Genomic DNA, 72,089 nt, shown 5'->3' on the forward strand with positions numbered 1-72,089 from the left:
AAGCCACCACAATTCTTTTCAAGTAGTAACTCACGTAGGTCAACCGTAGATCAATTATCCTTTTAACTGGGAAGCAATTGTGGGCCTTGGCATGAATCGTGGTAAATCCTGGGCAATCGGGGACCATAATTTGGATCACGATTAGCTACGATTTGGGAAATCGTGGTGGGTCGGGTCAAGGTCGTGGGGCCGTCGTTGTGATCGTGGAGGTCGGGATGGGTCGTGGAGCTTATCTCACTGCCACCCACGATTTTGGGGGCTATGATTAGTCGGGATAGATCGTGGTTCAGATCGGGAATGTGTGACCTAAGCTTTAGCTTTCACAGATTCTCACTACTCTCTGTTGGTTTACATTCTAAAGCTGGGAGAGGTTTTATTAAGCTTTTCTGCACATACATGATCTGGGTCCACTGAGCTATAGTTTGGAGAGGTTATCTCCGTCGCGAGCGTATGGCTTCGGCAGCCATATTGAAACATCCGCACTCGTAGCTTATATATAATACAAAAACATATATGGATTATGATTTTTTTCTGCCTGGTTCAACGAATTATATGGGGTACATTTAGCCAAGAGTATAAAACAACGCCATAGGTTGCTGCAGTGCAGAACTTACCCTTTACTCGTATGGCACTAAGGCAGAGAAAGATAATGGCAGTAAGGGAAAAGATAGTGGACGAAGTAGATATGAAACAGCTCTGCACATTTCAGTCCTTGGCCTTCCTGCAAAACAAAGTAACTTACGATTTTGTTTTTCTTTCGTCACTTGAATTTGCTTTTGTGGAATTTAAGAGACAAAAGAAGATTCTGCACGATTACAATACAAAATCCAAGATGAAAGCTCAAATCCATGCTCGTCAATCGCAATAGGTTTAATGTTACGGCAGAAAATCAATGTGTGCTAAGTCGCAAATCTTCTGTGAATACGATTCCCAGTAGTCGTTTTGCATCCACTTTCACAGTTACGTTGCTGAATGAACAGAGACTAGGAGGAAACAAAATGAGTCCACCAGTCTGATCCGCCCAAGAATGCAAAGAAATTGACTAAGTTCGTTTGTGTATCTGGGCTCACACTTGAAACTCACACTGGAGCGTTATTTCTACCTTGACGACGATCCGTAACCCATTTCAGTTCAGTCGATGATCAAGTGTAATTAGACCGGAGGGTGAATTTGATTAGTAACCAAAGAGACTAATTCCCACCCCATGACTGAGGCTCATCAAATTCTGTGCAGTTATGACTTAGTTTCCAAGTGGTTGGAGTGGTTCAGTTTCGTCAGATGAAAACAGACCTAATATAGTTCATCTTTCCACCTTGTTCCTAATGCCCCTTTCTTCATTCTCCCATTTCTCTTTCTCTACGAGGATGTATTATTTACTCTGAGCTATCCCCTAACGATTTTACTTCGCTTTGAATAGCCTTTCTATTTGAAGGAGTTGGATACAGCTTTCCTTAACTCTGTCACTAACTTGGGGGTTCATTTAAGCTGAACTGAATAGTCTGGCTGCAGTAAGATATTGGAGGAATACATAGGATCCGGATCCGCCCCGAAGTTTAATCAATTGCTCCTTGACCCATGGCCCACTCTTCCACAAAATTTTATTTAAATTCATTCGAGAACTTTTGGAGATATTGTGGGAGATACATAGGGTCCAGATCCGGATCCAGATCCGCACCAAAATTTAATAAATTCTATCATGGCCCATGGCCCACCCTTCTTCACAATTTCATTGAAATTCATTGGGACCTTTTGGAGATATCGTGTGGACAAACAGATAAACACAGGTGAATACATGACCTCCTCCAAATTCGTTGGCGGAGGTAACAACTGTATAAAGATCTTCCTAAGCAACACACACTGGGCAATGGAAACAGAAACAAGCTTTTCGTGTCATATTTATTGTTTGCCAATGACTAAAAAAAAAAAAAAAAAAGTCGGATGTCGTGGACCTGAATGGATGACTGAAATAAATACTTGAGTCGTAAGAAAGGCAAATAAATACTATCATTCATCCTAAGCCAAAGGTGAAAGACAAAATCAGATTAAAGTAAAAAGTTTCATCTGATTCTAAAGGAAATAAAGGAAGAGGTAGCGAAGAGTCAAAGAGATAAAGCACACAGTTATGGTGAAAACATTCCGGTTAAAGGCAGACGAAACTGTCAGCGTGAGTGAGCGAAAGAAGAAATGGTGCACAGTTTTAAAGGCCGAGAGAACTAAAACCCAGACTATGAGAGGTTAGTGTGTGATGCCATGGAACTGTTTGAAATCATAATTATGGCCAATGGAGGGTGTGGAACGCCCACTTATTCACCAACCCCTGTAGTTCTTGAAAGACAATACACCAGAATGTAGAGTTCCTTTGAAAGATCGTGAAAAAGAACAGCGCATGACTTTCAGGGATGTGGATATGCCTTATGTCTGTATGGCTGTGGATTTCAGAGCTCGTGTCCGCCTGGGAAAAAACGGACTTCCAGAGGGGAACTTCACAACATAACTTTCAGTCATTTTTCCCTTCATTAATTTCGATTTGTTTTCACAGTAAGAACAAAGGGTATTGGATGTCTCAGCGACCTATTGCCCTTGTCCCGCTGCAAAGACATATCTCATTTACGTCATGGAATTAAGTGACTAAAGTTTGGTTTGTGAATCTACCTCTTACAGGCTGCTTGCTCCTCTCTTACTTGCCGGCACCCCCTTTCCTCTCGCAGATGGTAGGCTTCTCGTGGTAGCAGGCGACGTCGTGGTACTTGATGCCGTCCCTGTAGAAGTCGTTCAGGATGGCAAGACAAGCCTCGTTGCCCTCCCTGTTGTCAGGCTGAGGACGTCGGTTACTGAAGGAAAGAAGGGAGAATACACATTACTGTTAGGTTAAGTTGGTTAGATTAGAGCTGATAAGGAAATGTTATGTAAGGCAGGGTATGATAAGGTAAGTTGAGCTAACGATAGTAGCGAGAAAATAATATTATGTTTAGGTTAAGTTTGGTTGTCTTAGGGTAGTTAAAGTTGAATTAACCAAACTTAGGATAGGTTAAGGTTAGATTAAGTCAAGATTAGTAAGATTAACTTAAGGCAGCTGTGGTAAACAAAGATTAACTGACGTAAGTTCAGATAAAGTTAGGTTATACAAAAGAGACTAGGAGGGACACATTATTATTAGGTTAGCTTTTGTGAGGTTAGGGAATATAGATTACGGTGCGGCGATAAAGTCGAGGTAAATAGTTTCTTTAAATTGCCTGGAAACTGTCATAACCTCCAATCTCTTGCCAATCAGTACAGTAACGATTAAGAATTTTCGATTTTTTTTTAATGAGACAAGTACCCCAAACATGCACCACAGCTGTACCACTTTTACCTTGGCTTGGCAGAGTTTTTTCTTTTTGCAATGTATTTCACGGTGCTCGGTGTCAGAAAAAGACAATGCTATGGCTTTGCATCTTTTTCATAGCTCTTTTTCATACTAGCATTGTATTCTGTTGCTACGAGCCACTACTCAAGAGAAGAAAATGGTAATTTTATGCCAAGTTAGAGTAAAAGGTGTATAGTGACCATGACTGTGCAACTCACCCTCCAGTGTGGGACCAGTCAGTGAAGCGGAAAGGCTCGCCGTTGTCCCACCTCCAGTTCCTGTTCAGCCCTTTTCCTCCGGTCCAGATGTATTTTTCTGTAGAACAAAGACAGGTAATTATTATTCAAATGAGATAATCCTCGTATAGGCAAGAGACTGAATTTAAACATGGCGTTAATAAAGTAATATCCTGTTGTTGTTTTTTATTGTGTTTCTCCCATTGTATAAAAGTCAACAAATAATTCTTTCAATGCATCTGTACCATTTACTAATATCTAATTTGAACAAACTGCAATTTTAGTAGAGAATGAGCATTTTCAACGCATGTCGAAGTCGCACGGATGTATTTTCAGCAAATTACTGAAAAAGTTTATCAGGCAGATCTTGTATTACGTCACAAAGTCTAAGTTTATAATTGTTGATTGTCTTTGGTTTGTACTTGTAAACCTCTTTATTACCAAACCTCCAAAAGAAAAAAGCTTCACGGGACCAAACTCTAGGGGTAATTCTGTTGGTTCTGACGTCTTATTCACAGACCGGGAAAATGTTCATCAAACCATGTATGACCTCTCAGTGTAAAATGTGTTGGGCTCCGTCATTCATTAATCGTACCGAAGTGTTTTATTATCTCATTCTCTCACATCCTCTCCCCGGCCCTCTCCTACAATCTCTGCTGCCCACCTAGTCTTTCCAACCTTTCCCCTCCCCTCCTGCCTGCCCTTCCACCAAGTTCCCTCTCTTTCCATTCAAGCCCTCTCCTATCCTCCCTCCTCGTTCCCTCCGTCCCTTCCCTCTCTGCCTCTACTTACGTCCATTGTTAATGTTCTTGAAGTAGCTGTTCCCGCTGTTGTCCTCAGTAGTCACAGCCGTCCACCTTCTCCCATACCACTGTAGTAGCCCTATGTTTGTGGACACCTCTTCCTTATCTTTCTTATCCTCTCCTTCCATCAAATGCCTTCTCCTTCCTTTCGCCCCTCTCCTTCTCTCTTATCCTCTCTCTCCGTCTCCCGACCTGTCCCTCCCCCGTCCTTTCCTATTCTTTCGCTCTTTCCTACTTTGTCTCCTCCCCCCCTTCTTCCCCCTGCCCTCTCCTTCTCTCCTATATGCTCTCCTTCCCTCCAATCCTCTCCTTCTGTCTCCCTTCCCCTGTCCTTTCAGATCCTCTCGAATTTCCCAGCCTTGTCTTCACCCCTACAATTCCCCTTGCCCTCTCCATCATTCTTACCCTAACCTCGACTCTCTCTCCTCCTACCCTTTCATTCTTTCCTATTACGTCACAAAGTCTATCCTTTCCTCTTCTAAATCCCAACCATCCCCACTCCTGCCCTTTCATTTTCTTCCATCCTAAGTCCACCTCCTTCACTCCTGCATTCTCCATTTTTTTTTTTTTTTTAAATCTTAGCCCAACCTATCCTTTCCTGCCCTGCATTTTTCCTGCCGTAAATCTGCCTGCCCCAGCTTCCACACTTCCGTCCTCTTCTTCATTCCTTCCCCAGTTCCCTCCCACTCCGTCCCCGTACTTACGGCTGCTGATGGCGCTCTTGAGGAAGTCGTACTCTTCTCCTGAGCTGATACCCACAGCAGCCCAGCCACCGCCAAGGCCCCTGCAGTAGCTACGGGCGCGGTCACCAGTGAGAGATGAGGCACCGTGGAGCCAGGAGTAATGGTACTCGGAGCCGCCGAAGGTTCCGTCAGCCTGAGGGAGAGACGCAATATTTATATTAGTCTCGTCATTAAAAGAAAAAAAAAAAACAGAGAGAGGGAGAGAGCGAAGAGGGGGGGAAGAAGAAGAAAAAAAAGAGAAAGAAGAGGAAGATGAAGAAGAGGAGGAAGAAGAGGAGGAGCAGAAGGAGGAGGAGGAAGAGGAGGAGGATGGTGAGGATGAAAAGGAAGTGGATGGGGTGGATGAAGAGGAGTAGGAAGAGGACGAGGATGGGGATGAGGATGGGGATAATGATGAGGAAGAGGATTTGGATGAGGATGAGGAAGAGGATGAGGATAAGGAGGCTGTACAGTCAGAGCTTCGTGTTCTGAGTGGCTTTGGAGCATATGTAACCGCTTTTCCATCATTATAAGTATTATTCCGCACATTGCACCATTGTTAAGATTTGGAGTAATTTTTCAACCCGGAGGAGTTAATACAGCCTTCATTAACCCTTTGACTACTGTAGCCCACTATGCAGTTCCTCTGCGCATTAATTTGTCACATCCAAAAATAAACGGGTCATGAAAAGATGCTGGGGAGATTCATTAACCGACACAAATGGAGCCTTGAGGTGTTCCTATGTAAGCTGCTGTCTTGTTAATACCTGGGTATGAAGTAAACTCGTTATATCTCATATCAGTTTGTCATTTCACTTAGCGTTACCAGTCTCTTATTTCGCTTGCCTGCCTGTCATTCCACTTATCAGCCTGTTATTTCACATATTAGCCTGTTATTTCACTTCATAGTCTGTTATTGCACTTACCAGCCTGTTATTCAATTACTGTATTTCATTTATTAGCCATATATTTTGCTCATCAGCTTGTTATTTTGCTGATCAGCTTGTTGTTTCACTTGTCAGCGTGTTCTTTCACTTAATTTTTTAGGTGCAATAGCTTTTGAAGCGCCGTTTCGTTCGGCACCAGTGTCTTTCTGAAGTAAACAGGGTATAGTCAGCATCCCAACGTCATGACAATACAAAACGGGAAGTGTTCTATGCTCGACAGGAAGCTTCCAGGTGTCCACAGGTGTATAAAGCATGGGGACAGGGGGACTAAGGAGCGGTAATCCCGCCTCGTATGACAATATTAGGGTAAAAACTGACTTTTTCAACGCAGATTATCTTTATATTCTTTTTTGCTTTGCTGCGTTAAATTTTATGATTATCAGTGTGCGTATAAGCAGTTTGAATGTGAACATGTTTTTTTTATCAACTGCAGTACCAAAGATTCAGTTTTATCATTTAGAAACGTTGCCGAATTATCTGATAAGTGAAATTATAATTTAGAAAAAAAAATATTATTTTGTTACTTTGTTAGATATTACATATAGTGTTTATGCGGTCAGAATGACCTAAGACTTTTCAGGGCAGTGTTCTTCTGAACGTCTATGAAAAAGATATCGCAATGTTGTCTCATACGCCTATGGAAACATCCATTCCTAAATGGTGTATATTGTATACTACACCAACGTGTTCTCTTGCACGTTACTCAAGCAAGCTTTGTCGATACTAGAATATAAATTAATATGAAAGAAATTATCAATTTGTTATCTGCACAATAACTCGTGGGGAAAAATTACTACAAAACCTTCATTAATAACGAGATCACGTCCCCTTGACTTACCCCTCCGCTTGAGCGCCTTGAGCCGCCGCCACGGCCGAAGCTGCCAGACCTGAAGGACTTACGTCGACTGCCGCGGAACTGGGACGCCACCACCACCACCAGGCACAACAGGATCACGAACCTCATCTGTGGCAGTTGAAGTGAGAAAGAAACGTGGATTAAAATAAGGCAGCGAATTGCGGAGCTGTAGTGAGACGGATGTGCTTCAGTCATAGTGATGGAGAAACATAGATTAAAATAAGCTGGCGGGTTGGGGAGCAGTGGTGAAGAACAAATATATGATTTCTGTGGCGGTCGTAAAGAGAAAGAAACGTGCACTAGATTAAGTTTGAGTTTTTGAGAATCGTAGTGAAGAGGGTATGTGGCGGTTATAGTGTTAGAGAAACATGGATTAAAACTGGAGGGTTTAGGAGTCGTAGTGGAAAACAAATATAGAATGGCGTTAGACTGACTATATTAGCACCATGAACCCCATGTGTGAGAGGTCGTAGTGAGTGAGAAACATGAATCAAAATAAGTTAGCTGGTTTTTGAAGAGGTAATGTGCGTTAAATTAGATCAGCATTATTGGGAAAATGAATTCAGTCTGTTGGGCACACGGCACTGACGGTCAGAGTGGGGGAGAAGCATGAATTAAAGAAATTTCGCGGATTGAGGGTCATAGTGAAGGAAAAACGTGGATTAAAATGCGGGTAAGGGCTGTTGTAGTGAAATCGAAACTTAGATTAAGATGGATTAGCTGGTTGAATTAACTGCATTGGGAATATGAGCTTTCGTGTGTGGAATGGAGGTCATAGTGAAGAAGAAGCATGGATTGAAATGGACTACCGTGGTGGCAGTGTTATGGGTGTTATGACTGTGTAGTGAAGAAGAAACATGTGAGACTAAGTGACGCTGGTGAAAGAAGTGAAAGAGAAGACTGTGAAAAAAAAAATGATGAATAGCACACACACACACACACACACACACACACACACACACACACACACACACACACACACAGCTTCTACCCTAGCATTAAGCAACTTTCGTATTTAAACTAAGGCTTTCATTATTACAAGAAGGAAGAAGCAAGGACACGGTTTCTTTGCCCTTGCCCTTCCTGTATAGAAGATTAACTAGACTGACATTGATTTGGCTAGAGAGAGAGAGAGAGAGAGAGAGAGAGAGAATCTAGTATAATGATTTTAACCTTCTCTCATATCATCATTTCTCACTAATTTTATCATACCTCACTCTTGCCTGAACTCATTCACCCTTATCATCACCACCATGTCTCGCATTTCCCCACCTCCCCTCACTGTCCTAATCGTCATCATCATCACTCGTCCCCAGTCTGGCTTTCATCACTTCTCATTTTAACACACTGTCACCACTCACTACCATCAGCTGCCTTAATTCTTTGACTACAGGACTGAAGGAAATCGTCTTGTAATAGCCTGCACAGAAGACTTCAATGATTGGATATCAAAAGGTTAACAGAGATCGTTTTAAATCCTTTCAATCTTGTGATGCGCTTCGTTGATTTATTTTTGCTCCTCCAGGCGATTTTATGCAGCTTTTGGGAGAGGTCTTGCTATATCTAACTCTCTCCGCATCAGAGTGAAATCGTTTGAAAATCGTAATAAAGTAGAAAAACACGTTATATTATTGACGGGATTAGTTGCTTGGTTTCAAACATCTGAATAAAATACTATAGTCAATCGTAAGCCTGGACAAAATTACCCTCTATAGTATATCAATCTCCATCATCATCACTATCCCTCATCACCATCACTCTCCCTCATCATCATCACTCTCCCTCACCATAATTTCTCACGTTCTCATCTCATTTTCCCTCACACTGCCAATCATCCCTCACCCTCCTTCGCTTTAGTTCAGAATCTCCTCTCTCTCGTTAGCTAATTTCTCTATTCCACTCAGATTCAACATCTGACTTTTTATAACCTTCTAGTTCTGAAATCTCCCACAGCTAAGTTATATCGTCTTATGTTAAATAGAGTAAAAATGTAACTCCTAAAGCTAAGTCAGTTGCCTGTCCTGATTCCACAGTGATGTGAACTATTCAAATGGATAATTAGAAAATACAAGAACTTTTTCCCGACCTGGACCGAAACTGTTGCATATTCTCCATAAACAGTTTCCAAAAGTGCGTACACAGAAACTTCTAATTAAATCCATCTTTCTCTCTATTCTTTTTCAAAATATATTAAACTCTTTTTAAATCCGGTTAGTTTCCACTACAACTATCCAAGAATTTTTTTTTTATCTCTTTGCATCACTTGTCTTTCTCTCTCTCTCTTTGCACTTTCTTTCTAAGACTTTTCACCCTTTCTCCTCCTATGCAATCACTACTTTTTTCTTCTTCAGCCACTTTTCTCCCTCTCACACCATTTCTCCTCTCCCTCCTGCTACCACCTTTAGCCCTACCTTGCCGAGTTGAGTGTGCTGCAGAGATTTCGTCCGACCCTTTTATACTTCCCAGCCTCCTTCCCCTCCCCAGAACCCCACCCCTCCATTACGAAAGATTTCTCCCAGGGTAAGTGAAATCTGTGCATGACAAGATTAAAAGATACAAAAAAAATGTCATCGTGGTGAAGAGGCTGAACAAAAGGTTACTTGATTTGCCCTTTAAATCCGGTGACTCGTTTCCCTCCAAACTTCAACCCACAGCTGTTCAAGTCTGTTACAGATATTTTATGAACAGAGGACACCAGTAATCTGGCGCATGGATTTTTTTTTTGTTCATTTATTTTTCCTTCCTCTGTTTTATTCTATACAGATAGATAGATAGATAGATACTGTATATATATATATATATATATATATATATATATACACGTATAGAGAGAGAGAGAGAGAGAGAGAGAGAGAGAGAGAGAGAGATCTACTTTTGCTGCCTTCACACTGTTTTGCTGAGCTTGGAGGGACCTATTGCACTGAAGCGGTAAATGAAGCCTATATCTAACCTCTAATGTTCGGGAAATCTCTTCAAAACTTAGTAAAATTGTCTGTACTGTAGATGGAAAGGATGAAATAAAGAAGCACAGAAATGCTAGATAGATGCGAGATTATGGCGCGTCGTTCATCCAAAGCACCTCATGGGACTTAGCTAGAGCGAAGCACCTCGTGTGTGAAAATCCTCAGGAAGCGAAAATATTGCATTTATATGGGGATTCCCGAGAGTGAACTGCCTTGCATGCGAGAATCCGTAGTTGTGACTGGTTGATAGGCCCGCTGTTGGAGACATTCCCATATCTTAAAATACGTCATCAGACTGAAGGGGTTAAATCTTTTAACCACATCAAATATTGAGAAAAATTTCAGAAGCACGTGACGATGATAGGAGTGTGGCTTCTCAGAGTGGTCGCTGACTGCGCTCTGTATGTGGGATGTAAACCATATGTGTGTCGTAATAGGGGGCTTTCTTTCCCTCTCTGAGATCTAAACGTTGTATTCTAAGGGGCTTTAGGAAGTTCGTAACACTTCTTTCTCAGCGATTTATTTTCCTTATTGCATCTTCATATCCTCTTGTATGTTATTTTTGGAAACTATGGCGACACTAAACATGTGCGTTCTCAGATCGAATACTGTTCACCACTGTGGAGTGGATGTGGAGCGGTTGCATTGAGGCAGTTGGACAAAATTCAAATTAAAGCCATTAGATTAATCAATAATTCTGCCATCACGCAAGACCTTCCTCCATTATCAGTACGTAGAGATGTTGCTTCTTTAGCATTATTTTATAGATATTTTTACCGTAAGTGTTCAGACGAACTGGCTTCAGTTGTTCCTCCCCTTCACATTTTCTCCCGAAATACTCGGGCAGCTGGGAGCGCCCATGAATTCACACTCTCTCCCCCGCAGTGCAGAACCTCTGCTTATCAAAATTCATTTATCCTCAGAACTACGGTACTACTCTCTGGAATTCGCTTCCTGGGAGTTGTTTCCCACATACATTTGATCCACTTCAGTTCAAGTCCAGTTGTTATGGGTATTTTATGAATGGAGGATGCCTTTAGGCACATGGAGTTATTTTTTTCCTCTTTGTTTTTGCTTCCTTCATTCATTATCTATTAAAAAAAAAAAAAAAAAACAGAAACTCAGAGATGACTTCTGGAAGAGGCCAATAAGCCTGTGACTCCAGCTTTAGATCACTCTCATGGTCTGTATGGTGATCGAGGGATTCGTGCTGTATAACTGATATATGCACTAATTTCTGTTCTTGCATTTTCCCTGCTCTGTCCGGACTCCATTCAAAGTCAAGGACAGAAGTAGAGCTGACGACTGAAGCTGACAGACTATTCCAATTGGTTACGATCCTTTTAAATAACGTGTATTTTCTTACACTGAGTCCTGATCTCTGTCTGAAGATCTTCATGTCCTCGTGTTGCAGAATCCTCACGCCTAAAAGATTCCCACAGATTTCTTCATTATATATTCCACTTATAGTCTTATAGATCTCAATCATATATCCACATGATTATCTATAGTCGAGAGTAGGAAGGTTAAGTTTTTCCTCTTGAAGTGGTAGGCCACTTAAGGTGGGCACTAGTTTGTAGCTCGACGCAGGACATTTTCAAGTAACTCTATATCTCTAACCATATACGGACACCAGCTTAATTTACGTATTCCAAATGCAGAGTGACATACATATCTCGTCATATAAAGCTACAAAATTCGCTCTCTTTAAACGACCAATCTGTTTGATTTCTTTGCCTTTTGTGTTAGATGTTCCGAAAATTTTAAATCTCTGTCAATTACTGTTCGTAGGTCCTTTACCACTTGGATTTCATAAATTTTCCATACATTTTATAATTTCTGTTTTCCACATTAGTTTTCCCTATCCTCAAAAGATTGCACTGCACCTCTTTCATTCCGCAACATTTTTGTGTTTCTGGGGCGGCTGATCATTATTATCTGTTTCTGTCTTGCATCGCTTATTCTTTAGCTACTCAACGTACCTCACCCACACCCACACCAGCAGACTGTGACATACCCCCAAGACACAAGATAACCGACATCTGAGTGTTTAGGGGAGCGTTATTTCCAGACTACCCTGGATAGATCCCCTTCTGAGTCGAACATTTATGGAAATCTCTCATATTATTTTGATTTTTTTTTTTAGGCTTTGATTATTGCATTTGTGTTTGGTAAGTCACTGTTTATTGCCTCGTCATTTATCAGAAGAAAGTGAATCAATTTTAGACCCTTCAGTCCGATGACGTATTATCTATTTCACTACTGCCACCTTCACACGATTTTACTCACCTCTGGAAACACCCCTCGTCCTGTTGGAGTTAATGAATGCCATACCTAACCCCTCCAGTTGGAAAAGTCGTTCATAAATAGAATATAATCGTCCGACAATAACCTGAATAAAATGAAACGCCGAGAACTCCGGCACGCCGAGAACTCGGCCGACGAGCTGCTGACGCAAAGCATCGTCAAGTATGCCACCTCCAAGCCTTGTGGACGGACTCGCCATACAACCTTCGTGGCCTTGCTGACCTACTCAGTTCATTGTCCTTTCATACTGTATCGCTGACAAAAGTTTGGTCGAAATCCGTCTAGGGGTTCAGGAGACATCGCGCCCACAAGGATAAACTAATATGGCCTTGACCTTTGACCCCTGGAATTGCTGACCTAATCGGTTCATCGTCCCTTCATACTGTATCATTGATAAAAGTTTGGTCGAAATTCGTCGAACGATTCAAAAGATATCGCGCCTTCACCCATATTACCTTGACCTTTGACCCTTTGACCTTGCTGGTCTAATTCCATCATCATCCCTTCATGCTGTGTGGTTGACAGAAGTTTAGTTAAAATCCGGCGAGGGCTTCAGGAGATACCATGTCCACAAGGATAAACTGATTCGAACCAATATGACCTTGACCTTTCACCCCTTGACATAGCTGACTCAGTCAGTTCGACATCTCTTCATTCCGCATCACTGACAAAAGTTTGGTGGAACTCCGTAGACTGGTTCAAGTTATGCTGCGCCAACAATGGTGTTACCCAAGATCTAGTCTTTAGATCTTGGTGTTACCGACGCATGGACCCCTGCACGAACGAAGGCACGCACGGACAGACAGACAAATCACTTGAAGCCACCATCCGCCATGGCTAAGACATAATTAAAATCATGTCATCAGAAGGAAAGGGTTATATCCGCTGGCCTACTGTCTCAGTCAACATTTCCTTCACACTTCTAGAGATCGGTATTTTCGAACTAAATGAGCGAGACTTAACACATTTATTGCTGGCTGGTACAGCAAGATCCCCATATGGAGATAGGGACTGGGACTAGGCTAGTCAGTCCCGACATTTATGTTGAAGGTGATCGGTGGCTCTTCCCTGAATGGCGTTATTACTTTGATGCGATAAACCCCAACTGCAATACTACTCGGATGTAATCCTTTATATACCAGATCTGATTGGGACGTCTTGCCTTACTAAACCATCAAGCTATTATTTGGTTACTTACCACCCAGAGTAGTAAACGGTAATTTGGGCTACGTGATCGTCTGATCTGTCACTTAGTGTTCGGTTACATGAACTTAATTCTACAACAAGTGAGTGAATAGTGAAACGGTGGACGTTCCCATCTACCACAATAGCCAAAGCTTATCAGTTTAAATAGTCTGGCAGCAGTAAGAACAACCGTATAAAGATCTGCCTTTGCATAACACATTGGGCAATGGAAATAGAAACAAGCTTTTCGTGTCATATTTATTGTTTGCCAATGACTAAAAAAAAAAAAAAGTTGGATCTCGTGGAGCTGAATGGGTAACTGAAATAAATATTTCAGTCGTAAGAAAAGCAAATAAATAGTATTATTCATCCTATACCAAAAGCGAAGGACAAAATCAGATTAAAATAAAACGTTTCATCTGATTCTGAGGGAAATAAGGGAAGAGGAAGCGCAGAGTCAGACATGAAGCACACAATTTTGGTGAAAACATCCCGGATAAGGCAGAGGAAAATTTAAGTGAGAGTGCTTGAAGGAAGAAGAGGAGTACAGTTTTAGAGGCCATGAGAACTAAAACCCAGACGATGAGAGGTTCATGTATGATGCCATGATTTCGTTTGAAATCATAATTATGGACAATAGTGGGCGGGGGGGGCACTATCTTGTCCGCCATTCCTTATAGTACTTAAAAGACAGTGTACCAGAATGAAGAGTTCCTTTGAAAGATCGTGAAAAGGATGTGACTAAGCCTTATGTCTGTGTGGCTGTGCAAAACAGTACGTTCGTGTCTCCTTGATGGCGTCTGGCGCTCGTGTCCACTTGGGAGAAACGGACGTCCAGAGGCTGAGATTCACAACATTAGTCCATTTTCCCTTCATAAATTCGATTTGTTTTCACAGTAAGAACAAAGGGTATTGGATGTCTCAGCGACCTATTGCCCTTGTTCCGCCTGCAAAGACATATCTCATTTACGACATGGAATTAAGTGACTAAAGTTTGGTTTGTGAATCTACCTCTCACAGGCTACTCGCTCCTCTTTTACTTGCCGGCACCCCCTTTCCTCTCGCAGATGGTAGGCTTCTCGTGGTAGCAGGCGACGTCGTGGTACCTGATGCCGTCCCTGTAGAAGTTGTTGAGGATGGCAAGACAAGCCTCGTTGCCCTCCCTGTTGTCAGGCTGAGGACGTCCGTTACTGAAGGAAAGAAGGGAGAATACACATTTCTGTTAGGTTAAGTTGGTTAGGTTAGAGCTGATAAGGATATGTTATGTAAGGCAGGGTATGATAAGGTAAGTTGAGCTAACGAGAGTAGGGAGAAAATAATATTATGTTTAGGTTAAGTTTGGTTGTCTTAGGTTAGTAAAGGTTGAATTAGCCGAACTTAGGATAGGTAAGGTTTAGTTTAAAATTATTGTTTATATTAAGGCAGATGTGGTAAAAAAAAAAAGGTTAATTGACGTAAGTTCAGATAAAGCCAGGTTATACAAAAGAGACTAGGGATGGGCATATTATGATTAGGTTAGGTTTTTTGATGGTAGGGTAAATAGAGTCCTGTGTGGCGGTAAAGTCGAGGTAAATAGTTCTTTTAAGTTTCCTGGATACTGTTTCATAACCTCCAATCTCTTGCCAATCAGTACAATAACGATTAAGAATTTTCGCTTTTTTTTTTTTTTTTCTTAATGAGACAAGTACCCCAAACGTGAACCACAACTGTAGTACTTTTACCTTAGCTTGGTAGAGTTTTTTCTTTTTGCAATGTATTTCACGGTGCTCGGTGTCAGAAAAAGACAATGCAATGGCACTGGATCTTTTTCATAGCTCTTTTTTCATTCTAGCATCATATTCTGTTGCTACAAACCAATATTCAAGAGGGAGATGGTAATTTTAGATCAAGTTAGAGTAAACGGAGTATAGTGACCATGACTGTGCAACTCACCCTCCAGTGTGGGACCAGTCAGCGAAGCGGAAAGGCTCGCCGTTGTCCCACCTCCAGTTCCTGTTGAGCCCAATTCCTCCGGTCCAGATGTATTGCTCTGTAGAACAAAGACAGGTAATTACTGTTCAGTTGAGATAATCCTCGTATAGGCAAGAGACTGAATTTACACATGGCGTTAATAAAGTAATATCCTGTTTTTAAAATTGTATTTCTCCCTTACTAAAAAAGACAACATATCAGTTCTTTCAGTACACTCTGTACAAATATCTAATTTGCACAAACTGCAATTTTAGTAGAGAATGAGGGTTTTGAACGCATGTCTGAAGTCGCACGTCTATATTTTCAGCTGATTTTTGCAAAATATCATCAAGCAAATCTTGTGTTACGTCACAAAGTCTAAGTTCGTGACTGTTGATTGGTTTGTATTTGTAAACCTCTTTATTAGCAACACCCCAAAGGAAAAAAGCTTCACAGGACCAAATCTCCAGGGGTCAATCTGTTAGTTCTGATGTCATATTCACAGACTGGCAAAATGCTCATCAAATCATATATTAACTCTCATTGTTCGTGCGCGTCCACACGTGTGGTGGAACAAGTGCTGCCAACATGTAAACAACACAATAACGAACAAGATGCAAACATGCCGGGAGCAGCAGCATCAAGATCATGCTGGAAACATCATGATGAAGTCTCAGCTGCTTCGCATGGACACACTTATCACAACACCTCCGCTACCACCAGGTTTTAAGCCGCACTGTAGCGCGCTTCCATACGTCTGTTCAAATACCCCAAACATGTTACTAGCTATTTTGTCAACGCATGCTCGAGTACACGTGTGGACGCGTCCTGATATGTGGTGGGGCTCCATCAAGCATTAATTATATCGAAGTGTCGTATTTTCTCATTTCCTTACACCCACACCCCTGCCTTCTCCTACAATCTTTGCTGCCCACCTACCCTCTCCTTCCAACCTTCCCCCTCCCCTCCTGCCTACCCTTCCACCAAGTTCCCTCTCTTTCCATTCTTACTCTCTCCTATCCTCTCTCCTCGTTCCCTCCTCCCCTTCCCTCTCGGCCTCTCCTTACGTCCATTGTTGATGTTCTTGATGTAACTGTTCCCGATGTTGTCCTCAGTATAGTCACAGCGTCCACCCTCCACCCATACCACTGTAGTAGCCCTATTTTTGTGTACGCCTCTTCTTTATCCTCTCCTTCTATCATTTACCCTCTCCTTCCTTCATTCTCTTTCCTACTTTACCCTCTCCTTCCCTAATCCAGCTCCTCTCCCCCATCCGCGTCCTTTCCTATCCTTTTGCTCATTCCTACTTTGTCTTCGCCCTTCTTCTTCCCCCCTACCTTCTCCTTCTCTCCTATATGCTCTCCTTCCCTCCAGTCCTCTCCTTCTGTCTCCCTCCCCCTGCCCTTTCCTAGCTTCTCGAACTTTCCAGCCTTGTCTTCCTCCCCTCCTGTTCCTCCTGCTCTCAAAATCTTTCTTACCCTAATCCCCTTCCCTGCTCCTGCCCTTTCATTCATTCCTACCATAAATACCCTTCCCCCTCCATCCTTCTCTTTCTTTCCTATTCTAAATCCCACAAACCCCCACTCCTGGCCGTTCATTTTCCCTTACCTTAAATCCTCCTCTCAGCTCCAGCATTCTCCATTTTTCCCCCTTTGTCCCACCCATCCCTGCAAACCCTCTATCTTTCCCACCCTAAATCTGCCTGCCCCAGCTTACACCGTCCTGTCCTCTCCTTCATTCCTTCCCTTCCTTTCCGTCCCCGAACTTACGGCTGCTGATGGCGCTCTTGAGGAAGTTGTACTCATCCCCGGAGCTGATGGCCACAGCAGCCCAGCCACCTCCAAGGCCCCTGCAGTAGTTGCGGGCGCCGTCACCAGTGAGAGATGAGGCACCGCGGAGCCAGGAGTAATGGTACTCGGAGCCGCCGAAGGTTGCGTCAGCCTAAGGGAGAGACGCAGTAGAAGGTCTCGTCACTAAAAGAAAAAAATAAAAACAGAGAGAGAGAGAGAGAGAGAGAGAAGAAGAAGAAGAAGAAGAAGGAGGAGGAGGAGAGAATAAGAGGAAGAACAAAGAGGAAGAGGAGGAGGAGGATGGAGTGGAAATGGAGGAAAAGAAAGAGGAAGATGATGATGAGGAGGATAAATATGATGATGATGATGAGGATGAGGCTGTACAGTCAGAGCTTCGTATTTTGAGTTGCTTTGGAGCATATGTAAGAACTCCCCCATTATTATAAATTTTATTTTGCACATTGCACCATTGTTGAGATTAGGAGAGATTTTTCTAACCGGAGGTGTTAATATAGCCTTCAATAACACTTTGACTACTGTAGCCCACTATGGAGCTCTTCTGCAAATTACACTGTCTAATCCAAAAAACAAAAGGGTCATGAAAAGGTGCTGGGGAGATTCAGTAACCGACACAAATGGAACCTGGAGGTGTTCCCATGTAAGCTGCTGACTGGTTAATATAGGCCTAATTCCTGGGTATGGAGTCATCCCGTTATTTCTGATATTAGTCTATCGTTTCACTTACCAGCCTGTGATTTCAATTGTCAGCCTCTTATTTCGCTTGCCTGCCTGTCATTCCACTTATCAGCCTGTTATTTCACATATCAGCCTGTTATTTCACTTCAGAGTCTGTTATTGCACTTACCAGCCTGTTATTTCAATTACTGTATTTCATTTATTAGCCTTATATTTTGTTCATCAGCTTGTTAGTTTGCTGATCAGCCTGTTGTTTCACTTGTCAGCGTGTTATATCACTTATTTTTTTTAGGTACAATAACTTTTGAAGCGTCGTTTGGTTCGGCATCAGTGTCTCCATAAAGTAAACAAGATATTATCAGCATCCCAACGTCATGAGAATACACTACGGTAAGTATTCTATGCGGGACAGGAAGCTTCCAGGTGTCCACAGGCGTATAAGGCATGGGGACAGGGGAACTTAGAAATGGTAACCCCGCCACTTATGAAGAGTGTAGGGTAAACACTTAATTTTTCAAGGTAGATTATCTTGATTTTTTTTTTTTTGCTTTACTACTTATATGTTGTAATTTTGTTCCTTACTCTGTTTGATATATATATATATATATATATATATATATATATATATATATATATATATATATATAGTGTTTATGCGGTCAGAATGACCTAAGACTTTTCAGGGCAGTGTTCTTCTGCACGTCTATGAAAAAGATATAGCAATGTTGTCTCATACGCCTATGGGAACATCCATTCCTAAATGGTGTATATTGTATACTACACCAACGTGTTCTCTTGCACGTTACTCAAGCAAGCTTTGTCGATACTAGAAATGTAAAATAATATGAAAGTGATTATAAGGATGTTATTTTGCACAATAAATCGTAGGGAAAAATTACTGCAAAACCTTCATTAATAACGAGAACACAATCCCCTTGACTTACCCCTCCGCCGCCACGGCCGAAGCCGCCGGACCTGAAGGACTGACGTCCACGGCCGCGGAACTGGGACGCCACCACCACCACAAGGCACAACAGGATCACGAACCTCATCTGTGGCAGTTGAAGTGAGAAAGAAACGTGGATTAAGATAAGGTATCGAATTGCGGAGCCGTAGTGACACGAATGTGTTTCAGTCATAGTGATGGAGAAACATACAGTAGATTAAAATAAGCTGGCGGGTTGGGGAGTAATGGTGAAGAACAAATATAGGATGTCTGTGGCGGTCGTAAAGAGAAAGAAACGTGCATCAGGTTAAATTAGAGTGTTGGAGAAACGTAGTGAAGAGGGTACATGATGGTTGTAATGAGGTAAAAACATGGATTAATATAAACTTGAGGCTTTAGGAGTCGTAGTGGAAAAGAAGTATAGAATGGCATTAGACTGACTATATTTGCATCATGAACCTCATGTGTGAGCGGTCGTAGTGAGTGAGAAATATGGATCAGAATAAGTTAGCTGGTTGCAGATCCAGTTGAAGAGGTAATGTGGGTTAAATTAGATCTACATTACTGGGAAAAGAATTTAGTCTGTTGAGTGGACTGCACTGACGGTCAGAGTGAGCCAGAGGCATGAAATAATGAAAGTTAGAGTGCTGAGGGTCATAAGGAAGGAAAAACGTGGATTATAATACAGGGAGGGTCTTTTGTAGTGAAAATGAAACTTGGATTGAGATGGATTAACTGGTTGAATTAGCTGCAATGGGATTATGAGCTTTCATGTGTGGAACGGAGGTCATAGTGAAGAAGAAACATGGACTGAAATGGACAACCGGGGTGGCAGTGTTATAGCTGTGTCGTGAAGTGGAAACAATTGAGAATAAGTGACAATGAAGAAAGGAGTGAGAGAGAAGACACTGAAGAAAAAAGAAAATGATGAATAGCACACACACACACACACACACACACACACACACACACACACACACACACACACACACACACACACAGCTTCTACCCTAGCATTTAGCAACTTTCGTATTGAAACTTAGGCTTTTATTATTACAGGAAGGACGAGGCAAGGACTCTGGTTTCTTTGCTCTTATCTTTCCTGTATAGAAGAGTTAACTAGACTGATATTGATTTGGCTAGAGAGAGAGAGAAAGAGAGAGAGAGAGAGAGAGAGAGAGAGAGAAAGCCAGCTAGTATAATAATTTTAACCTGCCCTCATAGCATCGCTTCTCACTAATTTTCATCATCATTCCCTCACTCACACCTTAACTCATTCACCCTTATCATCACCACCATGTCTCGCATTTCCCCACCTCCCCTCACTGTCCTAATCGTCATCATCATCACTCTCCTCCCCAGTCTGGCTCTCATCACTTCTCACTTTCCCACACTGTCACCACTCACTATCATGAGCTGCCTTACTCTTTAACTACGGGACTGAAGGAAATCGTCTTGTAATAGCCTGCACAGAAGACTTCAATGTATGGATTTTAAAAGATTAATAGAGATCGTTTTAAATCCTTTCAATCTTGTGACGCGCTTCGTTGATTTATTTTTGTTCCTCCAGGCGATTTTATTCAGCTTTTGGGAGGTCTTGCATCGCAAGGGGTAAGTAAAGACTATGTCCAACTTTTTTAGCTCGAAAAGTCTCTCCGAATCTGAGTGAAATCGTTTGAAGATCGTAATAATAAAAAGTGAAAAACACGCTATTTCACTGACGGGATTAATTGTTTGGATTTCACGCATCTGAATAAAATACTGTAGTCAGCCGTTAGCCTGGGCAAAATTACCCTCACTAGCACATCACTCTCCCTCGTCATCATCACTATCCCTCATCACCATCACTCTTCCTCATCACCATCACCTTCCCTCATCACCATCACTCTCCCTCACCATAATTTCTCATGTTCTCGCCTCATTTTCCCTCACACTGTATAAAATCCCTGACCCACCTTCACCTTAGTTCAAAATCTCCTCTCTCTCGTTGACTAATTTTTCTGTTCCACTCAAGTTCAACATCTAAATTTTTATAACCTTCTAGTTCTGAAATCTCCCTCAGCTAAGTTTAAACTGTATTGCTTTAAATAGAGTAGAAATGTAACTCCAAAAGCTAAATCAGTTGCCTGTCCTGATTCCACAGTGATGTGAACTATTCAAATGGACGATTACAAAATACAAGAAATTTTTCCCGACGTAGACCGAGACTGTTGCATATTCTCTATAAACAGTTTCCAAAAGTGCGTACAAAGAAACTTCTAATTAAATCCATCTTTCTCTTTCTTCTTTTTCAAAATATGTTAAACTTTTTAAAAATCAGGTTAGTTCCCACTATAACTATCTAAGAAGATTTTTTTTTTATCTCTTTGCGTCACTTGTCTTTCTCTCTCTCTTTGCACTTGCTTTCCAAGACTTCTGCCCCTCTCTCCTCCCATTCGATCACTTCTCTTTTTCAACTACTTCTCCTCCTCTCACACAGTCCCCCCTCTCCCTCTTGTTACCACCTTTCACTCTATCTTGCCGAGTTCTTTGTGCTGCAGTGGTCTCGTCCGACTCTTTTATACTTCCCAGCCCCCTTCCCCTCCCCAGAACCCCACACCACCACTGCGATAGATTTCTCTCAGGGTGAGTGAAAACTTCTGTGCATGACAAGAATAATAATTTTAAGAATAATAATGTCATCGTGGTGAAGGGGCTGAATAAGAGGTTACTTGACTTACCTTTTAAATCCAGTAACTCGTTTAATTGATCTACTTTTGCTGCCTTTACACGATTTTATTGAGCTTGGAGGGACCTTTTGCACTGAGGCGGTAAATGAAGCCTATATCTAACCTCTAATGTTCGAAAAATCTCCTCATAACTTAATAAAATTGTCTGTAGATGGTAAGAATGAAATAAAGAAGCACAGAAATGCTAGATAGATGCGGGATTACGGCGCTTCTTTCATCCAAAGCACCTTATGGGACTTCGTTAGAGAGAAGCACCTCGTGTGTGAAAATCCTCAGGGAGCAAAAGTATTGCATTTATATGGGGATTCCCGAGAGTGAACCACCTTGCATGTGAAAATCTGTAGTTGTGACTGGCTGATAGGCCCGCCATTGAAGATACTCCCATATCTTAAAACACGTCATCAGACTGAAGGGGTTAAACCTTTTAATCACACCAAATATGTAGAATAATTTCAGAAGCACGTGACGGTGATATTGTGGCTTCTCTGAGTGGTCGTTGACTGCGCTCTGTATGTGGGATGTAAGCTGGTTGTATCAAGTGATCACAGGAATTCCATACGTGAATGTCGACAGATAGGGGGCTTTCTTTCCCTCTCTGAGATCTAAACGTTGTATTCTAAGGGGCTTTAGGAAGTTCGAAATACCTCTTTCTCAGCGATTTATTTTCCGCATTGCATCTTCATATCCTCTTGTATGTTATTTTTGCAAACTATGGCGATACTATATAAACAAACAAACACTCAGAGATGACCTCTGAAAGAGGCCAATAAGCCTGTGACTCTAGCTCTAGATCACTCTCATGGTCTGTATGGTGATCGAGGGATTCGTGCTGTATAACTGATATATGCACTAATTTCTGTTCTTGCATTTTCCCTGCTCTGTCCGGACTCCATTCAAAGTCAAGGACAGAAGTAGAGCTGACGACTGAAGCTGACAGACTATTCCAATTGGTTACGATCCTTTTAAATAACGTGTATTTTCTTACACTGAGTCCTGATCTCTGTCTGAAGATCTTCATGTCCTCGTGTTCCAGAATCCTCACGCCTAAAAGATTCCCACAGATTTCTTCATTATATATTCCACTTATAGTCTTATAGATCTCAATCATATATCCACATGATTATCCATAGTCGAGAGTAGGAAGGTTAAGTTTTTCCCCTTGAAGTGGTAGGCCACTTAAGGTGGGCACTAGTTTGTAGCTCGACGCAGGACATTTTCAAGTAACTCTATATCCCTAACCATATACGGACACCAGCTTAATTTACGTATTCCAAATGCAGAGTGACATACATATCTCGTCATATAAAGCTACAAAATTCACCCTCTTTAAACGACCAACCAGTTTGATTTCTTTGCCTTTTGTGTTAGATGTTCCGAAAATTTTAAATCTCTGTCAATTACTGTTCGTAGATCCTTTACCACTTGGATTTCATTAATATTCCATACATTTTATAATTTCTGTTTTCCATATTAGTTTTCCCAGTCCTGAAAAGACTGCACTGCACCTCTTTCATTCCGCAACATTTTTGTGTTTCTGGGGAGACTGATCATTATTATCTGTTTCTGTCTTGCATCGCTTATTCTTTAGCTACCTAACCCACTCAAACTATCTCACCCACACCCACACCAGCAGACTGTGCCATCCCCCCAAGAGTCAAAGACACAAGATAGCTGACATGTAAGTGTCTAGGGAAGCTTTATTTACAGACCTCCCTGGATAGTTCCCCTTCTGAGCGGAACATTTAAGGAAATCTCTCATAATATTTTGAAATCATTTATTGGGCTTTGAATATTCCATGTGTGTTTGGTAAGGCACTGTTTATTGCCTCGTCATTTATCAGAAGAATGTGAATCAATTTTAGACCCTTCAGTCCAATGACGTATTTTCTATTTCATTACTGCCACCTTCAGACGATTTTATTCACCTCTGGAAACACCCCTCGTCCTGTTGGAGTTAATGAATGCCTTACCTAACCCATCCAGCTGTAAAAGTCGTTCATAAATAGAATATAATCGTCCGACAATAACCTGAAGAAAATGAAACGCCGATAACCCCGGCACGCCGAGAGCTCGGCCGACGAGGTGCTGACGCAAAGTATCGTCCAGTATGCCACCTCCAAGCCTTGTGGACGGACTCGCCATACAACCTTCGTGGCCTTGCTGACCTACTCAGTTCATTGTCCTTTCATACTGTATCGCTGACAAAAGTTTGGTTCAAATCCGTCTGTGCTTCAGGAGACATCGCGCCCACAAGGATAAACTAATATGGCCTTGACCTTTGACCCCTGGACATTGCTGACCTAATCGGTTCATCGTCCCTTCATACTGTATCATTGATAAAAGTTTGGTCGAAATTCGTCGAACGATTCAAAAGATATCGCGCCCACACTCACATTACCTTGACCTTTGATCAACCCTTTGACCTTGCTGGTCTAATTCCATCATCATCCCTTCATGCTGTGTAGTTGACAGAAGTTTAGTTAAAATCCGTCCAAGGGTTCAGGAGATACCATGTCCACAAGGATAAACTAATTCGAACTAATATGACCTTGACCTTTCACCCCTTGACATAGCTGACTCAGTCAGTTCGACATCTCTTCATTCCGCATCACTGACAAAAGTTTGGTGGAATTCCGTAGACTGGTTCAAGTTATGCTGCGCCCACAATGGTGTTACCCAAGATCTAGTCTTTAGATCTTAGTGTTATTGACGCACGGACCCCTGCACGCACGAAGGCACGCACGGACAGACAGACAAATCACTTGAAGCCACCATCCGCCATGGCTAAGACATAATTAAAATCATGTCATCAGAAGGAAGGGGTTATATCCGCTGGCCTACTGTCTCAGTCAACATTTCCTTCACACTTCTAGAGATAGGTATTTTCGAACTAAATGAGCGAGACTTGACACATTTATTGTTGGCTGGTATAGCAAGATCCCCACATGGAGAGTAGGGACTGGGACTAGGCTAGTCAGTCCCGACATTTATGTTGAAGGTGATCGGTGGCTCTTCCCTGAATGGCGTTATTACATTGATTCGATAAACCCCAACTGCAATACTACTCGGATGTAATCCTTTATATACCAGATCTGATTGGGACGTCTTGCCTTACTAAACCATCAAGCTATTATTTGGTTACTTACCACCCAGAGTAGTAAACGGTAACTTGGGCTACGTGATCGTCTGATCTGTCTCTTAGTGTTCAGTTACATGAACTTAGTTCTACAAGTGAGTGAATATTGAAACGGTGGACGTCCCCATCTACCACAATAGCCAAAGCTCATCAGTTTGAATAGTCTGGCAGCAGTAAGAACAACCGTATAAAGATCTGCCTTTGCATAACACATTGGGCAATGGAAATAGAAACAAGCTTTTCGTGTCATATTTATTGTTTGCCAATGACTAAAAAAAAAAAAAGTTGGATGTCGTGGAGCTGAATGGATAACTGAAATAAATACTTTAGTCGTAAGAAAGGCAAATAAATAGTATTATTCATCCTATGCCAAAAGCGAAGAACAAAATCAGATTAAAGTAAAACGTTTCATCTGATTCTGAGGGAAATAAGGGAAGAGGCAGCGCAGAGTCAGAGATGAAGCACACAATTTTGGTGAAAGCATCCCGGATAAGGCAGAGGAAAATTTAAGTGAGAGTGCTTGAAGGAAGAAGAGGAGTACAGTTTTAGAGGCCATGAGAACTAAAACCCAGACGATGAGAGGTTCGTGTATGATGCCATGATGGTGTTTGAAATCATAATTATGGCCAATGGAGGGAGGTGGCACTATCTTGTCCGCCATCCCCTATAGTACTTGAAAGACAATGTACCAGAATGCAGAGTTCCTTTGAAAGATCGTGAAAAGGAACAGTGCATGACTTTTAGGGATGTGAATAAGCCTTATGTCTGTGTGGCTGTGCAAAACAGTACGTTCGTGTCTCCTTGATGATGTCTGGCGCTCGTGTCCGCTTGGGAGAAAACGGACGTCCAGAGGCTGAGATTCACAACATTAGTCCATTTTCCCTTCATAAATTCGATTTGTTTTCACAGTAAGAACAAAGGGTATTGGATGTCTCAGCGACCTATTTCCCTTGTCCCGCCTGCAAAGACATATCTCATTTACGACATGGAATTAAGTGACTAAAGTTTGGTTTGTGAATCCACCTCTTACAGGCTACTCGCTCCTCTCTTACTTGCCGACACCCCCTTTCCTCTCGCAGATGGTAGGCTTCTCGTGGTAGCAGGCGACGTCGTGGTACCTAATGCCGTCCCTGTAGAAGTTGTTCAGGATGGCAAGACAAGCCTCGTTGCCCTCCCTGTTGTCAGGCTGAGGACGTCCGTTACTGAAGGGAAGAAGGGAGAATACACATTTCTGTTAGGTTAAGGTGGTTAGGTTAGAGCTGATAAGGATATGTTATGTAAGGCAGGGTATGATAAGGTAAGTTGAGCTAACGAGAGTAGGAAGAAAATAATATTATGTTTAGGTTAAGTTTGGTTGTCTTAGGTTAGTAAAGGTTGAATTAGCCGAACTAAGGATAGGTAAGGTTTAGTTTAAAATTATTGTTTATATTAAGGCAGATGTGGTAATAAAAGGTTAATTGACGTAAGTTCAGATAAAGCTAAGTTATACAAAATAGACTAGGGATGGGCATATTATGATTAGGTTAGTTTTTTTGATGTTAGGGTAAATAGAGTCCTGTGTGGCGGTAAAGTCGACGTAAATAGTTCCTTTAAGTTTCCTGGAAACTGTTTCATAACCTCCAATCTCTTGCCAATGAGTACAATAATGATTAAGAATTTTCACTTTTTTCTTTCCTCAATGAGACAAGTACCCCAAACGTGAACCACAACTGCAGTACTTTTACCTTGGCTTGGCAGAGTTTTTTCTTTTTGCAATTTATTTCACGGTGCTCGGTGTCAGAAAAAGACAATGCAATGGCACTGGATCTTTTTCATAGCTCTTTTTTCATTCTAGCATCATATTCTGTTGCTACAAACCAATATTCAAGGGGGAGATGGTAATTTTAGGCCAAGTTAGAGTAAAAGGAGTATAGTGACCATGACTGTGCAACTCACCCTCCAGTGTGGGACCAGTCAGTGAAGCGGAAAGGCTCGCCGTTGTCCCACCTCCAGTTCCTGTTCAGCCCAATTCCTCCGGTCCAGATGTATTGCTCTGTAGAACAAAGACAGGTAATTACTGTTCAACTGAGATAATCCTCGTATAGGCAAGAGACTGAATTTACACATGGCGTTAATAAAGTAATATCCTGTTTTTAAAATTGTATTTCTCCCTTACTATAAAAGGCAACATATCAGTTCTTTCAGTACACTCTGTACAAATATCTAATTTGCACAAACTGCAATTTTAGTAGAGAATGAGGATTTTGAACGCATGTCTGAAGTCGCACGTCAATATTTTCAGCTGATTATTGCAAAATATCATCAAGCAAATCTTGTGTTACGTCACAAAGTCTAAGTTCGTGACTGTTGATTGGTTTGTATTTGTAAACCTCTCTATTAGCAACACCCCAAAGGAAAAAAGCTTCACAGGGCCAAATCTCCAGGGGTCAGTCTGTTAGTTCTGATGTCATATTCACAGACTGGCAAAATGCTCATCAAATCATATATGAACTCTCAGTGTTAGTGAGCGTCCACACGTGTGGTGGAACAAGTGCTGCCAACATGTAAACAACACAATAACGAACAAGATGCAAACATGCCGGGAGCAGCATCATCAAGATCATGCTGGAAACATCATGATGAAGTCTCAGCTGCTTCGCATGGACACACTTATCACAACACCTCCGCTACCACCAGGTTTTAAGCCGCACTGTAGCGCGCTTCCATACGTCTGTTCAAATACCCCAAACATGTTACTAGCTATTTTGTCAGCGCATGCTCGAGTACACGTGTGGACGCGTCCTGATATGTGGTGGGGCTCCATCAAGCATTAATTATATCGAAGTGTCGTATTTTCTCATTCCCTCACACCCACACCCCTGCCTTTTCCTACAATCTCTGCTGCCCACCTACCCTCTCCTTCCAACCTTCCCCCTTCCCTCCTGCCTACCCTTCCACCAAGTTCCCTCTCTTTCCATTCTTGCCCTCTCCTATCCTCTCTCCTCGTTCCCTCCTCCCCTTCCCTCTCGGCCTCTCCTTACGTCCATTGTTGATGTTCTTGATGTAACTGTTCCCGATGTTGTCCTCAGTATAGTCACAGCGTCCACCCTCCACCCATACCACTGTAGTAGCCCTATTTTTGTGGACGCCTCTTCTTTATCCTCTCCTTCCATCATTTACCCTCTCCTTCCTTCATTCTCTTTCCTACTTTACCCTCTCCTTCCCTAATCCAGCTCCTCTCCACCATCCGCGTCCTTTCCTATCCTTTTGCTCATTCCAACTTTGTCTTCGCCCTTCTTCTTCCCCCCTACCTTCTTCTCTCCTATATGCTCTCCTTCCCTCCAGTCCTCTCCTTGTGTCTCCCTCCCCCTGCCCTTTCCTAGCTTCTCGAACTTTCCAGCCTTGTCTTCCTCCCCTCCTGTTCCCCCTGCCCTCTAAATCTTTCTTACTCTAACCTCCCTCCCTCCTCCTCACCTTTCATTTTTTTCCTACCATAATTGCCCTTCCCCTCCATCCTTCTCTTTCTTTCCTATTCTAAATCCCACAAACCCCCACTCCTGGCCGTTCATTTTCTCTTACCTTAAATCCTCCTCTCAGCTCCAGCATTCTCCATTTTTTCCCCCTTTATCCCACCCATCCCTTCAAACCCTTTATCTTCCCTACCCTAAATCTGCCTGCCCCAGCTTCCACACTTCTGTGTTCTCCTTCATTCCTTCCCCAATTCCATCCCACGCCGTCCCCGAACTTACGGCTGCTGATGGCGCTCTTGAGGAAGTTGTACTCATCCCCGGAGCTGATGGCCACGGCAGCCCAGCCACCTCCAAGGCCCCTGCAGTAGTTGCGGGCGCCGTCACCAGTGAGAGATGAGGCACCGCGAAGCCAGGAGTAATGGTACTCGGAGCCGCCGAAGGTTGCATCAGCCTAAGGGAGAGACCCAGTAGAAGGTCTCATCACTAAAAGAAAAAAAGAAAAACAGAGAGAGAGAGAGAGAGAGAGAGAGAGAGAGAGAGAGAGAGAGAAGAAGAAGAAGAAGAAGAAGAAGGAGAGAAGAAGAGGAAGAACAAGGAGGAAGAGGAGGAGGAGGATGGAGTGGAAATGGAGGAAAAGAAAGAGGAAGATGATGAGGATGAGGATAATGATGATGATGATGAGGAGGAGGAGGCTGTTCAGTCAGAGCTTCGTATTTTGAGTGGCTTTGGAGCATATGTAAGAACTCCCCCATTATTATAAATTTTATTTTGCACATTGCACCATTGTTGAGATTAGGAGAGATTTTTCTAACCGGAGGTGTTAATATAGCCTTCAATAACACTTTGACTACTGTAGCCCACTATGGAGCTCTTCTGCAAATTACTGTGTCACATCCAAAAACAAAAGGGTCATGAAAAGGTGCTGGGGAGATTCATTAGCCGACACAAATGGAACCTGGAGGTGTTCCCATGTAAGCTGCTGACTGATTAATGTAATTCCTGGGTATGGAGTCCTCCCGTTATTTCTCATATTAGTCTGTCGTTTCACTTATCAGCCTGTGATTTCAATTGTCAGCCTCTTATTTCGCTTGCCTGCCTGTCATTCCACGTAGCAGCCTGTTATTTCACATATCAGCCTGTTATTGCACTTATCAGCCTGGTATTTCAATTACTGTATTTCATTTATTAGCCTTATATTTTATTCATCAGTTTGTTATTTTGCTGATCAGTCTGTTGTTTCACTTGTCAGCGTGTTATATCACTTATTTTTTTTTAGGTACAATAACTTTTGAAGCGTCGTTTGGTTCGGCATCAGTGTCTCCCTAAAGTAAACAAGATATTATCAGCATCCCAACGTCATGAGAATACACTAGGGTAAGTATTCTATGCGGGACAGGAAGCTTCCAGGTGTCCACAGGCGTATAAGGCATGGGGACAGGGGAACTTACAAATGGTAACCCCGCCACTTATGAAGATAGTAGGGTAAAAACTTAATTTTTCAAGGTAGATTATCTTGATATTCTTTTTGGCTTTATGTCTTTAAATGTTATGATTGTCAGTGTGAGTATAAACAGTTCTAATGTGAACTTATTTTGTATCATCTGCAGAGCCAATGATACAGTTTTATCATTTAGAAACGTTGCAAAATTTCCTGATAAGTGAAATTATATTTTCGATATAAAAAATATGTTGTAATTTTGTTCCTTCCTCTGTTTGATATTACATATAGTGTTTATGCGGTCAGAATGACCTAAGACTTTTCAGGGCAGTGTTCTTCTGCACGTCTATGAAAAAGATATAGCAATGTTGTCTCATACGCCTATGGGAACATCCATTCCTAAATGGTGTATATTGTATACTACACCAACGTGTTCTCTTGCACGTTACTCAAGCAAGCTTTGTCGATACTAGAATATAAATTAATATGAAAGTGATTATCAGGATGTTATTTTGCACAATAAATCGTAAGGAAAAATTACTGGTAAACCTTCATTAATAACGAGAACACAATCCCCTTGACTTACCCCTCCTCCGCCACGGCCGAAGCCGCCGGACCTGAAGGACTGACGTCCACGGCCGCGGAACTGGGACGCCACCACCACCACCAGGCACAACAGGATCACGAACCTCATCTGTGGCAGTTGAAGTGAGAAAGCAACGTGGATTAAGATAAGGTAGCGAATTGCGGAGCCGTAGTGAGACGGATGTGCTTCAGTCATAGTGATGGAGAAACATAGATTAAAATAAGCTGGCGGGTTGGGGAGTAGTGGTGAAGAACAAATATAGGATGTCTGTGGCGGTCGTAAAGAGAAAGAAACGTGCATCAGATTAAATTAGAGTGTTGGAGAAACGTAGTGAAGAGGGTACGTGATGGTTGTAATGAGGTAAAAACATGGATTTATATAAACTTGAGGGTTTAGGAGTCGTAGTGGAAAACATGTATAGAATGGCATTAGACTGACTATATTTGCATCATGAACCTCATTTGTGAGCGGTCGTAGTGAGTGAGAAATATGGATCAGAATAAGTTAGCTGGTTGCAGATCCAGTTGAAGAGGTAATGTGGGTTAAATTAGATCTACATTATTGGGAAAAGAATTTAGTTTGTTGAGTGGGCTGCACTGACGGTCAGAGTGAGCCAGAGGCATGAAATAATGAAAGTTAGAGTGCTGAGGGTCATAAGGAAGGAAAAACGTGGATTATAATACAGGGAGGGTCTTTTGTAGTGAAAATGAAACTTGGATTGAGATGGATTAACTGGTTGAATTAGCTGCAATGGGATTATGAGCATTCATGTGTGGAACGGAGGTCATAGTGAAGAAGAAACATGGACTGAAATGGACAACCGGGGTGGCAGTGTTATAGCTGTGTCGTGAAGTAGAAACAATTGAGAATAAGTGACAATGAAGAAAGGAGTGAGAGAGAAGACACTGAAGAAAAAAGAAAATGATGACTAGCACACACACACACACACACACACACACACACACACACACACAGCTTCTACCCTAGCATTAAGGAACTTTCGTATTTAAACTAAGGCTTATATTATTACAGGAAGGACGAGGCAAGGACTCTGGTTTCTTTGCCCTTGTCCTTCCTGTATAGAAAAGTTAACTAGACTGATATTGATTTGGCTAGAGAGAGAGAGAGAGAGAGAGAGAGAGAGAGAGAGAGAGAGAGAGAGAGAGAGAGAGAGAGAGACTATCTAGTATTATCATTTTAACCTTCTCTCATATTATCACTTCTCACTAATTTTATCATCATTCCCTCACTCACACCTTAACTCATTCACCCTTATCATCACCATCATGTCTCGCATTTCCCCACCTCCCCTCACTGTCCTAATCGTCACCATCATTACTCTCCTTCCCAGTCTGGCTCTCATCACTTCTCACTTTCCCACACTGTCACCACTCACTATCATCAGCTGCCTTACTCTTTAACTACGGGACTGAAGGAAATCGTCTTGTAATAGCCTGCAAAGAAGACTTCAATGTATGGATTTTAAAAAGTTAATAGAGATCGTTTTAAATCCTGTCAATCTTGAGACGCGCTTCGTTGATTTATTTTTGTTCCTCCAGGCGATTTTATTCAGCTTTTGGGAGGTCTTGCAGCGAAATAGTATGTAAAGACTATATCTAACTCTCTCCGAATCTGAGTTAAATCGTTTGAAAATCTTAATAATAAAGTGAAAAACACGCTATTTCACTGACGGGATTAATTGTTTGGATTTCACGCATCTGAATAAAATACTGTAGTCAGCCGTTAGCCTGGGCAAAATTACCCTCACTAGCACATCACTCTCCCCCGTCATCATCACTATCCCTCATCACAATCACTCTCCCTCATCACCATCACCTTCCCTCATCACCATCACTCTCCCTCACCGTAATTTCTCATGTTCTCACCTCATTTTCCCTCATACTGTCTAAAATCCCTCACCCTCCTTCACCTTAGTTCAAAATCTCCTCTCTCTCGTTGACTAATTTTTCTGTTCTACTCAAGTTTAACATCTACTTTTTTTCCCTTTCAGTGTTGAAATCTCCCTCAGCTAAGTTTAAACTGTATTGCTTTAAATAGGGTAGAAATGTAACTCCAAAAGCTAAATCAGTTGCCTGTCCTGATTCCACAGTGATGTGAACTATTCAAATGGATGATTACAAAATACAAGAAATTTTTCCCGACCTGGACCGAAACTGTTGCATATTCTCCATAAACAATTTCCAAAAGTGCGTACAACGAAACTTCTAATTAAATCCATCTTTCTCTTTCTTCTTTTTCAAAATATGTTAAACTTTTTAAAAATCAGGTTAGTTCCCACTATAACTATCTAAGAAGATTTTTTTAAATCTCTTTGCATCACTTGTCTTTCTCTCTCTCTTTGCACTTGCTTTCCAAGACGTCTCCCCCTCTCTCCTCCCATTCGATCACTTCTCTTTTTCAACTACTTCTCCTCCTCTCACACAGTTCCCTCTCCCTCTTGTTACCACCTTTCACTCTATCTTGCCGAGTTGTTTGTGCTGCAGTGGTCTCGTCCGACTCTTTTATACTTCCCAGCCCCCTTCCCCTCCCCAGAACCCCACACCACCACTGCGATAGATTTCTCTCAGGGTGAGTGAAATCTTCCGTGCATGACAAGAATAATAATTAAAAAAAAAAATGTCATCGTGGTGAAGGGGCTGAATAAGAGGTTACTTGATTTACCTTTTAAATCCAGTAACTCGTTTAATTGATCTACTTTTGTCGCCTTTACACGATTTAATTGAGCTTGGAGGGACCTATTGCACTGAGGCGGCAAATGAAGCCTATATATAACCTCTAATGTTCGAGAAATCTCCCCATAACTTAATAACATTGTCTGTAGATGGTAAGAATGAAATAAAGAAGCACAGAAATGCTAGATAGATGCGGGATTATGGCGCTTCTTTCGTCCAAAGCATTGTATGGGACTTCTTTAGAGAGAAGCACCTCGTGTGTGAAAATCCTCAGGGAGCAAAAGTATTGCATTTATATGGGGATTCCAGAGAGTGAACCACCTTGCATGTGAAAATCTGTAGTTGTGACTGGCTGATAGGCCCGCTATTGACGATACTCCCATATCTTATAACACGTCATCAGACTGAAGGGGTTAAACCTTTTAATCACACCAAATATTTAGAATAATTTCAGAAGCACGTGACGGTGATATTGTGGCTTCTCTGAGTGGTCGCTGACTGCGCTCTGTATGTGGGATGTAAGGTGGTTGCATCAAGTGATCACAGTTTCATATGTGAATGTCGACAGATAGGTGGCTTTCTTTCCCTCTCTGAGATCTAAACGTTGTATTCTAAGGGGCTTTAGGAAGTTCGAAATACCTCTTCCTCAGTGATTTATTTTCTGCATTTCATCTTCATATCCTCTTGTATGTTATTTTTGCAAACTATGGCGATACTATATAAACAAACAAAAACTCAGAGATGACCTCTGGAAGAGGCTAATGAGCCTGTGACTCCAGCTTTAGATCACTCTCATGGTCTGTATGGTGATCGAGGGATTCGTGCTGTATAACTGATATATGCACTAATTTCTGTTCCTGCATTTTCCCTGCTCTGTCCGGACTCCATTCAACGTCAAGGACAGAAGTAGAGCTGACGACTGAAGCTGACAGACTATTCCAATTGGTTACGATCCTGTTACAAAGCATGTATTTTCTTACACTGAGTCCTGATCTCTGTCTGAAGATCTTCATGTCCTCGTGTTGCAGAATCCTCACGCCTAAAAGATTCCCACAGATTTCTTCATTATATATTCCACTTATAGTCTTATAGATCTCAATCATATTTCCACATGATTATCTATAGTCGAGAGTAGGAAGGTTAAGCTTTTCCTCTTGAAGTGGTAGGCCACTTAAGGTGGGCACTGGTTTGTAGCTCGACGCTGGACATTTTCAAGTACCTCTATATCCCTAACCATATACGGACACCAGCTTAATTTACGTATTTCAAATGCAGAGTGACATACATATCTCGTCATATAAAGCTACAAAATTCACCCTCTTTAAACGACCAACCAGTTTGACTTCTTTGCCTTTTGTGTTAGATGTTCCGAAAATTTTAAATCTCTGTCAATTACTGTTCGTAGGTCCTTTACCACTTGGATTTCATTAATATTCCATACATTTTATAATTTCTGTTTTCCATATTGGTTTTCCCAGTCCTGAAAAGACTGCACTGCACCTCTTTCATTCCGGAACATTTTTGTGTTTCTGGGGCGGCTGATCATTATTATCTGTTTCTGTCTTGCATCGCTTATTCTTTAGCTACCTAACCCACTCAAACTATCTCACCCACACCCACACCAGAAGACTGTGCCATCCCCCCAAGAGTCAAAGACACAAGATAGCTGACATGTAAGTGTCTAAGGAAGCTTTATTTACAGACCTCCCTGGATAGTTCCCCTTCTGAGCGGAACATTTATGGAAATCTCTCATAATATTTTGAAATCATTTATTGGGCTTTGAATATTCCATTCGTGTTTGGTAAGTCACTGTTTATTGCCTCGTCATTTATCAGAAGAAAGTGGATCAATCTTAGACCCTTCAGTTCGATGACGTATTTTCTATTTCATTATTGCCATCTGCACACGATTTTACTCACCTTTGGAAACACCCCTCATGCTGATGGGGTTAATGAATGCCTTACCTAACCCTTCCAGTTGGAAAAGTCGTTCATAAACAGAATATAATCGTCCGACAATAACCTGAATAAAATGAAACGCCGATAACCCCGGCACGCCGAGAGCTCGGCCGACGAGGTGCTGACGCAAAGTATCGTCCAGTATGTTACCTCCAAGCCTTGTGGACGGACTCGCCATACAACCTTCGTGGCCTTGCTGACCTACTCAGTTCATTGTCCTTTCATACTGTATCGCTGACAAAAGTTTGGTTGAAATCCGTCTAGGGGTTCAAGAGATATCGCGCCCACAAGGATAAACTAATATGGCCTTGACCTTTGACCCCTGGACATTGCTGACCTAATCGCTTCATCGTCCCTTCATACTGTATCGTTAATAAAAGTTTGGTCGAAATTCGTCGAACGATTCAAAAGATATCGCGCCCACACCCACATTACCTTGACCTATGACCCTTTGACCTTTCTGGTCTAATTCCATCATCTTCCCTTCATACTGTGTAGTTGACAGAAGTTTAGTTAAAATCCGGCGAAGGGTTCAGGAGATACCATGTCCACAAGGATAAACTAATTCGAACCAATATGACCTTGACCTTTCACCCCTTGACATAGCTGACTCAGTCAGTTCGACATCTCTTCATTCCGCATCACTGACAAAAGTTGGGTGGAACTCCGTAGACTGGTTCAAGTTATGCTGCGCCCACAATGGTGTTACCCAAGATCTAGTCTTTAGATCTTGGTGTTACCGATGCATGGACCCCTGCACGCACGAAGGCACGCACGGACAGACAGACAAATCACTTGAAGCCACCATCCGCCATGGCTAAGACATAATTAAAATCATGTCATCAGAAGGAAGGGGTTATATCCGCTGGGCTACTGTCTCAGTCAACATTTCCTTCACACTTCTAGAGACTGTTATTTTCGAACTAAATGAGCGAGACTTAACACATTTTTATTGTTGACTGGTATAGCAAGATCCCCATATGGAGAGTAGGGACTGGGACTAGGCTAGTCAGTCCCGACATTTATGTTGAAGGTGATCGGTGGCTCTTCCCTGAATGGCGTTATTACTTTGATGCGATAAACCCCAACTGCAATACTACTCGGATGTAATCCTTTATATACCAGATCTGATTGGGACGTTTTGTCTTACTAAAACATCAAGCTATTATTTGGTTACTTACCACCCAGAGTAGTAAACGGTAATTTGGGCTACGTGATCGTCTGATCTGTCACTTAGTGTTCAGTTACATGAACTTAGTTCTACAACAAGTGAGTGAATAGTGAAACGGTAGACGTCCCCATCTACCACAATAGCCAGAACTCATCAGTTTAAATAGCCTGGCAGCAGTAAGAACAACCGTATAAAGATCTACCATAGCATAACACACTGGGCAATGGAAATAGAAACAAGCTTTTCGTGTCATATTTATTGTTTGCCAATGACTAAAAAAAAAAAAAAAGTTGGATGTCGTGGAGCTGAATGGATGACTGAAATAAATACTTTAGTCGTAAGAAAGGCAAATAAATACTATCATTCATCCTATGCCAAAAGCGAAGGACAAAATCAGATTAAAGTAAAACGTTTCATCTGATTCTGAGGGAAATAAGTGAAGAGGCAGCGCAGAGTCAAAGAGATGAAGCACACAATTTTGGTGAAAACATCCCGGATAAGGCAGAGGAAAATTTAAGTGAGAGTGCTTGAAGCAAGAAGAGGAGTACAGTTTTAGAGGCCATGAGAACTAAAACCCAGACGATGAGAGGTTCGTGTATGATGCCATGATGGTGTTTGAAATCATAATTCTGGCCAATGGAGGAAGGTGGCACTATCTTGTCCGCCATCCCCTATAGTACTTGAAAGACAACATGCCAGAACGCAGAGTTCCTTTGAAAGATCGTGAAAAGGAACAGTGAATGACTTTTAGGGATGTGAATATGCCTTATGTCCGTGTGGCTGTGGACTTTCAGCAAAATAGTACGCCCGTGTCTCTTTGATGGTGCCTGGCACTCGTGTCCGCTTGGGAGAAAACGGACGTCCAGAGGCTGAGATTCACAACATAACTTTCAGTCAATTTTCCCCTCATAAATTCGATTTGTTTTCACAGTAAGAACAAAGGGTATTGGATGTCTCAGCGACCTATTTCCCTTGTCCCGCCTGCAAAGACATATCTCATTTATGACATGGAATTAAGTGACTAAAGTTTGGTTTGTGAATCTAACTCTTACAGGCTACTCGCTCCTCTCTTACTTGCCGGCACCCCCTTTCCTCTCGCAGATGGTAGGCTTCTCGTGGTAGCAGGCGACGTCGTGGTACTTGATGCCGTCCCTGTAGAAGTTGTTGAGGATGGCAAGACAAGCCTCGTTGCCCTCCCTGTTGTCAGGCTGAGGACGTCGGTTACTGAAGGGAAGATGGGAGAATGCACATTACTGTTAGGCTAAGTTGGTTGATCTGATAAGGAAATGTTATATCATGTAGGGTATGATAAGGTAAGTTGAGCTAACAAGAGTAGGGAGAAAAAAAAATATTATGTTTAATTTGAGCTTGTTGTCTTAGGTTAGTTAAACTTGAATTTGCAAACTTAGGATGGGTAAGGTTAGATTAAGTCAAGATCAGTAAGACTAAATTATGGCAGATGTGGTAAAGAAAGTTTAATTGACGTAAGTTCAGATTAAGTTAGGTTATACAAAACAGACTAGAGAGGACACATTATGATCAGATTAGGTTTTATGATGTTAGGGAAAATAGATTACGGTGTGGCGGTAAAGTTGAAATGAAAAGTTCCTTTAAATTGCCTCGAAACTGTCATAACATCCTATTTTCTGCCAATCCGTACAGTAACGATTAAGAATTTTCGATTTTTTTTAATGAGACACGTACACCAGACGTGTACCTCAACTGTAGTACTTTTATCTTAACTTAGCAAAAAAAACAATTCTTTTGCAGTTTATTTCACGGTGCTCGGTGGCAGAAATAGAGAATGCATCCTTTTCATTGCCCTTTTTCATACTAGCATCATATTCTGTGGCTACAAGTCTATACTCAAGAGCGGAAGGTGGTAATTTTAGACCAAGTTACAGTAATAGGAGTATTGTGACCATGACTGTGCAACTCACCCTCCAGTGTGGGACCAGTCAGTGAAGCGGAAGGGCTCGCCGTTGTCCCACCTCCAGTTCCTGTTGAGCCCACTTCCTCCGGTCCAGATGTATTTCTCTGTAGAACAAAGACAGATAATTATTATTCAACTGAGATAATCCCCGCATAGGCATGAAACTGAATTAACACATGGCGTTTATAAATTTATATCCTGATTTTTTAAATTGAATTTTTCCCTTAGTATAAAAGACAACAAATCAGTTTTTCAATGCACTCTATACCATTTACTAATATCTAATTTGCACAAACTGAAATTTTAGTATAGAATCAGCATTTTCAAAGCACGTCTGAAGGCGCACGGATGTATTTTCAGTTAGTTATTGAAAAAGATCATGAGGCACATCTTGTATTACGTCACAAAGTCTAAGTTCGTGATTGTTGATTGTCTTTGGTTTGTATATGTAAATATGGTTATTAGGAAAACCCCAAAGGAAAAAAACTTTACAGGGCCAGACTCCAGGGTTCTATCTGTTGATTCTGACGTCTTATTTATAGACCGGAATTATGTTCATCAAACCATGAATGAATTCTTGTTGGGGCTCCGTCAGGTATAAATCGTACCGCATTGTTTTATTTTCTCATTCCCTCACACCCATTACCCTGCCTTCTCCTACAGTCTCTGCTGCCCACCTACCCTCTCCTTCCAACCTTCCCCCTTCCCTCCTGCCTACCTTTCCACCAAGTTCCCTCAATTTCCATTCTTGCCCTCTCCTATCCCCTCTCCTCGTTCCCTCCTCCCCTTCCCTCTCTGCCCCTCCTTACGTCCATTGTTGATGTACTTGAAGTAGCTGTTCCCGCTGATGTCCTCAGTAGCCACAGCGTCCACCCTCCACCCATACCACTGTAGTAGCCCTATTTTTGTGGACGCCTCTTCTTTATCCTCTCCTTCCATCATTTACCCTCTCCTTCCTTCATTCTCTTTCCTACTTTTCTACCCTCTCCTTCCCTAATCCCGCTCCGCCCCCCCACCCGCGTCCCTTCCTATACTTTCGCTATTTCCTACTTTGTCTTCCCCCTCCTTCTCCCCCCTGCCCTCTCCTTCTCTCCTATATGCTCTCCTTCCCTCCAATCCTCTCCTTCTGTCTCCCTACCCCTGCCCTTTCCTATCCTCTCGAACTTTCCAGCCTTGTCTTCCCCCTCTCCTGTTCCCCCTGCCCTCTAAATCTTTCTTACCCTAACCTCCCTCCCTCCTCCTCACCTTTCATTTTTTCCTACCATAATTACCCTTCCCCCTCCATCCTTCTCTTTCTTTCCTATTCTAAATCCCACAAACCCCCACTCCTGGCCGTTCATTTTCCCTTACCTTAAATCCTCCTCTCAGCTCCAGCATCCTCCTTTTTTCCCCCCTTTGTCCCACCCATCCCTGCAAACCCTCTATCTTTCCAACCCTAAATCTGCCTCCCCCAGCTTCCACACTTCTGTCTTCTCCTTCATTCCTTCCCTGCTTCCCTTCCTCTCCGTCCCCGAACTTACGGCTGCTGATGGCGCTCTTGAGGAAGTTGTACTCATCCCCGGAGCTGATGCCCACAGCAGCCCAGCCACCTCCAAGGCCCCTGCAGTAGTTGCGGGCGCCGTCACCAGTGAGAGATGAGGCACCGTGGAGCCAGGAGTAATGGTACTCGGAGCCGCCGAAGGTTCCGTCAGCCTGAAGGAGGAACGCAGTACAATACAAGGGCTCGTCATCGGTCAATCTATATACCTAGGCTGCTTCCCCCAAGGAACGGGGGGTCTCGTCATTAAAAGAAAAGAAAAAACAGAGAGAGAGAGAGGGAGAGAGAGCGCAAAAAGAAAGAAGAAGGTGAACAAGAGGGAGAAGGAAGGAAAAGAGGAAGATGAAGAAGAAGGAGGAAAAGGAGGAGGAGGAATAGAAGGAGGAGAACGATTGTGAGGTGAAAGAGGAAGTGCGTGGGGAAGAGGAAGAGGAGGAGGATGGGGATGAGGATGGGGAAGAGGATGAAGATGAGGAGGCTGTACAATCAGAGCTTCGTGTTCTGAGTGGTTTTGGAGCATATGTAACAACTCTTCCTTAATCATCTATTCTGCACATTGCACCATTGTTGAGATTAGGAGAGATTTTTCTAACCGGAGAAGTTAATATAACCTTCATTAACCCGTTGACTGCTGTAGCCCACTATGGAGCTCTTCTGCAAATTAATTTGTCACATCCAAAAACAAACGGGTCATGAAAAGGTCCTGGGGAGATTCATTAGCCGACACAAATGGAGCCTCAGGTGTTCCTATGTAAGCCTGGGTATGAAGTAAACCCGTTATTTCTCATATTAATCTGTCTTTTACTTACCAGCCTGTGATTTCAGTTGCCAGCCTCTTATTTCGCTTGCCTGCCTGTCATTCCACTTATCAGCCTGTTATTTCACATATCAGCCTGTTTATTATTGCGCTTACCAGACTGTTATTCAATTACTGTATTTCATTTATTAGCCATATATTTTGCTTATCGGCGTGTTATTTTGCTGATCAGCCTGTTGTTCACTTGTCAGCGTGTTATATCACTTAATTTTTCGGTGCAATAACTTTCGAAGCGTCGTTTGGTTCGGCATCAGTGTTTTCCTAAAGTAAACATGGTATAGTCAGCATCCCAACGTCATGAGAATACACTACGGAAACTATTCTATGCGGGACAGGTGTCCACAGGTGTATAAAGCATGGGGACAGGGGGACTAAGAAATGGTAACCCCGTCCCTTATGAAGATTGTAGGGTAAAAACTGAATTTTTCAAGGCAGATTATCTTTATATTCTTTTTTGCTTTACTACTTTATGTTATGATTGTCAGTATGAGTATAAACAGTTTGAATGTGAACTTGTTTTGTATCAACTGCAGTGCCAAAGATCCAGTTTTATCATTTAGAAACGTTGCGGAACTATCTGATAAGTGAACTTATATTTTAGATACAAAACAAAAAATAAATTGTTTTGTTACTTCGTTAGATATTACATATAGTGATTATGCGGTCAGGATGACCTAAGACTTTTCAGGGCAGTGTTCTTCTGAACGTCTATGAAAAGATATCGCAATGTTGTCTCATACGCCTATGGGAACATCCATTCCTAAACGGGTGTATGTTGTATACTACACCAACGTGTTCTCTTGAACGTTACTCAGACAAGCTTTGTCGATACTAGAAATGTAAATTAATATGATAGTGCTTATAAGGATGTTATTTGCACAATAACTCGTGGGGAAAAATTGCTACAAAACCTTAATCAACAAGGAGAACATGTCCTTTTGACTTACCCCTCCACCGCCGCGGAACCCTTGTGACCTGGGACGACCGAAGCCGCCGGACCTGAAGGACTGACGAGGAGGGAAGCCCCTGAAGGGCTGACGTCCACGGCCGCGGAACTGGGACGCCACCACCACCACCAGGCACAACAGGATCACGAACCTCATCTGTGGCAGTTGAAGTGAGAAAGATTCGTGGATTAAGATAAGTTAGCGTATATAGGGAGCCGAAGTGAAAAGGATATGTGACAGTCATAATGATGGACTAACAGATATTAGATTAAAGTAAGCTGGCGGGTTGGGGAGTAGTGGTGTCTGTTTCGATCGTTAAGAGAAAGAAACATGCATTAGATTATATTAGAGCTTGGGGGAATCGTAGTGAGTTGGGTATGTGACGGTTATAGTGCTACAGAATCATGGATGAAAATAAACTGGTGGGTTGAGGAGTCGTAGCGAATAACATGTACTGTAGAATTGCTTTAGGGTGGCTATATTTGCATCATCAGTCTCATATGTGAGCGGTCGTACTGAATGAGAAATGTGAATCAAAATAAGTTAGTTGGTTGCAGATCCAATTGAAGAGGTAATATGGGTTAAATCAGAGCAGCATTACTGGGAAAAGAATTGTCAGTCGGGTGGACGCCAATGACGGTCAGAGTGAACGTGGATTATAATACAGGTAGGGTCTTTTGTAAGGAAAATGAAACCTGGACTGAGATGGATTAACTGGTTGAATTAACTACATTAGGATTATGAGCTTTGATGTGTAGACTGGGGGTCATAGTGAAGAGGAAACATGGACTGAAACGGACTACCGGGGTGGCAGTGTTATGGCTGTGTTGTGAAGAGGAAACGTGAGAAACAGAACGACAGTAGAGCGTATACCTCCGACAAGGTCCAACATGCAGTTCCTTTTAATTCATTCAAGTCTAATCCAATATGGAAAAAGACTACCCCCCCCCCCATAAAAGCATATTTAAATCCGCTAGATCCGGAATTTTATATGGATCCGCGCCAAACTGTACACATCCGTAGATACCAGCATCCTAAATATGCCTTTTTTTTTTTTTTTTTTTTTTATCAAGACCCATGCAATATTCACCGAAAAATTTACGAAAATGTCGAATAACGCCCATCTCGTAATATCAAAGAAAGTGAAAAAAAAAAAAAAAAAAAAAAGAATCCTGGATCCGCACCTTTGTACGGATCCGCACCAAAATTAATGGAGTCTATTCTGGGCTATGGCCCATTCTTTTACCAAGTTTCGTGGAAATCCGTCCAGTAGTTTTTGTGTAATCTTGCTCACAAACCAACAAACAAACAAACGGACAGGGGTGAAAACATAACTTTCTGGGCTGAGGTAATAAATGACGCTGATGAACTGAGTGAGAGAGAAGACTGTGAAAAAAAAAATGATGAATAGTAGGCTACACACACACACACACACACACACACACACACACACACACACACACACACACACACACACACACACACACACACACACACACACACACACACACACACACACACACACACACACACACACACACACACACACACACACACACACAGACGTCACTCGGACACCATCTGTTACTCGGTTACGAGCGTGTTACGACACTGGGGTGACAGCCGTGACGAGAGAGAGAGAGAGAGAGAGACCTTTTAGCATAATCATTTTCATCCCTTCTCATATCATCACTTCTCTCTAATTTTATCATCATCCCCTCACCCTTACCTTAACTCAATCACCCTTATCATCACCATCACGGCTCGCATTCCCTCACACCCCCTCACTGTCCTAATCGTCATTATCATCACTCACCTCCTCAGTTTTTCTTTCATCACCTCTCACTTTCCCGCACTGTCACCACTCACTACCATCAGCTGCCTTAACCCTTTGACTACGGACTGAAGGAAATCGTCTGGTAATAGCCTACATTGAAGATTTAGATGTATGTATATCAAAAGGTTAATAGAGATCATTTTCAATCCTTTCAATCCCATGACGCGCTTCACTGATCTATTGCACTTGCTTTCCAAGACTTCTCCCCCTTTCTCCTCTCATTCAGTCATTTTTTTCCTCTCTTCCAGCCGCTTCTTTCCCTCTTACACCGTCTCCCTTCTCTCTACAGCTACCTCCCTTCGACCTACCTTGCAGTGTTGTGTGTGTTGCAGAGAACCGGCGTGGCCCTTTTATACCTCCCAGCTTCCTTCCCCTTCCATGGCCCCACCCCCAACACCCCTTCTCTTCGCTAGGTAGGTCAAGGACACGTGCGCTCTAACTCCACCCACAGCCATCTTTCCACTTACACATATCTGGTATTTCGTAATTATTTCCTTATCCACCACAGTCAACGCTCTGGGACTTTAAATTTCCAATGAGATATAAGTACTTTTGAAAGCTGCGCGGGAATCGGAGCACGAATGACGGAGACAGGGTAGAAAAAAAAAATAAAAGGACTTTCATTTTCTGCGTTGCAAAAGATAATGGCGTCTGACGCTTGCTGCCGCATCCACGTCGCCATGCCTGAGGTTCTTGTGACTAGACCTTTTATCTGAGTCAGATGGCGACATTCATTAACACAAGCATAGGCTATGTAAGTTACGAGGGTAACTCTTATTCTGGCATCATGGAGTGTCATCGTCAACTGTAGTCGTCTTCTTTTGTTTGTTCGTATGATGATGATGATGATGATCTATTTATCTATCTATAGCCAGACGTCATAATCCCAGAAGGGGTGGCCATTTGTCTTTGAGTTAGTTGTTTTACGGAGAGGGACATAATCCTCCGCCAGCCCACTTGCTGACAAGTAGGGAACACGTATGGTTTGGTTATATGGTTACCATCAGCGTTGTAAATGGTTTCCCGGCTTACGGGAAACCATTAGGTTTGTCACTCAATGTAAAGCCATCTGAAAAGGAAAGAAGAGTAGTAAAAAGTGACAGAAAAGATGAGAGAAATAGGAAGAGAGGAGGACAGACAGAAAAAGAATGATAAGAGTGTCGAAAGAAGTAGCCAACACTACATCAAGTGAGTGCATGATGGAGAGAAACAGGAACAGAGGAGGGCAGACAAAAAAAGAATGATAAAGGTGAGGGAAGAAGTAGGTATCACCACATCAAATGAGTGGATGATGATCGCCACCACATACCACCAGTGATGATGATGATGATGACGATGATTAAAACCAACGGTCAGGTTTGATGCTAATTTCGGAAGAAGTATATGCAAAAAAAAAAAAAAAAAAAAAATCTACACATTGTTTTTTTTGCAGTCACCGTCACTTAACACATTATCTTCCAGCGATTTCCCTCTGCTGAGTAGTATTATCCGGTAGTAACCAGAATTCAGTGGTGTGTGCGTAGCCCGGGTAAAAGTTAGCAAGCCATATAGTATTTATCTTCCTCTTTTTGCAAGTCATGTTAGTCGCTTTAGTCTAAGGACGTCTTTTGTATTTTATTCTTCCTAACACCAGGTGATTTTACTCAGGGAAGATTTTTTTTTTTTGAACAGGAGGTGTTATATATATTTCATTAACTCCTCTATTATCAGAAGTCTTTCTTTATCTGAATATAGTCGTCTTGAATGAGCAAGAACCGACTAAATAAGAAGACATTGTCGCAGTGACGGGGTTGACTTTTTAAAGCTTTGACACATCTTGATTTTCTCACTGGTGTGTCTGTCTACTTATGTTTATCTTCCTGTTTAGTTCGCATCCCATCAACCTGTTTATCATTCTTTTTGTGGTCTTTGGAACGATTAAAAAAAAAAAAACATTAAGTATATATCTCTTGCATCACTACTGTTGCACTTGTTTGTTATTTGGAATAGCATCAGAAGATTATATTCAGCAATGGGAAGTCCGTACCAGTAAATGGATTATTCCTACTCTGCCTCTAATGACTTCAATTCTGTGACGAGTCAAACCCTCCTGACGCGCCCCCTGTTTGTTTACATGGGGTTGTGATATTTCGGCTGCATCACTATCTCGGCCATAGTGGACGAAAATCATGGAATACACATTGGATAGCCGATTTCTAGACTTCTATTTGCTTGTCTTTTTATTATTATCACAGTCTAATTCTTTTAAAAGTTATTCATATAATTTTGCACATATTTCTCTTAACATAAAGCAAACTGGAGGTGTGTGTAGTGATGATGATAATACCCTCTCTCTCTCTCTCTCTGCCCATGACCACTTGAAGGAAATCCAGTCTTTCACCACTCTCCCACCATCGTCATGCATTCCCTCTAGTTCGTGTGTGTGTGTGTGTGTGTGTGTGTGCGCGTGAGTAATGTTTCAGAGGTGTTGCTTGAAGGGGTACGTGCATACACGAATACATCCATGCATATCTCTCTACTTGCGTGTTTGTATATCTGTCGATGTTTAGTCTTCCGTGTTAACCTGCGCGGCTGTGTGAAGGCCGCGCACTGTTGTTCTTACTGCAGTTGTTCTTGTCATTCTTTGGAAGGTACTGCACATGCACTTATTGATATATCTATGCTTATCTACCTACTTTTAGCCTTTAATTAACCTCTTCATGTCGCTGTGCTATTAGAGCAGTTGTACCTCTCAGCGTGTGTGTGTGTGTGTGTGTGTGTGTGTGTGTGTGTGTGTGTGTGTGTGTGTGGTCTCAAATTTGCAAGTTATCCTGTTGGTGGGACTAGCTCGGCGGGCAGGTGGGTAGATAGGGGGGCAGATGGGTGGGGGGGGGTGGACAGGCGGGGTGGATAGTTAGCTGGGTGGAGTGGATGGCGTGGGTGAGTTGCGTGAGTTCGTGGGGAGGGTGACGTGGGGTGACTAGCTGGAGCGGGTGGAGTGGAGTGAGTGTGTAAGGAGGGGGAAGTGGGTGGGACGGACCGGGTGGGGTGAGTAGGCGAGATAAGTTCGTGGGTGGGTGGGATGGGTGGATGAGTAGGGAGAGAGAATGTGGTGAGTGGACTGGGTGGGTGGGTGGGTAGGAGCGCGGACACATGGGCTTTGTAGATGAGTGGGCAGGCATGTTTTGAGGGTGGGTGGGTCGATGGAAGTTTCGTCTGTGAGAACGTGGCTTCCCGGAAGACAAAACAGAAGACGGGCTTAGTTCAGCAGGTGAGTGGATAGGTATATGGATGGGTTGGTGTGTGTGTGTGTGTGTGTGTGTATGTGTGTGTGTGTGTGTGTGTGTGTGTGTGGCTGGTGGAATACAGGTCAACTGGGGGATAGGTCCATGGTTTAAAATTTGAAATAGGCTCATGCTCAAAATAGGTTGATGGGGATTCGTCGCTGGGGGAAATGGGTCGAGGTGGACGAGGTGAAAACACAGGTCCGATGGGTAAAAAGATCCATAGAGGAAACAGGTCCATGAAAGAAGAGGTCCCTGTAGGGATTCGATGTGTTCGCCTGGGGAAACTTTAGGTCCATGGAGAATAAGTGGTCCGTGGAGGGAAAATAGGTTAATGGATAAAATACATCCCTGGGGAACATAGGTCACTGGAGGGAAAATAGGCCTATGAAGAGCAAAATAGGGTTGCAGTGCTTGTGGATGGTGAACTGGGTGAATTTTTCTGTCTGAATGTCGGACTGAAACAGGGATGTAACATGTCTCCATGGTTGTTCAGTTTGTATATAGATATAACTATAAAAGTAATACAAGGTAGGACAATGGATGTTGGAATGGCCCTAATGAGAGAGGGCAGTGTTTGGAAACTTCCTGTTCTGTTGTTTGCAGATGATATTGTATTGTTAAGTGAAGACGAAAGGGAACTGCAAAGCTTGGCGAAAGAGTTTGAGAGAGTATGTAAGAAACGGAATCTGGAGGAGAATGTAAGGAAGAGTAAAGCTGTAGTCTTTGAGAGAAATGAAGTCACTGAATGCACAGTGAAGCTGGATAGCGAGAAAATGGAAAATGTGTGTACCATTACGTACATGGGTAATGTGATGAGTAAGGATGAAAGTTTGGAGGATGAAGTGCCTGAAAGGGTACAGCAGGGAAGAAAGGTTTCTGTTTCATTGCAACCAGTGATAAGAAATAGGGAAGCGAGCATGGAAGTAAAAAAATCGCTACATGACAGTTTTGTGATTCTCACTCTAACGTATGGAAGCGGAGTTTGGACCTTGTTAAGTGGACACAAGTCAAGAGTGAGACCAGTGGAAATGAGTTACCTGAGAGGAGCATGTGGAGTTACATGGAGAGACAGACAAATGATAAGATGAAGAAGCTTTGTGGTGTGGATGTGGATGTGATAGAAAACATTAAGAAAAGTACATTGAGGTGGTTTGACTATGTGGAGAGGATGGAGAGCGAGAGAATAACTAGGAGGGTCTATGTGTGTGAGGTGGAGGTGGGAGAGGGAGGGAGAGACCGAGGATGAGATGGAAGGATGAAGAAGAGGTACATGAGTGGGGGTGGGGGTGTTAGTTGGGGGAAGGGCAGCTAAATGACAGGGGACAGGGCAACATGGAGGCGAATCGTTTGTGCCCACCCCATACGAGATTAAGGCGTCTAGCTATAGATACGAGTAGAATATAAATCTAGGCTTATGCGGAAAATGGTGAAATAAAATCAGCGGTAATATGACATGACAAACATCAACTAACTTTTAATATAGGACATCCCTAAAAACTTGAACTCATAAAACTTATGCATAATTATAACTTTGTGCTCCTCCATAAAATATGTGCATATGCATTTTATTTTATGAATCTAGTCTTGTTTACGCTATTTTCACACAAACACACACACACACACACACACACACACACACACACACACACACACACACACACAAAACCTTTCCCCAGTCATTCAGACAAAATCTTGTAGATAATTTACAGTTCATTTCATAGCTGAGTCACGTCAGGGATAACCATTTCCAGCTTTCGGTCAAAGGCACGTCCCCTGCAACAGAAGGAAAATTCGTTCAGTGAGAAGCAAATCATCCATTGACGCCAGTAGAGTAATATCCTACTTTAATTAGTATGCACAGTATCATCCTGCATCACGGGGCCCTGAGTGTGAACGTTTTTTAGACTACAAAGGAAAACTAAACCCTTTATGACGCCACTGCCGACCCTTTTTTATGACTTGGTGACCCATTTTTGGTTACGGCTATCGACTCCACGTGGATCATTAAGGCAGTAATCACCGTGGGTTTCAGATTCGAGGAGGGAAAGTTCTGCGACCTCCCCCTCCCTTAATATGGGAGCGAATAGTACAGATTGCTCTAGTCTGTTGTTGGTATAACTGGTAGGTGAATAATGCAGATTGTTTTAGTTAGTTGTTGGTATGAGTGATTGCTGAATAATACAGATTGTTTTATTTAGGTGTTGGTATGACTGATTTCTGAATAATACATTCTTTTAGTTAGGTGTTGGTGCTGTATGAATAAATGCTGAATTACTCACGCAGTAGTACGCAGTGCGAGAAGTTATAGAGCCATGATTTTTGGAAACAGGAGATTACACCATTACCTCCTGCTGTCAGCCATGAGCGTTCTTGGAAGCATGAGGATATGAAATTTACGTTAACTGACTGCTGTGTCTTCACTGGTGGCTAATGTGGTTTCGTTATGGCTGATATTGCGACCAGCAATTTCCTTGCTGACCACTGTTCTTTCACTTCTTACATCACTGTATATAAAAAGTCAAGTTTTGTTCTCGTTTATCACTGTCTGCTTAATCACATTAACCCTTCCCTAATTTATTCATTAGTACATTTAGATCGCTTAACTCTTCGCTAATGAGTTCATTTTTTGCTTAGATCTTACGCTCCTAATGAATACACGTACCCAACGGCATGTTATAGGTGTTGCTTGCCTTTCCACCCGTCGGGTAAAAAGATATATAGATTGATAGATAGACATATATATATATATATATATATATAGAGAGAGAGAGAGAGAGAGAGAGAGAGAGAGAGAGAGAGAGAGAGATTTTATCTCTGTCCTTCTCTAATCCATTAATTATCCCTTTTATTTATCTCAGCCCTTCTTGAACGTATTAATTATTCCTTTTCTTTTGTTTCAGCCCTTTTCTAATATTTCATTTATTTCTTTTATTAATATCCCATAACTCTTCACTTGCAAATTTGTCGTGTTACCAATATCTTAACTCTTTATTAATGTGTCTACTATGTTTTGGTTATAAGGTCTTCACTAATCTAATGGTCATAATATCTAGATATTTTAACTCTTCAGTAATACATTTTCATTATTTTTTTTTCCAAAAATTTTACCCCTTCGCTAACGCATTCATAAAATTTTTGTCATTCATATTGGCATTATAAACTTTTATGCCGTCTTTCAGCCTTTCACTAATCAGTAATTCTGTTAATGCACTCTTTCCTTTGTACTCCTTTGTATTCATCATTTTTTTTTACTCTAATGTATTTCACCTTCATGCAGTCTCGTTCACACGCCTATTCTCCCCTTCCTTGTCTGCTTTTCTCTCACTGACCGTGGCGCCCTTGACTCCTGTTTCACTAGTCCTTCACTGCCTCTTGTTAACGTGATGGTTTCCCCTCGGGCCCCCTGTGTGTGTGTGTGTGTGTGTGTGTGTGTGTGAGAGAGAGAGAGAGAGAGAGAGAGAGACTGGAACACGTGAAAATTGAATTGCTGTATGATACATCTCTTTAGCCATCCATCTTTATATAAGTATATAGACAGATAAATAGATGGATTGATTGACAATTTCGTACATTCATGTAATTAATATGAACAATGACAACTAAACAAGCAAAATGAACAAAAACACAAAGGATAATATTGTAACTCACAGGAGGTCAAGGCATTCCAGGGGTGTGTGAATAAACAAGAAAAAACAGCGAAGGAAAAGATGAGTCGTGTTTGGTGGTCAGGCAGTAATGTGACTCCGCAAGACCTGAATCCTGAGTCATACTCCTTACCAGTGTGCCTGTCAACCAGTGAATGCTTTAGAAATTGACTGCATGCAAAATTACGTTTGGAGGACTCACACCGAAGGGAGACCAACTTGTATCCAATGGCTTTTGAATTTTCTAGGTCAAAAGAGTAAAGAAATAGTTTAAGCAAAGATGAACAGACACAAGCAAAGATGAACGCTAACAAATTCTAGGTCAACTAGTGAAAGCTTTCAAATGTTCTCTCCGTGCAACAGTTACTTTCGGGGGAAATCACACAGTATGGATGCGAGCCTTCATCCAACAAACTCTGAATTTTCTAGGTCGAAGGGGTAAGGGAATGATTAAATTTATGCACAGGCCAACACTGAGGATCCAAAAGCAAGTAGCTCACGTTCAATAGCTCCAACTTCATAAACCCCTCCTGTTTGATGACATTGTAAAATATTATTCTTACAACTTCAGGAGATCTTCTTAAACTCCGGCATGACGTCTTGTAACGAAGGGGTTAATGAAGGCTCTATCTACAGTAATTCCTCCAGTTGGAAGAGTCTCTCGTGAGTTGAATAAAATCGTCTGGGGTAGCAAGAATAAATCACTAGGAACAACATCGCCAGATTCAAGAAGCCACTTTTCAAGCTTGGTGGTAATTAGTCCTTTATTTTAACCTGGCCCAGATTTTCGTCCGTTTGGCAGCTAATTTCATGTACGTCAGTGTAGGAAAAAGACAGTACTACAGCTCTACATCTTTTCCGTAGTGCTTCCTCATGAACAGCATCGTATTTTACTGTTAATCCAACGTTACATCTCAGCATTGAAGATGGAGAGAAGGCACTGTTAGGCCAGGTTAGAGTAAATGCGGTATACTCGTACTCACAGTAAAAGCGACTGGTGTTCTAGAGATTCGCAAGCTCCAGTTAGAATTGCGGCATTGCAAAGGCTTCCTCCTTGACAGGTGACTGGAGGTTTTTCGATAATGTAATGCCACCAAGGGAAGTAGACTGGTCTCCCACTCTTCAGTGTACTGGACTACGGTAGCCTAGCCTCGGGTTGCTACACCTCCAAGGGGATAAAATAGGATAGACTGTTACTGTTTTACTGTTCAACCGAGAGTTCAGTTTTGTCCATGTGTCAGCTTTGACGGCAAACGGTTCAGGGCTTGAAGTGATGCTCTCTCTCTCTCTCTCTCTCTCTCTCATTTTGCCTTTCATCATAATTATATAAGATACTAATGGTCCCAGCCATATACTGTATGTTTCTAATGCATAGCTCAAAAAGTCAAATAAATCTTGAAGCAACCTTAAGACGTTGTTACACCAAAGCCAATCGTTAACCCTCTCACGGTTGCGTCGTCTAGTATTTTACTGTAGCTAATACCAGACGATTTTTTACTTAGAGACAGTGTGTCTAAAGGGTCTGAGAGTGTAAAAACTGCATGGTACTATTAAGTGCCTCATAGTTAATGCCAGATGATTTTGTTCTGCTAAAAGTAAGTACAAGAGGCTCAAAATGATAGCTGTGGGGAGAGTTGTGAAGGTTTGGTTTCTGGGTGGACGCCGCATTTGCGTCTCCATTCAGTTAACAAGGGCTTCACATCACCTAATTATTTAGTTATATGGTTACCACCCAGCGTTGTAGACAGTTTTCTGGGTTACAGGAAACCATTAGGCTTGTCACACAGTGTAGATCCATCAGAAGTGGATTTACACTTAGCTGGCGCTGGTGATACTAATAACAACGATAAGAAGGTACACTAAAAAAAAAATAATAATAATAATAATAATCGCAGTATCGCTAATTGGTCAAAGGGCTGAACATTTGACTTTACCCAGTAAACTTGACCTTCGACGGCTTGCTCTCAAAATCGGATTACATTATTTTTGTTTGGTTCATAACCGTTCTACTGTGATTGGTAGAAGTATCAAAATTGTTTGAGATGACTATGCCTTGTTACCATGACATTTGATCTTTCTGTGATTTTGACATTTGACTCACTTTTCAAAATCGAATCATTTTATCATTTTTTTTTTTTTATACTTTGAACTCTTCCACATAGTTTAGTCTTAATCAGATAAATTTTTTTAGGCCGTCAGGGTTTTTAGTTCAAGTAGTTTAACTTGGCTGTGGTCAGTCCAATTCAAGAGAGAGAGAGAGAGAGAGAGAGAGAGGAAGACTGGGCAGATAGGGCTGAGATAAAAAGGTGATGGTGGTAGGATAGAACTGTGAGAATACTACACACCCACTCTGAAAATGGGAACTGTTGGTTAAGTGGTAAAAGCTGCAGAAAAATAGAAGGGGATAGGTTGGTGTGCTTAGAGGTGGCAGTTGGTAGAGCAAGCTGGGATGATGGCAGGTGGTAGGACTTGGCCGTGTTTGCATATCAAATGAAGATGGGCCTTGTACGTTCAACAGTGAGATCTGAGTAAGAGATTTCTCTCTGATATTCGAGACGGGATGGGAGTGGAGGAGGAAGAGGGAGGAGGAATGTATGCAATAGGCAGAGAGGAGTGAGCAGAATGGGCTGGGAAAGTGCTGGGTGGTGGGGAACGGCAATTAAAGAGAGCCCTGTGATGATAGGCAACGTGCTCGTACTGTAGGTGTGGCATCAGTAGCGGTGGGATGGTTTAAGCAAAAACTTATCACCTAGAAGTTTTATGGTATAGGTGCAAAAATGATTGATGGGAAGCATAGGTTGGGATAATGGTGAATAGTTGAAAAAAACTGTCGGAATTCATTCTGTGTATAATGAAAGCCATTTGTTAGGAGGTGTGGTCGAGAATATGATTTTAATAAAGTTTTTCTTTGTTTACAGACAGATGAGAAACAACGAAGTATGCAAGCTGTGTTCTCATATTCCTTCCTCAACAGGTAAACATTCACATCATCACTTCGTTACACTATTAATCCTTTCACTACGATATCGTACTTTTGCACAATGCTCTTCTTCCTACTAGACGATTTTATTCAGTTTAGGAAAGCTCCTTGGTGGAGAATGAGTTAATAGAGGCTATACTTAACGTTGCAGCTCGAATAGAAACTCTATATAAAATCGTATGGAGACACCAAGTATAAAATACAAAACAGGAAACTAATACAAACCACTAATAAGCAATCGTTATTCATATTAGATGCATCTTTTAACAAGGAGGAAGGATGCTGGTCATCCTGACATATCAGTGGATAGTCAGTTAACGACATTGAAGTTCTACCTTCGAATTCATTGTTTTCCTTGAATGATTTGAGCTTTTGTCCACTGTCCAAGTAGGAAGTTGCTGGCGTGTACTCTGAGAAAGCCTCAACAAGGATCTACGTATTTATTCTTGACATCAAAGCCTTTATTATTCATTTATTTATTTGTTTATCTTTATCACAAAGTTGTGAGGGAGCAAGATGATGTGGTAGATCCAGTGTTTACAAACATGTTGGATGTTTCGGGAGAAGGATGAATTTAATTTTTGAGTAGCTATGTTTCAAAATGAGTAAAATTAATTCTGTGTCTATCATGAAGATGGACTATAGACTTTTTTACGATTAGGGAAAAAGGTCTGAATTACGTATAAAGCTTAATTATGGCTTTGTTAGATTGTGCGCCGAAGTAGCAGTGTTGGCGAAATGTCCAATAGCGAAGTGAAAGCGAGGCCTCCAACAGGTCCTTCACCCAAACCACGCTCACTGCTTCCCTACACCCTCCTTCCTCCCTACCCTCCATCCCTCCCCCTCTTCCTTCCTACCCCCCATCCCTCTCTCTCTTCCTCCTGACCCTCTATCCCTCCCGTATCTCCCTACCCTCCATCCCTCCCCCTCTTCCTTCCTACCCTCCATCCCTCTCTCTCTTCCTCCTGACCCTCTATCCCTCCCGTATCTCCCTACCCTCCATCCCTCCCTCTCTTCCTCCCTACCTTCCATCCCTCTCTTCCTCCTGACCCTCTATGCTCTATCCTATCCGTTTCTCCTTACCCTCCATCCCTCCCTCTCTTCCCCCACAGCACCTGCCAACCACTGTTCCTGTCTGCTCCTTCTTTCCCTTACCGCCTCACATTCTTTCGCCTTCCTTCTCTGTTTTTCTCTTTTCCTTTCCATCCTCTGTTAATTTTCACCTTCTCTTCTCCTTTTCTTCCTTCTTCTGCCCCCTCCCTTGCTCTCATTTCATCTATTTCTTATCTCCCTCCCTTTCCTTCTCCTCCTCCTCCTCCTCCTCCTCCTCCTCCTCCTTATCATCATCATCATAACTGCTGACGTTTCCCCTTTTCTTTCTTCCTCCTTCCGTGTTCCTTTCCTTTTTCCTCTTTCGAGACCGTTTCTTTCGTAACTCTCATCCTCAGTTCTTTGTTCTTCCCTATTTCTCTGCCCTTCGTCCTCTCTCTCTCTCTCTCTTTCTCTCTTTCATGTCCTTCACTGACTCCTTTCCAAACCTTTACAACAGCAGCAACAACAACAAACATCAACATCAGCAGTAACAAGACAACAACACATAGATCTATTAGCAACACAAGGCAACAACAACAGCAACAATAACACCAATAACAACAACATACTGTTACTTCACACTTAAAGGAACAGCAACAACAACAACAACAACACTCACAACAAACAGGCCTACTTCAAACATAACGCAATAACAAAAAGCATTAAAGTAACACCAACAGCAACTATAGCAACAATGACTCTATTAGGAAAGCGCTTGCATAGGTAACCAACCACACAGATGTTTATTCATAGTCCATGGTACACACACGCACACAAATACATAAAGATACATACACAATTGCGCATATTAACACATACGCACACAGGTCATTTATGCTGAACTGCTTGCATGATTTCTTTAACGCTAAATAAATGCTTACTACGGACAGCGGCCTTATTCGTCCCTGCAAAAAGTAAAGTCCTCATGCGTGTGTGTGAAGGAGGAAGGTTCTAAACAAGGTGGAGTCGAAGGATTTTCTTCTCACCAACCCTACTCTCTCACTAATTCCCTTCAGTTTCTCTCCTCCCCTAGATGCTTCGCCTGCCTGTCTGTCTATCTGTATGTCTGTGTCTCTGTCTGTCTGTCTGTCTGTCTGTCTGTCTCTCTCTCTCTCTCTCTCTCTCTCTCTCTCTCTCTCTTTCTCTCTCTCTCTCTCATGCTCTTCATTGACTCCTTTCCAAACCTTAACAACAACAACAGCAACAACAACAGCAACAACAACAACAACAAACACCAACATTAACAATAACAAAACTAGAGGGTCCCCTCAAGGGGGGAATCACACCAGCAGCAAGCCGATACATATCTAGCGCTGCTTGGAATATGACCTTGACCTTGGCCTACTTTCCCCAGTTTCGAATTCGTAGGAGATTTTCATCCTTACTAAACACGTGCAAAATTTCGTGATGATATCTTGAGTGGTTGCGAAGTTATCGTGGTCACAGACACACAGACCTTGACCTACTTTCGCCAATTTCGAACACATGATCGACTTTTTCCCCCTGCTACACACCTGTAAAATTTTTTGATGATATTGCTGAGCGGTTGTGAAGTCATCCTGTTAACTGACACACACGCAGACAGACATCCTGAAAACAATACCAGCTTCGCTATCGCGGCTGGTGACAACGACACATAGATCTATTTCCAACACAAGGCAACAACAGCAGACACAATAACAACAACCACAACAACAACATACTGTACCTAGAGTTACTTTCACACAATGGAATAGCAACAACAACAACACTCACAACAAACAGACCTAACAGACGCAATAACAAGCATTACAGTAACGCTAACAGCAGCTATTGCAAGAGTGACTACTAGGAAAGCGCTTGCATAGGTAGTCGACCAACAGATGTTTATTTATAGTCCATGGTACACACACACGCACTTAAATACATAAAGATACATACACTGTTGCGCATATTTACTCATACGCACACAGGTTATCTACAGTATATGATTAACTGCTTGCATACCAGCCTCGAAGCGAAGCTGGTATTAGTTTTCAGTTTCTGTGTGTGTGTGTGTGTGTGTGTGTGTGTGTGTGTGTGTGTGTGTGTGTGTGTTTGTGCGATGTATTAAACCTTGAAAACGGGCTTCCTAGTGTAACCCATGCGCTGTTAAGTGCAGTCAGCAACAAAGTTTCCAGCCACTCTAAGCATCATGTAATATAACACAGAACGAAAGGCCTGAACAGTGGTATTTGTACCTGCAAACATTACTGTATATAACATGGTATTTCAACAATGAATATTATAAAGGTGAGATAACATAAACTTGAGGTGTGTGGCGCGTAGGACTGCTGGGAACGGACTGTTTAGTATATGCTTAGAGACAGGAAAAAAAAAAAATGCAATGTTATTAAGAAAGGCACGTCGCAAACGGGCCTACCAACCCCTCCGAGATGACACGAGCCTTACTGCTCAACTTGAAATTCGTCTTACCGTCTGTTCGGAAACATCAGGCTTTATGCAGATATACGTATTAATATATTGTACATCTACAGTGCCAACGAAAGGCATACCTACTCCGATTATCCAGTTTCAAAATGACTTCTCCACTGCTTTTTTTTTTTTAAGATAACTATATCCGAACGTGCACTGAAGTTCTTATGTAGTCTAAATTTCATCATTATTATGCATTAATGTAAGGAACAGAATTGTGTATAAATAAGAAGTTAGTGGAAAATACTTCAGTCATTTCATTGTGTCCTTCAATATGTAAAGAAGGTAAAAAAGATTCTATTTTCGAAGTACCCTGCACACAAAATCCCACACAGTAATACATCCTTGCATCAAACACTACCCGTACTTACAGTTCTTCATTAACACATAAAAGTATAGTATCATACATACATACATACATACATACATACATACAAGAAGCAGTAACACACACACACACACACACACACACACACACACACACACACACACACACACACACACACACACACACACACGCACGCACACACACACAAGCAAGTACACAAGACATACATGGATGCGTCACAAAGAAATGCACACTCACCTCTTTCCATCTCTCTCTCTCTCTCTCTCTCTCTCTCTCTCTCTCTCTCTCTCTCATGACACAACAATATCTCAACCGACACATAAACTCTTATGATGCAACTCCCTGTATAATCTCTCTCTCTCTCTCTCTCTCTCTCTCTCTCTCTCTCTCTCTCTCTCTCTCTCTCACACACACACACACACACACACACACATACACAACAATAACACAACACGACACAGCACACACAAACACACACAACAGCAACAATTTCAAACTAACAGCAGTAGCAAAACACAGCGACAGTAACACCAACGACAACAAGAACAACAGCAAAAACAACATTAATAACAATAACAATGTAAAATTAGTTACAACAACAATAATAATACAAACAGTCGCACTAACCATAATCAAAATATTAAGACATACAGATGAACGTGTTACAAAATACTGATAGTAATACCTGTGAGTCAATCAGTCACACACTCAGGCATCTCAGACTCAAGTGAAAATGACATGATTCACAATGACCTACCTAAATTCAAGTCGTATGCAGTTCATATATATTGCTGACTTAGTACATTTTCGCTGTTACCTGTTTGCCTAGATGTCTCCCTAAAGCAGGAAAAAGCAATTTCGTTTAAGTATATCTCTCCGTTGGATATAAGGACTACATCAAACAAGTCTGAACTTCTATCATCAGGCCTTGCTGAATGCTGAATACTCTGCGGTTTATCCCGATCGCACCTCATGTTTGTTATGGTTCTCTAACAGCGAGTCTTACCACCTATATTCTGGTGCCATTTCGTTTTTGTGGTTCTGTTCCACGCACGTCTCTCATCCTCATGGATGCATAGACTTGTGTGATTCAGAATACCTTTACCACCATCCTGCACCTCACGTTGGTCTCTTCCCTTTTAGTCCTCTTTATCAGTCTCTCATCATTCATTCTCCCCAAATCATTATACATAAATAATGTGTCTTGTTCCAAACCAATCACTTATATATATATATATATATATATATATATATATATATTTAATCTGTCAAACCATCTAACTCTTGACAGAGTCCTTAAGCATTTAACTTTCCTAGGATCCATGCCTTGTAGCCATACAGCAAAATGCCACCATAATGCCCTCATACACACCCATCTTCGGCTTAGGCACACTGATTTCTTCCTCATGCTCCTCATTGACCCACATGCTTTTATTCCTTCTCTCCCGTTTATTGTTTACTTCAGTGGTCATATTTATAAACAAATTTCTGTAACAGTTATCAGAGATCGTTTTGTTTTCGCACTTTGTCATTCAAATAGTCACCGTAACTCGATTATGAGGTACGGTACTTTTGTCTGGTGTATGGGTGAATATAAACGTCCATACAAGTGATTTTATGTATAACTTAAGCTGAGCACCCTGTATAAACACAGCCCCAGTCCCCTGCGTTCTATCTGCCACCAGCCTATGCCGCCTCCAAGTGCGGAAAACATTCCAGTTTCTTCCAAAGCATACTCCTTCAAGCTTACTCTCATACTTTTGTGCTCTGCTTCCTCTCATCACCTTGCTTTGTCTCACATTCACTCTCACTTTACTCCCATCAGTCTCACTCTCCCCTAACTCACACACCAGCTGCTGTATTTTACTGTCTGAATTCTCAACCGACGTTGTGTCATCTTCAAACAACAACCTACTTGCATTTCATCCTCCCTCTCTCCCTGCCAGTCATTAACCTCCTTAATCAGATGACGTATTTTCCACTTTATTCTTGCGTCTTCAACACGATTTTATTCAAATAAGGAGAGATTTCTCCAACTGGAGGGGTTAATCTAACCTCCCCAGTCTTCATTTACCACCTCAATATGAGAGGCCATTTCTAAGTGAATAAAATCGCCTGGAAGTTGCAAGAAAAGTGTCATCGGATTGAAGAGGTCAAGCAATAACACCGCCTTTGATAAAAACAATTCAGTACGATGAGAGGTTAGTAGAGTGAGACTGTAATAATGCACTGCGTGGAGCAACAGAACATCATGCAACACTAAAATACTAGATGTTGCATAAATGAGCGAAGGGACAGAAAGCTGTTGCAAGTTTTATCAGATGAACAAATGATGAGGATACTGCTACTACTACTCATACTATTACAACTACTACTACTCCTACTGCTACCAACAACAACAACAACAACAACAACAACAACAATAACAATAACAACAACAATAATAATAATAATAATAATGATAATAATAATAATAATAATAATAATAATAATAAAAATAAAGCAATAACAACAGCAAAAAGACAGCCAAAGTCAACAGCAATAATATAAATCAAAACAAAACATTAGCAGCTTTATGAAGTACAATATCAGTAAAAATAAATGCAACAACAACAGCACTCTCTCTCTCTCTCTCTCTCTCTCTCTCTCTCTCTCTCTCTCTCTCTCTCCACAGTACAAACAGATAAAATATAGGGAGGTAGGAATGTAAGATGGGAAGTAGGTAGGAGGCTTTTAGTCAAGTATTTCAGGCTAGTGTGTAGCCAGGTATGTAGGCAGGTAGCTAGGAAGGTGGATAGATACGTAAATACTTGAGTGGGAAGGTGGGTGGGTAGTTAGGAAGACAGATTAGTTTGCAGATAGACACAAGGTCAGGTAAGTCAGTAATAAACTAGTATGCACTGCAGAGTGCATACCTCCACCAATGCCATTGCAGTATCTGGATCCGGATTCGAATCCGCCCCCAAATTTAATCAGTTAATTTCTTGGCCCATGGCCCACTCTTCCACAAAATTTCATTGAAATTAAGTGAAAACTTTTGGAGATATTGTGTGTACAGACAAACCAACCAACAGACAAACATAGTTGAATACAAAACCTCCTACAACTTCGCTGACAGAGTTAATCACTGAGGGCAAGTGAGTGGTAGAGTGGGTAGGCATTGTAAGTAGGTAGGTAGGTAGGCTGGACGACATATCCTGTAGGCAAGTTAAGTTAGCAGATGGGTGAAAGGTAAAGTATGTGGGCTGTTAAATGTTGTAAGCTTATGAGTAGGTACGTTGGATGAGAGGTTAGTAGGTAGTTTGGTTAGCTGAAAGGTGAGTAGGTTTATAGTAAGTAAAAAGGAAGACAGGCTAATAGGTAGGTAAAACGGCTAATAAAGAGGAAGATAAATAAGATAGGCAAATAAATAGATAGATATACTGCTTAATTACAGATAAGTGGGTAAGTATACGTTGGTAAGTTATTTGATATGTAAAAGGAAAGACACTGGAGGTGGAGTTCAGGCGGAAGAGAAGTGGGCCGCCGGAGAAGTGAAATGATATTGATCCAAACATGAGGCAGGGACCAGCCTTTGAACTATAAAAACTTCTAAGTGATCGCCTAAAAGAGTCGCTAAAGGGCAACCTTTCTTAGTCGACAGGCGGAATTATGATTTTATTATCGGTCCACGGGCCACTTTCCTGTGCATGATTCTAAAGATATTTCTTATACCGGTTGGATACATCTTAATATAGATTGATTGATTGTCGTCTTTTTAAGTAATTAATATAATCAAATAACAAACATACGTGCAAATAATATGTTAGGGTCAATAATATACATTGTATTATTGATTACTTTTCCTTGCACTTAGAAGCATTGCGAACGAAATCCAATCCTTGCATTTCGAAACCAATAGCCTTGTTTTTAGATCGACTGTTTTTGAAAGGTACACGAATAATTCACAATTGTTAACCTTTTATACTTAAAAAAGAATGAAGATGTATTCCACTTCAATAATACTGTTTTTTTTTTTTTTTAATGAGGCACTTGCATTTGGACGTCTTTAACAACCGGTCAAGACGCACCATACTGTTGTAATGACAATATTTTTAGTATTTTCAATAACTTTAAGAATTTAAGCACCAATTTAGAGCAAAATTTAGCGAACGTCGTACCAAATGATGTTACAGTAGCTCAAAGTATCAAATTTGGGACGTCGGTACCAAAAACATTCCGTTGCTCGAATTTCATATGAGCTGCACGAGAAATTTCATGTTAATAGAAAAGGATTCGGCAGGCCGTAGGTTGCCCATGCCTACACTAGCATCTCATATAAACACCCCAGAATACCACCAAGCAAACCTGAACGAGGTAGCCATAGCGCGCAGTCGTTATGGACGGTGGGTGTTAGTGCCCAAGTGGTGACATGAAAGGTAGCATTAGACTGCATGAGTGGATGGTGGACGCCCCCGGTTAACACATCGTCCCCACCTACTGTACCCTGTTCACTTTAATTTGATCTAAAACTGCCATCTGTCCACTGAGAAAACTGAGTTGTAACAATAGACAGACTAGAATATGGTGCCAGTCATGAAGATGTGTTGTGGAAAGGATGTAATGCCGTAGTATTGTTTTTTTCTGCCACTGAGCTACGTAAAATTGCCTGCAAAAGGAGGACGATTTGCGCCAAGAAAAAAATAATACATGCATATGGGTACAGTTTACGTAGTTAAACTGTGTAAGACGTGAAAGAGTGGAGTTCTGTTTAGTTTCATGATTGTCTCGGTAAACTGCTGCGTAAGAGAGAGAGAGAGAGAGAGAGAGAGAGAGAGAGAGAGAGAGAGAGAGAGAGAGAGAGAGAGAGAGAGAGAGATGGTTGAAAAAGTGAGCAAGAGAGAAACAGGTGTGACAGTGAAATGCAGGTGTTGTAAGTGACAGGTGTTTGAATCTGGCAACACCTGAAGGGAGAGGGATCACTGACTTTGCGGACGTGGTGTTAGAGATAGATAGATTCATAGACACAGACAGACAGATAGATAGATAGATAGATAGATAGAGGGACAGAAAGAGAGAGGGTTGGATTGAAGGGAGAAACTGTATGTGATGAAGAACTGAATATAGAACGAAAGAAAATTAAACATAAGTGAGAGAGAGAGAGAGAGAGAGAGAGAGAGAGAGATCATTATCACCAGCACCTTTCTGTATGATGTGCCACGTCACGTTCGTTAAGGACGAGTTAGCAAGAGGTTTAACATGCATGACGAGAGAGAGAGAGAGAGAGAGAGAGAGAGAGAGAGAGAGAGAGGGGGGGTGGGGGGAGGAAATAAACTGGATTGTGATCAAGGTAAGAAGTTGAAAAAAAAATAATAAAGATGAAGATCAAATTTAGAAATAATGATGAGAGAGAGAGAGAGAGAGAGAGAGAGACTGTCCGCTATGAACATTATGTCAACATATTAAGCGGTGAGAAAAAAGAAACCTATAACATTGTTGGTGGAAGTGATGTTACTGTATTAATCTACTCTGTTTTAGAACTGATTGGCTCTTGTTAGATTAGGCTAGGTTTGCTTAGGTTAGTGTCTGAATTGCAGGGATATATATACTGTAAAACTAGGCTAAGCTCCAATGGTATTATGTTAGATCAACAATACTTGGACTTTTTAGGTAAGAAGGAGGATTAGGCAGGTCAGATTAGGTTAAATTTGCTCCTATTCGATTAGCTTAGCGTAGGGTAGGTCAGATTTGCTTAGGATTCTTAAGCTTAGGCTGGATTTTAGATATTTCTAGTTACCTCGCTCGGACGGAGTCCGGCGAAGTATTGTTTTGGTCGAGTTTGTTTGTTTGTTTGTTTGTTAGCAACATTACGGGAAAATGGCTGAATGAAATTACATGACACTTTTAGGATATGTGGGCACTGGTCCCAAAAGAAAGTGATTAAGTTTTGGAGGTAACTGAGTGACCTTGAGAGGTTAAAATCATGGTCACGGATTTTCAGAGGGCTCTAACTTGAAACCGGTTGAAGATATATTTACTATTAAGAACATATAGGAACTAGTAATATGGACTTCCATTTGGCACCAAGACCTTTGACCTTGAGTGATTTTGGAAGGTCAAACTCAAGGTCACGGATATTCAGGGGGCAATAACTCGAAACTGGTTGAAGACAGAGAGCTATTTACTATAATTATCAACATATACGAAGTCCCATAAAGGTTTTTAATTGGTACAATGACCTTTGACCTTAGGTGACTTTAAAGGGTCAAACTCAAGGTCACGGATATTCAAGGGGCTATATTTTGAAACTCGTTGAAGATAGATATTTATTATTCTCAAGGCATAGGAAGTCTCATGAGGGCTTTCATTTGGCACCATGACCTTTGACCTTGAGCGACCTTGAAAGGTCAAACGCAAGATCACGGATTTTCAGAGGGCGAAACTTGAAAACACTTGCGCCATTACTTGAGACTTTCATTGTGTACCGTATTGACACTAAATGGCAGTACCTTTTCAGTATTTAACAGCAATACAACAACTGCTGTCGGGCGATGTTTGTTGTGCCTGGCACCACTTGTTCCAGCTAGGTAAGTTGGCTTGTAGTAACATTTATGGCGATTTTTTTTTTTTTTACAAGACTGATCATCAATAGTAGCAGCAGCAGCAGCAGTAGCAGTAGTAGTAGTAGTAATAGTAGTTGTACTAGTAGTAGTAATTGTAGCAGTAGTAGTAACAGCAGTAGTAATAGTAGTAGTAGTAGTAGTAAAAATAATAATGATATTATTAGTGATGTGTGGGTGGGCCCACTATCTACTCACTCGATGTAGTGCTGCTCTCAGGTGACTGCCCTTTCCTCTCTTCTTTCCTTCCTTCCTCTTCTGTCTTTCTTTCTTTCAGTCTTTCCTCTTCCTTCTGTCAGTGGGTGACTCTACACTGAGTGACAAGCCAAATGGTTTCCTGTACGACAGGAAACCATTTACTATGCTGGGTGGTAACCATATAACCAAATTATGGCGCCTGGTGGTTTTATGGGTAATTAAGGCGCTCCGGTCGGATTTAGCCAGTGCAGGTTTACATCCAAGGGGTGGTTGGGATATATTGCTCAAGTAATGCCACTCAGGGATGAGTGAGGCTGGTCACTCTCACCTTCTATGTCAGGACCAACTTGCCTAGCCCCGGGCTCCTACGCTTCTCATGGGGCAGCATAGGCTTTGATAATGAATGAAAGAATGAAATATTATTATTAGTAGTAGCAGTAGTAGTAGTAGTAGTATTACTATTATTATTATTATTATTATTATTATTATTATTATTATTATCATTATTAAAACGAAGAAGAAGAAGAAGAAGAAAATAATAATGATGATGTTGATGATGATGATATAAAAAAAAAAAAAGAAGAAGAAAGAACGACGACCACTTTCACCTTGTAGTCGCATAGGATCAATAACAAAAACACTTCCTTGCTTAGCAGTCGTACATAAAGCCAGGGTCATAGTGGTCCCTGTGCACTGAGAACTAGATCAAGTATTTCTTTTTTTCTCTCTCTCTCTGCGGTGAACCGGAAGAAGGTAGCGGAAGTTGTGATTGGTGCCTATGCGGGTCGATAGTGGTAACTGTGGTAGCTGTGGTAGGAGTAAGAGGTAGTGGGTGAAGGTGGGGGTCGATGGTGGTAGTTGTGGTAGGAAGAGATCGTGTGGTAGGTGAGGGTGGAGATCGGATCAACGGAGGTTGTTGTGGTACGAGAAAGTGGTGGTGGGTGGGTTGGGGGCGATGGTGGTAGGGTGTGGCAGGAGGAAGTCGTGGTGGGTGAGGGTGGATGATAGTCGTGGTAGCTGTGGAAGGAGAATATGGTAGTGGGTGTGGGTGGATGGTAGTTATGGTAGCTGTGATAGGAGGAAGTGGTGGTGCGTGAGGGTGGGCGGTAGTTGCGGTAGCTGTGGCAGGAGGAGAGGAAGTAGTGATAGGTGAGGGTGGGGTCCAATGGTGGTAGTTGTGGCAAGAAGAAGTGTGAAAGGTGAGGGGTGGACCCGATGATGATAAGTGTTGTAGAAGGAAGTGATAGGCGAGGGTGGTGGTAGCTGTGGTGATTATGGTAGGATTTTTTATTTAACCTCAATGCAACTGCCATAAGATTAAAGTTATACACAAAATATATATACAATATAAATATATATATATATATATATATATATATATATATATATATATATATATATATATACAATATAAATATATGACATGGTATTTTAAGCCAATGAATGCAGTCGTTAACTACTTATGTTTTGTACTGATTTAGGTTAAGACTTTCAAACCTATTCACACTGTCTTTACCCAACAATATTTACTAATTACCTTGTAAACTATTCATTTGCTTTTTTGGGGAGGGAGGGAGAATCCTGAAATGGTCGATTCTTTTCTTTTTTTTGGTTTGTGTGTTTATATTTTGACCAAACCCGGTCTTACTAAGTTCAGAAAGCATAATTTATTGTTAATCACTTGGATATTAAAGTATGTTCATTGTTATGTATTAGGCAGCATCAACCAAGTTTGTAATGGATCTGCGGTCTTTAAATCTAATATTCTTGGATTAATGAATGAATTAAAAAAATGACCTAGTGTAGAATTTGTTTTGTGTGTGTTTTCTGTTAGGAGTCCAAGTAGAGCAAAGAATAATGATACATATCTATATGGTGTGTGCTGAGGTAGTTTGATTTCTTAGATAAAGGGCTGTAATCAGACAAGCAATAGAGAAGGACGGGGAAGGAGACTGCTGAATTAGGAAGTTATAAAGTGTGGCAGAAAAACAAATAACCTGCTAAGTGGGTCGTGGGTGGAAAATGAAACCTTCTGTTATAATGCACAATGTAGGTGTCGCTATGCACTTGTTTTTCACTTCATCTCTTATTCTGACTCGACGAAGTTAATATTCTGAGTATTGTCACTTTTTAAAAATTATATTCTTGACATCCTCATACCCTTCAAACTGGACGGTCCAATATAGCCTTCATTAACCCCTTCATTGTGGTACAAGAGATCCATCCTAAGTTTTATAAAGACCATCTGGTAGTAACAGGAATAAAACAGAAATTACGTCATTGGATGAAAAGGGTTCAGGGTGGATGGAAGGAGAGAAGAGAAAGGGACAAAGGAGAACAAGAGAATGAAACGTTGAGAGTAGGCAGAGTTCAGAATTTTTCCGCTATCTACTCGTACATTTCGTCAAAGTGAAGACAGGCATCCAGGACTTTGTCATGTATAGCCTGCCTTCTAGTACTTAAAACGTTAAGTTCCGGTTCATCATATTTATCTTTGAGCCCACTCTCAGATTCTACTTGTTTAACCCTGTCACGCTAATTCCTTATGAAACTGTTCAGCTGAGAGTGATAATAAGAGCATGAGAGAGTTAATACTGTCGCCATTAGTCCTTTCATAATCGGGACAGCTCTCTTATTTTACCTTAGCCAGCTCCAGATGATTATATTCAGCTAAGAGAATCATAGGAGCCTGAGAGTTAACTAAACAGTCTCTCCTGATAACTCCTCATCCCCCGAAGCTATGGTAAAAAGCAAAATGAACCAGTCCTATATTACCCCTTGCGAAGTGTAGGGGCCCGAGGCTAGGCTACCATAGTTCGGAACATTCAAAAACCCTCCCATGTGTCCCTTAAACATTAGGATGCGCATACTAGGTGGATTGGGAGGATTCGTTGCTCCTCTCAGTCTGCTATTTTTTTTTTTTTAATCATACACCTTAACATTCACTTTATTTATGATCTTTTAATATCGACATTGTTTACATTAGCATCATAAAAGACGATGTTGAGGTGTATTTGCAGAGTAAATCGCCAATGATGCGGGGTTACGAAATCTCCAAAGCCACTAACATTTCAACCCTCGTGTCGATGAGTACAACATCTGACCTTCACCCGGACTGGAGCCTGGGACCACTTAGCCACTAGACATTAACAAAATACTATTACTGCTACTACTACTACTACTACTACTACTACTACTACTACTACCACTACTACTACTACTACTACTACTACTACTACTAATAATAATAATAATGTTTAAGCATTCATCACATTCTAAATTCACTGTTAATCAGACCCAGCTCTCTGATACTGCATTCCAAGCTTTCAGTCAATAACCATAGCGAGAATGAATCACTATATCCATCCTCCCTTCAACACTGAGGGAGCCAATTTTATATCCGTACGACCCATGGCATAGGCCTCGACAATTCGTATCATGCAGCGGTCTTCCTACATATAACACACCTCCATAAGTCACTATTTCGACGCTGATACCCACCGTCCATATGAAATACATGCCAAGAATCTACCACACGAAACTAGTGTAACAGCATTAGTGGGAGGTGCATTTATGATATGTCGGTGGATCATGAAGAGGATCAGTAAAGCCTGTTAAGTCTGTTTTAAAGAAATTCAAATAAAGAGATTAATTATTCCCCTCCTAAGTCTGGAATCGAACTTGCGTCCTTTCAGAAAGCGGACAATATCTCTACGGTATCTCCTTGACCCTCTCACAAGCATCGACACATGATCAATAGAAGCAAGAACAGGTAAAGACTGGAGGAAGCAGAAGTGAGAGCGGAAGTCACCTGGTAAACTAGGAAAGGTCAAGCCAGCAGTGAGGTCAGTGTGTGTGTGTGTGTGTGTGTGTGTGTGTGTGTGAGAGAGAGAGAGAGAGAGAGAGAGAGAGCATGCAAGGTGAGACATAGAGGTAAATGTTAATAGAGGTGAGGACTTGAGGAAGGGAGGGAGATGTGGAGAGGAAACTGAAGGTAAGAAGGAGGGGGAGGAGGAGGAGAAGGAGGAGGAGAGAGAAAAGTTGAAAAGAAAGGCCGAAAGGAGGGAAAAAAAGAATGGAAGAAAGACTGGAGGGAAAGACCGGAGGGAAAGAAGGAAGACTGGAAGGAAAGCTGGAGGGAAGGAGAGAAGGTTGGAGAGAGGGAAAAAAAGAGTAAAGCAAAGGACGGAAGAGTGGAGGAAAAGAGGGAAGGCGGGAGATTTGAGAGAGAGAGAGAGAGAGAGAGAGAAGGGATAGGAAGTGGATCGAAGAAGGAAAAGATGGGAGGGAAGAGTGGAGGGAGGAGCGTGAGGAGGAAGGTGTGAAATGAGAGTAGGAGAAAAAATCAGAGATAAGGAGGACTGAATGGAGAAAAGAAAGAAACTCTGGAGGGAAGGATGTTAGTGATGATGAAGAAGGTGAGAAGGGATGGTTGAAAGAAAGACTGAAAGGAAGAGTGTAGTGGAAAGGGGAAACTCTGTAGGGTGTAATATAAGTAGGTATAGGAACGGAGGGCAGAAGAGAAGATCGGAGGAGAGGCGGGAGGGGTGAAAGAAAGCAGAGAAGAAATGAGAAGAAAGGGGGGAGACAAGATGATATAAAGGGAAGGTAGAGTACAGAGTTATCCATTTCCATCATCAGTTTTACCCTTCTCATTATCGTATTTTCTCTATCATTTAATTCAGGCTAACCCCAGACGATTTTATCCAGTTGAGAGTGAGTCATAAAAAAACGGGAAGTGTTATTACGTTCACCAAGAACTATGTCATGGTCTGGACAATTCTAGCACTCTAATCCAGCTAAGGACAGACGATTTCACACAGCAGAGAGTGAGTCAAAGGCCTGAGTGTGTTAAATTGGAAAGTAATAGTACATTTATCATGCAGCGCACATTGTTAACCCCTCTAGGTACTGTGGGCTTTCCGTGGATGAATAAAACTGTCTGCTGTTTCCTAGAAAATAACTACCGCAATTCCCAGCAGCACTTCGAAGGTTAAATTGCTTAAGATTTGTACGTGCTTATGAGAGAGAGAGAGAGAGAGTAGGTATGCGTGCTTGTATGTGTGTGCGTCACTGTGTATCGTACATTGCACTGAGTAAGAAGTGAGAGTTATTGTGTGTCGTATCAGTTGGTGTGTGGTGATGGGGAAAGAGAGAAGAAGAATGTGGGATGCCGTGATGTGTGTGTGTGTGTGTGTGTGTGTGTGTGTGTGTGTGTGTGTGTATTCATACATACATACATACATATATATATATAAATAGAGAGAGAGAGAGAGAGAGTATACACACTGTATATATAGATACATCATGTACAGAGAGAGAGAGAGAGAGAGAGAGAGAGAGAGAGAGAGAGAGATTCTTCCGATGTTTTATTGTTCTAAAAATGTTCATTCACTGCTCAAGAATGATAATGAAGAAGAGGTTTTATCAACTAGCTTATTCTGCAAAACTGTCAATACGGTAACGTATTGCATGTTCCAAGATATACTGTACTCACATTACAGGCGTGTTATCACAAGATACCATCTGATTTATTCAATGAAGAAAGCTTACACAGCATGAAAGCTAAGTTTCTTTCTTTCCATTTTCTGTGCTTAGTTTGGCTGAATATACCGAGGTGGTAGCATGATGATGTTGATGATGGTGGTCATGATAATGATGGTGATTATGAGCCAGGAAGAAAATACTGAGATATAATTATGATGATGATGATGATGATGATGACGAACTAGGAGAAATATAAGCTACTGAGATATGAGGACGATGATGATGGAGACAAGGATGATGAGGATGATGAACTTGGAGAAATATAACCTACTGAGAGATGATGATGATGATAGGAAGGATTACTCGTATATTTATATAGTTTGTTGATGATGATAATGATGATGGTGAGTAAGGAGGAATATACGTATATGGTTTGATAATGATGATGATGATGATGATGATGAGTATGGAGGAATATAATTTTATGGTTTGTTGATGATGATGAGTAAGGAGGAATATTCTTTTATGGTTTGTTCTTGTTGATGATGATGATGATGATGATGATGATGATGAAAAGGGGGAATATACTTTAGTGGTTTGATGGTGATGATGATGATGATAATGATGATGATGATGCGTAAGGGGGAATATGCTAAAATGGTTTGATGATGATGATGATGATGATGAAGAGAAGGAGGAGAAGGAGGAGGATAATGATGAAGATGAATAAGGTGGAAAGCTTGTATACTCATATGGTTTGTTGTTGATGATGATGATGATGAGTAAGGAGGAATATATGGATTGATGATGATGATCATGATGATGATGAGTAAGGAGAAATATGCTTATATACAGTAGTTTGACGATGATGATGTTGATAATGATGATGATGATGATGATCATGTAGGAGGTATATAATGACCTGTTATTAAGTTAATGAACGATGGGAAATGAAAGAATAATAGAAAATGTGCGCAGAACTAGGGCTGGCGGGAGAAGGAGAGGGTACCCAAGAGCGAAGGAGACGGATAAGGGAAGGAATACATGGGGCGGAGAAGGGTTGGCTTGAAGTACTGGCTGCAGGGAATTGAGATGGATGCATGGAAATATATACTGTAAACCATTCCTACAATGTCCATTTTAAAATTTACACAAATAAATCAAATAACAGATGATAACTAGCCCACCATTCACGCACTCGATTTGGTACTACTTTTAGGTAACTGTACACCGGTTGACAAATCAGTTTCTTATAACCCAGACAACAATTAAACACGGTACATGGCAAGCAGATAGCAAACAAATGGACGCCATGGTGGTCCAGCTGGTTAAGGTGCTCCAACCAGATCAGTGCCATTAAGAGCTACGTTATAGAAAAATGCTGCCCTCCCTATGATAAACTTAATCTATGTATTACTGAGCCAGTGATTTTTTTTTGTAAAGTTCCCATAATCGGAAAAGTCAAACAGTATTCTATTCCACCTAATGTCAGACGATTTCATCCCGGTGAGAGAAGCCATAGGAGCCTGTGTGTAAATACTGTCACCAACAACTCTCCCGTGTCGGAAAATCCTAGTATTCTATTCCACTTAACACCAGGCGATATTTCATTCATTTGAGAGTAAGTCATAGAAGCCTAGGAGTACTGTATTAAACTGACTGTTAGTGTATTTTTATGTGTTAATTTTATAATATCTAGTCTGATAATGTCATGAATCTTCTGTAACTTGGTGCGCAAAAAAGTAAAACTGTCACACCTCGACCTGTATTGCCAAAGATAATAATATGATCAAGTACAAGAAAATTAGAACATTTGGAAAAAAGAAAATGATATTATTGTAAATTTTGTCAGCATACATTCACGTGCTGCTGCTTCTAGCTAATCAGTCACCGCTAATATTGTTACTACTACTACTACTACAAAGGGGGGGAAGGTAATAACTGCTACTGCTACTACTACTACTACTACTGCTACTACTACTACTACAAATAGGGGACAGGGAATAACTACTAAAACTACTACTAAAAGGGGGGAAAAGGGAATAACTACTACTACCACTACTACAAAGGAGGGAAAAGGGAATAACAACTATTACTATTACTACCAAGGGGGGAAAGGGAATAACTACTCCTACTGCTACGAAGGGGGGAAAAGGGAATGAATTGACTGCTGTTACTACTTGTTTTTTTTTTTTTTTCACGAAGAGGAAAAAAAAGAGAGAGAGCTATAAGGAAGGTCACCCGTGTACCTTACTAACAACAATAGAAGGTTACAAAGGTTCTGCTCAGTTAATCCGTCAGTCTCACTTCTTACCCATTCAGTCTGAGGACGAAATATATAACCCTTCCCTTTTCATTTTGCTATCACCAACTTCAATTACTCATCTTGCAAGAGATTTTTCGAAACAGGATAATAAATAAAGCCTTCATTTACCCCTTTACTACGAAGACCCATAAAGATCAACAAAGTAATCTAGAGGGAGAAAGACTGAGAATAAAAAATAAAAACATGATCTTGAGCATGACTGGACGAATGGACGAAGATTCAAGTCTCATCGCCAAGTCACCAATCACTCGTCAGTGGTGCTGACATAGTAAGAAAACACTCAGAGAAGTATGCATATTCTGGTGATCACATTGCGGAAAAATCGACCTACCTGAGAACCGCATTGGAGCAGGTAAGATTTTGACTGTGTTCCAATAATGTTCATTAATCTTCAGCCAAGACTGGGAAGGAACTGTATTTTTTTCTCTCTCTGACTGTTCATGAGGGAAGACGGGTTGGAGAAGTGGGAGGGAGCAAGGGAGATGCACTGTGTTGTGATACAAGGGCCAACATTGTTATTATTATTATTATTATTATTATTATTATTATTATTATTATTATTATCATTATTATTTTTATTATTATTATTATTATTATTATTATTATTGTTATTATTATTGGCAGCAGTAGCAGTAGTAGTAATAATAATAGCCGCAGTAGTAGTAGTAGTAGCAGTAGTAGTAGTAGTAGTAGCAGTAGTAGTAGTAGTAGTAGC

At 41.5% G+C, this 72,089-nt stretch overlaps 2 protein-coding genes across 2 annotated transcripts; both read right to left on the bottom strand.

The window, feature by feature from the left end:
• Positions 1-2,637: 2,637 nt before the first annotated feature.
• Positions 2,638-11,915, bottom strand: LOC145414892 (C-type lectin BfL-1-like). Its single transcript, XM_080284309.1, has 5 exons — positions 11,856-11,915; positions 6,893-7,018; positions 5,090-5,261; positions 3,565-3,661; positions 2,638-2,831 (listed from the first exon to the last, which is right to left on the bottom strand). Exons 1-5 carry the CDS (start codon positions 11,913-11,915, stop codon positions 2,678-2,680), a joined length of 609 nt encoding a protein of 202 aa, XP_080140435.1. The 3' UTR covers positions 2,638-2,677.
• A 24,694-nt stretch (positions 11,916-36,609) lies between these two features.
• On the bottom strand, positions 36,610-43,710 carry LOC145414894 (E-selectin-like). Its single transcript, XM_080284310.1, has 5 exons — positions 43,636-43,710; positions 41,143-41,298; positions 39,362-39,533; positions 37,849-37,945; positions 36,610-37,132 (listed from the first exon to the last, which is right to left on the bottom strand). Exons 1-5 carry the CDS (start codon positions 43,708-43,710, stop codon positions 36,979-36,981), a joined length of 654 nt encoding a protein of 217 aa, XP_080140436.1. The 3' UTR covers positions 36,610-36,978.
• Positions 43,711-72,089: the final 28,379 nt, after the last annotated feature.

This window comes from Coenobita brevimanus, chromosome 101 (assembly GCF_032717465.1).
Source record: "Coenobita brevimanus isolate Jiangsu-jjx chromosome 101, ASM3271746v2, whole genome shotgun sequence".
NCBI lineage: Eukaryota > Metazoa > Arthropoda > Malacostraca > Decapoda > Coenobitidae > Coenobita > Coenobita brevimanus.

What these genes read in the sequence shown, in the direction of transcription:
- LOC145414892 (XM_080284309.1), bottom strand. Translation starts at nt 11,915, where the DNA reads ATGTCGGTTATCTTGTGTCTTGGGGGTATGTCACAGTCTGCTGGTGTG. An exon ending in CAAGAGCGCCATCAGCAGCC is followed by an intron (nt 3,662 to 5,089) that starts GTAAGTACGGGG and finishes TTTGTTCTACAG; the next exon opens with AAAAATACATCTGGACCGGA. An exon ending in GACTGGTCCCACACTGGAGG is followed by an intron (nt 2,832 to 3,564) that starts GTGAGTTGCACA and finishes TCTTTCCTTCAG; the next exon opens with TAACCGACGTCCTCAGCCTG.
- LOC145414894 (XM_080284310.1), bottom strand. Translation starts at nt 43,710, where the DNA reads ATGTCGCCATCTGACTCAGATAAAAGGTCTAGTCACAAGAACCTCAGG. An exon ending in ACGTGGATGCGGCAGCAAGC is followed by an intron (nt 41,299 to 43,635) that starts GTCAGACGCCAT and finishes CAACTGCCACAG; the next exon opens with ATGAGGTTCGTGATCCTGTT. An exon ending in GGTTCCGCGGCGGTGGAGGG is followed by an intron (nt 39,534 to 41,142) that starts GTAAGTCAAAAG and finishes TTCCTCCTTCAG; the next exon opens with GCTGACGGAACCTTCGGCGG.